The sequence below is a fragment of the Pristis pectinata genome, chromosome 4, assembly GCF_009764475.1.
Source record: "Pristis pectinata isolate sPriPec2 chromosome 4, sPriPec2.1.pri, whole genome shotgun sequence".
Classification (NCBI taxonomy): Eukaryota; Metazoa; Chordata; class Chondrichthyes; order Rhinopristiformes; family Pristidae; genus Pristis; species Pristis pectinata.
In genome coordinates this window covers 84,799,385-84,871,473 of record NC_067408.1, presented here as the reverse complement: position 1 = coordinate 84,871,473, position 72,089 = coordinate 84,799,385, and the positions used below count along the sequence as shown (strand labels likewise).

The following is a 72,089-nucleotide window of genomic DNA, read 5'->3' as shown; positions in this document are numbered from 1 at the left end:
ATTCCTTTCCAAATCACACACCATTCCTGACTTGGAAATACGTCACCATTCTTCACTGCATTTAACTTCTGGAATTTCCTCAAAACAGCTGTGTGGGAGTGCCTTCACCACTAGGACTTTGAACTTCAAGAAAGTGTCTCACCACCATCTGGAAAAGGTATGAGTAATAAATGCTGACCTTGTCCACATCCTGAATAATAAATAAACAAAAAAAATTCATATTGAGGTATTCACCACATCACCTGCACAAATCCAGTGCTGATACCTTGGTTCTTCCATACAAAGGTAACAAATGTTTGTCATTTCTCTCAAATTACATAAAATTTCTAAACCGTTTCTAAAATTCACAACGATGATCCTAAAAGTCTTGAGATTTTTTTCAGCAGATGTAAATACAGCAAAATGAGGGTCTCAATGTCAAAATGCCCAGACCTCCTCCCAAATTGTGGGAGAAGGTAATATGCATAGACAAGCTTGGGACATGTCACCCCACAAAAGTGCTACTTACAACCTTCAAAGATGTGACAAAGGTATCTTCTTGAGTTGACTGCTCCCTTAATTCCCTACAATTGCAATTCCTTCCAGGAATTTTGAGGTAATAAGATCCATGAGACAACTGATGTCATATGGTCCAAAGGCCTTCAGTGGGCACCATGAATAAGTTTTCCTGTGTTCAGAAATTCCCCAGCAGTCTGTCAATATTGCAAAGATCACCCAGGAGAAATTAAGACACAAAATCTGAGCTCAAATTTAGTTTCTTCTCATATGCTTTCCTGGGATGGAAGTCTTTCCCATGACTTTATCCATCAGCCTCCAACAGGGCAACAAAGAAAGGCCAAATTGGGTCCGCAAAGTGAAAGTGGGATCTTGTCCTACCATGAATTCCATAGCTGGAGGGTGTTTGAATTCCTGGAAACTTTGGGTTGGCAAGGAATTGATTTGTGTTTGTTCCATGATAAACTGCTCTGGAAAGTTGGATCACATGGGATCCGGGGAGAGTGAGCTAACGGGATACACAATTGGCTTGATGATAGAAAGCAGAGGCTGATGGTGGAAGGTTGTTTTTCGGACTGGAGGCCCGTGACTAGTGGTGTTCCCCAGGGGTTGGTGCTAAGCCCATTGCTAGTTGTAATCTCCATCAGTGATTTGGATGAGAATTTACAAGACATGATTAGTAAGTTTGCAGATGACACTAAAATAGGTGGTATAGTGGACAATGAAGAAGGTTATCAAAAATTACAGGGGGATCTTGATCAGCTGAGTAGGTGGACCAAGGAATAGCAAATGGAGTTTTAATTTGGATAAGTGTTGCACTTTGGGAAGACAAATGAGAATAGAATTTTCACAGTAAATGGTAGGGGCCTGGGGAGTGTTGTAGAACAGAGAGACCTGGGAATACAAGTACATGGTTCCCTCAAAGTGGCATCGCAGGTAGACAGGGTGGTGAAGAAGGTTTTTGGCATGCTGGCCTTCATCATTCAAGGCATTGAGTTTTGAAGTTGGGATGTTACATTGCAGTTGTATAAGATGTTGGTGAGACCACATATGGAACATTGTGTTCAGTTTTGGTAACCTTGCTTCAGGAAAGATGCCATTAAGCTGGAAAGAGTGTAGAGAAGATTTACGAGGATGTTGCCAGCATTTGAAGGACTGAGTTATGGAGAGAGGTTGAACAGGTTAGGACCTTTTTCAATGGAGCATAGGAGAATGAGGGGTGATCTTATAGAGGTGTATAACATCTTGAAGGGCACAGATCTGGTCAATACGTAGTTTTTTCCCCAGGAATGGGGAATCAAGAATTAGAGGGCATAGGTTGAAGAGTAACTTTTTCACCCAGAGGGTGGTCAGTATACAGAATGAGCTGCCAGAGGAAGTGGTTGAGGCAGGTATATTAACAACATTTAAAAGGTACTTGTTCAGGAAATGTTTAGAGGGATATGGGCCAAATAGGATTAGTTTAGATGGGAATCTTGGTCAGCATGGACCACATGGGCCGCGTGACCTCTCTCCATGCTGTATGACTCCATGGCAATGAACCCTGTGGGTGCTGCAAGCAGGTAAAGGCAGTTGCAAGTTAGCACAAGAGCTAGTGATGGTCGTCGATCAAGCATGACTCATCCCAATATTTGTTTAAATTGGGTGAAAAATTATAATACACAAGAACACAGAAAATAGGAGCTGGAGTAGGCCAGCAGCAGGCCCTTCAAGCCATTTAGTATGATCATGGCTGATCTATGCTGGCCTGAACTCCTCTACTGTGCGATATATCCATACCCATCTACTCCTCGATATAATTCATGCTGCTCAGTTAGTAGTGGGTGAAAACGTCAGATGTCCAATTGTCCTTAGAACTTTATTAATCATCAAATTTATGAAAGACAAGTAAATGATTTTATTTCCCACTGGACCACAGGACATGACCATTAAGACCCTTGTATGTTGGTGATCCTTTTGCTGGAAGAGTCTAGAAGTAAACTTGTACTCCATACAGTTTCCCCACTTCAAACATTCATCTAATTTTCCAATGAAGACTGGAAATTTCTCTGCTCCAATCACTTCCTGTGACAAAGCTTCACTCTGTCACAATAACTCACAGTGTGAAGAATTTTTTCCAAACCTCTAAAGTTTTACTCTATCAGTGTCACTTTTAAGCAGATGATCATAATTAATAAGACCCTGGTGTTTTTGTCCACACTCAATTAGTCCTATTAATATACACTTTTTAAACTTCCATTAAATTTCTTCCAGGCTTCATTTTAGCCAGTGAAAGTATTCCCAGTATTTCAATTTCATCCTCATGATATTTTCCATCAGCTACACCACAAGCTTTAATGTCTGTTCTATAATAAAACATACAAAACTGAACATCCTTAAACTAAAACCAAAATGAAGCAAAATCTGAAAGTTAACAATCATGGAAATGGAGCATCATGGGTTAATTTCTATTTTCCACAGGGAAATGCTAAAGTTCTTCTTTTCATAATGACATAATCATGAGAATTAAAAAGAAAATGGTGTGGAATCGCTAACCCACTTCAATCCACTTAATAAATATTCAAATTAAGCTTTAAATTAAACATGTGCTTCGAATATGGATTGCAGAGCACCATTTTTAAAGCACAATGCCATCAATCTCAGTGTTTGTGTGTATCAATTGCAAAAATGTGAACATTCTAGAAAAAAGTACAATTTCATGACCTGGCATCCTAACTTGACCTCCAGCTTGACTTCCAGTGCCAGGTAATGAATCTTGACTTGCCACTTTCAGTCACAATACAGAACATAAGGTGTGTATAGTAGTTGCACAGATTCATGTTAACAAAGCATAGTGCTTACTTCCAGCTCTGCCACCAGAAACCTGGATTATAGTTTTCTGCTTTAGAATAATAACAGCCACTCACAAGGTTGCATGACTTCATAGTGCTCCTTTCAGGATAGCTGTGACGTTTAATCTATCCTCATCCTTTCTGACAAAAATTAGAATTTCATTCTTCTACGTATTAAATTTAATTTACATGTTCTTCCAGCCTTCTATCCTCCTGTGAAATATAGTATCCTTTTGCATTTACCTCCCAGAAGTGATCCTTGGGGAAGCAGCACTGCTCACCATCCTACAATCTAGAGCAACAATTACCTGCTTTCTTTCCTTAAGCCTATTCCTTACCCACTTTGCTACTCACCCCTTTGCTCTAGGGGCCTAAGTTTTGCTGACCAGACTTTTATGTGGAACTTTGTAATCCATTTGGACTTTCAGAAGATATTTGATAACAACTGCATACTCTTCATCAACTTTCTCCATTGACTTATCAGGAACATTAAACAGGATTGGTCAAACACAATTTTCCTCTGACATATCAGTGCTGACACTAGTTTATTAACTCAGACTTCTCCAAGTATCTATTTTACCCTGATCATTGTTGCTAAAAGCTTCCCTATAAACATAATTCATTCTTAATGAAATAAATGTTAAAATGCTCTTTGTCAGCCTCATTTTGTTCAAACAACCAGAAGGACAATCAAACATGCCCTTCCTCATCACTTTTCAACATTGCAACATACAGTACTTGCCCTTACTGAAAATGAAGTTTAGAAATATTTGAAATATTTTAAAAAACAAACTAAAATTCAAAAATCAGGAATTTAAATTAACTGGGATTGGTTATTTTACAAAAGATTTCCACGTAATACTCCTTCAACTGCTAATAAGAAACACATTTCCACACCAGTGTTGTGGTTCTATTAATGAGTGTGTACAGGATAAATTGTCACAAGTGTTTCCATTTTGCATTATGAACATTCTAGCTTATTAGCCATGTAACCATCAAAAAGAATATTCAACTATTTCAAAGTTTGAAATGCTATTAGTGTCAATACTGAATTAATAATTGAATTCAATTGAAGTTATGATCATGGATACATAAAATGAAATTGAGGGGGTGAAACTAGTATTTTACATTAGTATACAGATAGAATAGAAAATGGAACAGGATATAAAATGCCTTCACTTCACAAAGACTGTTTTCATCCACTACATGTCTTATTATTCATTATCATTTCCTAAAACCTGAAAAACAAGATAGGAACCTTGAAATGGACAACACATCCATTTAGATCTAAATGGACCCTTCTAACATCTAAACACATTTTCAGATCAGAACCCACGTTCCAAATTAGTTAAAAAATAATACAAATCACACAGAATGGATTGCAGTCAACTTGCATTTGCACACACCTGATTTATGATCCTTTGTTTTTGTAGTGTAGTGTTTATTGTGTTCACCTAACACGCAAAATGTCCCTGGTTCAAAACAGGCAGAAACATATTGAAGTCTCCCTTTTAGGGCACACAGTAGCACAGCCAGTAGAGCCACTGCCTCACAGTTCAAGAGACCCAAGTTCAATCCTGACCTTGGGTGGTATTTGTGTGGAGTGTCCATGTTCTCCTTGTGACTGTGTGGGTTTCCTCCAGGCGCACCAGTTTCCTCCCACATGCGAAAGGTGTGCAAGTTGGTAGGTCAATTGGCTACTGTACATTGTCCCTAGTATGTAGGTAAGTGGTAGTTACTGGGCCAAAATGATGGAAATATGGATTCAGTGGCTGAAGGACCTGTTTCTGCTCTGTACATCTCCATGACTCTATGACTGTAGCCTCATGTGACCCAGCTGATGCCTGTGGTTCAAACTACTCCACAGAGACTGTAACAGAGTTAAAATTGGGTCAGTAAACAGACTTCAAAGAGAAACAACAGACATAGTCATGCATTATTTTTCCTATTCCATCAGCGGTTTGTTATTTGGTTACAGTGCAATATTTGTAAAATTGATCAGTGAAGCATATAGAACCAAAAATCACTTCATTTGTTATTGCAGAGCAGATCCTCAAGTTGAACAAAAGCCAGAAAAGAATAAGAATAAACACCAATTATCCTGGCCTGTGAGTTTTGTGCATACTCATGTGGGGCAGATTTTTTTCCAAAATAGTTGCACAAGGGAGTTCATTCCCCAGTGAGGCACTTTCAGTGAAGGCCGATATTTGCTGAAGTATTGCAAGCCTGCAGTACCTAATTTTCTGCTCATTAATTTAAGTTGACAGAAAAATCAGGCTTTGTGAGACTAAGATTTACAAACTAGTGCTCCCTGGAAACATTGCTCCGTGCCAAGAGTGCTTGATCAAGCAACCAGCCTTGACAGCTCTTTGCATGCAATTTAAAAACACTTCACAAAAAAATAGCCATGGAAACTCTGAAAAAAAAGAGAAAATGATGTTTATGCCACATTCATCTGATTTCCAAAGCTGTCCATTTAGAGTTACGGTGGATGAGCAGGGGAACCCGAAATGAAGTGAATTGCCAATAAATATTTTCTCTAGATACACCACATCTTTTCTCTGCAAACTGCTTAACCACCTGCCTGTGTGATTTTTGAATCGTACTGTATCTGCAAAATATTATTAATTTGCAATTGCGTAGCTAGTTACTTGATTCACTGTATGTACTTACACAGACTTTCATTTACATTGCCCTTCTAATTTAATACATCATCCCAATGTGCTTTGTATAGGTTCAATCAGACAAAATAAAAGGCACTAAGTCATTACATTTTGAGCAAAGGATTGCTTTAACAGCACTTTAAAGGAGGAGACATGGATGGTGTGGTTAAAGCAGGGAACGTCCTGGACAGCTGAAGGCACGGTTGCCAATGGAGTCATGTACAAGTGTTTGCATACCCAAAAGATCAGAATTAGGGAAGCCCAGAGGTCTCAGATACCTGTAGTTCAGAAATTTACTGATTTAGGAAAGGACAAGATCACAGACCACAATATTTGTGTTTAACCAGTCTACATTGGCAATGGGAAGAATTAGCCTGGCAAGCTTTCAGTTATTTAACTACAGTTTGCTTCAATGCAAATCACAAGATACTAAGGGACTTCCCAGCAACAAAGTTAAAACACAAGTCAGAAGTGATGGTGGAGGTGTCACTTAGAATAATTTGCAACACATTAAAAAAAGTACAGAGCCTACAAAAGCACACAACCTACAACAACCTACAAAATCTCATAATTTGCAGGTATGGAGGCACTTTGTCCTGAGAGGCATAAAACCAAGCCCAACAACAGGTCATCATCTCCTGCTGCTAATGGCGATCAGGAAGAATATATCTATGTGCAAAGGGAAATCTGGATATGTTCCCATTGTAGCATATGATTTCTTCATTAGCTTATTTTAATAAATGAAACCCATGCATGTGATTTTATCCCTGTTATGTGGAATATGGACACATTAGAATCACTCATGACCTCAAATGACCATTTACACATCTTGTAGTGCTAGAATGAGTAAAATGGTTTTATTTTACTTTGATTATATCTTAAAAGGATTGGGGCAAATAAGATAGCAAGAGGAATGGATTGGTAGTATAGCATTTAACTCAGGGGTATTGCTTTTGTTCAGTTTACATGCATGAGTGGAGAATGCTGCTCATGCCAACCAGTACATAAGGGAAGAATCTATTGATTAAAATGTGTTTTAAGATTCCTTGACTGAGTTTATCTCATGTTAGGTTTGGTGTTAATTTAACACAACAAAGGTAATTTTCAGGGGTGTTGTTATGTCGGTAACTCAGCTCTCTTAAGCTTCTGGATGGGAGTTTCGATGGCTGCATCAGCAGGAAGCCCCAGGAAAACATCAATGACCAAAAACAAGCAAAGATAGAAATACTCAAGGAAAAAAGGTCCCATACAAATGTGACTCACAGAGCACAAATTACAAGAACAACTGAAATGGGACGCATTTGTGTAGCAATAGCTTCCTTTTCCCCAAGTACTCTTCAGTTCTGGTTTGAGGATAGCATGGGTGAAATATTTCTGCTATTAGTTTACAACTTATTGTTAGATAGAGCTCTGCACTGGCCATTTTGCTTTCCCATACTCCCCAGAGGAGCCCTCTCTGAGGAACCGCAGCCTCACATGAGCCAAAGTTTTAGGGACATGCCAGATGTTAGCCTTCACATGTAGTCCCACCTATTAAAGAATACCCATTGGTACTTTGGATGCATTGCTCATGGATGAAAGACAATACTGGCATTCAGTTCTTTCTTCTGGAAGTGAAGCAAAGTGTTTCTCTTTGGAAAGAGGATTCTCCTTTGGGCTTTCATGCCTTTGAGTATGAAATCATTTTATGGTTGGGTAGATAAAGAAAGTACAGAGAAAAGATGAGTGAGTTGGCAACATGGCAGCTATGGGTTTATCAGGAAAAGTTTTCATCCAAGATTTAATCAGGAGTTACTACCAATTGCTTGAAGTCTCTGCCTCATTATCAATCAGGTATAAATATTTCATCTTATTTAAAAAGTAGTTCTGAAGTTTCCTTTTTTTCCACTATACATGTTTTGTTTTAAATTTCATTCCAGATCAATTTCAATAACACTGAAAATGCAGTGTCTGCCTTTCCCTTTTGATTATTTTCCCTTTTAGCATACATAGTCTCTTAGAAGACTCTTAAACAGACCTCTTATATGCTAAAGTTGAACTCTTGGTCTCCCAATCTATCTCACTTGCACTGCATTTTCTCTGTGACTGTAACACTCTATTCTGCATTGTTTTTTGTTTCCTTTTGCACTACCTCAATGTACTTATGAATGGAATGATATGTCTGGCTGGCATGCAAACAAAAGCTTTTCACTGTATCTCAGTACATGCGACAATAATAAGCCAATTAGCAAGTAGCGTTGTAGTGAGAGACAAGAGACTGCATATGCTGGAAGCTGGATCAAAAAACAAACTCAATGGGTCAAGCAGCATTTCTGGAGACAAGGGGGTTGTTTGACGTTTCAGGTCAAGACCCTGCATCAGGACTCACTGAGACCTTATCATCCTGAGTTCTTCCAGCAGTTTACTTTGTGCTCCAGCATTACAGTGAAATTGATCTGAAAGGCATCTTTGTTCATAAGGGTCGAGAAAAGGAAGTAAAGACCATCCACATGTACCTACAGCTGTCTAGAGGAAGCAAAGATGCTTGGACTTAGCTCAGTTGCTACAGGGCTGTGACTTTAGAGGCGCTGCATTTAAAAGCTGATTCTCATAGATCATTCAATTCTCACTAACATATTATCTTTGAATTTGTGTCACATGTTGGCTCAAATGGAGAAGTCTACCAATTATAAATATGGTGCCAACAAGGCATAGACAGATTGAATTGTACCATTTCACAAGGTGAGTGTCAGCTTTAGTACAAATTTAGCAAAAAGCCCCAAAGCAAGAGATCTAGAGACTCTGTGGGTATCAACAACCTGCCATTCTGTACCCCTTGTGGAGATGAGCACATCCCAAATCAGATAAGCCCACCCTATAAGACAACACAGATTTTATTGTGTCAGGTTTCCAATAAGCCAATTTGGAAAATTTCAGTGTACAAATGATTGAACTTGCAGACTTTCTGATCAAGTTTCATATTCCTTGGCCGATAGTGCAGATAGTTGACAAAAATGAATGCTTAAACTACTTTTGTATCATTACTGTATATTGCTATTTTATAAAACAGTTAAAGCAATAATATTTGGACTCAGAGACTATTTTTTTCTTGCAAAATTTCCCGATGCAATAACCTACAACTCCATTTGACCTTTAGAATAATGTGCACCATTTTCTAGATATACCCATTTTGTGTCTTTGCCATTCTCCCCCCCCCCCCCCCCCCACCCACTATAAGGTTGTGACTATGGTTACAGGGTATGGTTCTCTCCAAGGATGAATCCATGCTACTCCATGTAAACTATTAGAATCTGAGTTAGGAATAAGTAGACATAAGCTACAGTTGTTTACCTATCATGTTGAAATGCTATTACTATGAGCCAGCACCATCTAAGGTCCATCATTTCACATGACAAAAAGTGGCAGAATTCAAGTGTCACCAAAAACTGGGATCTGGCTTGTTTTGTCTGATTACATCTCTGAATTCCAATCAAAATCTTACCTTTTAATTCCTTGGCTGATATTGCAGATAATTAACAAACCCACTAATAGCTGCTTTACAATGCAAGCCACAAGCTGTAAATGGGATATAAGACAGTATTTATCATTGCATGCCAAGTCCTGATCCACCTTATTAAAAAGTACCTTTTTGTTCAGTTGCCATAGTTCCAATAAATTCTCAGCACATTTCACCTCATAGTATGAAAATACATCATGCATCATGAAATGTTAAGGTGTCATAAATAACAACAATTTTGAGATGTTGTGGTAATATGCTATGCCTGACCCCTAAGAAAACAAGAGCAACAGAAATATTTTATTTTTCGCTTTTCATGGGCCGAACCTGAAGATCTATTTGCATTCTTGCTGGCGTTGAAGACTGGCATTACAGTTTTGAATGGAGGCTTCAAGTCATAGCCTTCATTACTTCAGAATACAACTGTAACATTCAACATAAAAACAAGAGACCATTCTGGAGAGGATTGGAGAGGAGATCAAGTGACATTGTGCTCACTTTTGGATCTATCCCCAGAGACATTGATGCTACGAAATAAGACAAGTCAAAGCTGGAGGCTATGGAATGTTTTAAGTTGTTTTATTTTATTATTTGGAAAGTGGCCATAAAAATAAACTTACCCATCTGATGGCAGTTGTGGAGCTAAATCAGACCAGGATAAATTGAACTGTGCAGATTCCAATGCCTATCCTCTCCAGTGGGTAAATTTACCCGTGGGTCCTAAAACAGGAGTTCTGCCCCTCATGCCCATATGCACAGGTCCTAAAACCTGTCATAAGGGGCCAATTCAGGGCTGGAAAATTTACCAGATGACCCCATATAGACAGTATTTGCCATACATATCAAATTTTCTGCATTAGCAAAGCTTCTTCTCCAATAACTTAGCTGACATTTTCCAAGCAGAGCTCAATGGGATGCCTCTGGGCCCATTTTGCATGGCCAGCTCAAAACATATTAGTGGGGTCATTAAATCTGCTTGCCTCCCAAGCAGAGGTCCTTTATGTTCCACCAGGGAATAAAAATCTGTCCCTTCCTACACAAACAATCCTTTAATGTGTGCGTAAAGTCATTGAGAAGTGCAGTATGACTATATTGGGAACGATTACCTATACATTGCTTGGACTGAAATCATAAATGCTTACATGAAAAATGTATTTTTAGTCTGAAATTCATATTGCATAGATTCTATCATTTCCCATTGCCCTTATAAACAAATGATAGGAATGGTGTCTATAATTGAAAATAATGATATGGAAATGTCTGCAAGTCCTTTGGACATCTCCCAACATTGTGGAATTGTGTAAAAAAAAGTTATTAACATGCATTATGTAACAAAGTTAAATATCTCAAGAAACCTTGTTTGTTGTATGTCAAATATATCGGAAGAATAAATTAAGTACTCCCACCTGAAATGAATTTATGGATTTTTGTTGATCATTCCTATCAAACTCCATTGGAAAGTGAACAGCCCTCAAGCATTTGGCACAGGATCAAGTGTTCTCTGGGAAACAATGACTCTGGAGAAACTCTCCCAGAGGCTGTGGTTGAATCAAGACCTGCTTAAAAAGGGGCTGTCTTTGAATAAACAAAGGGCATTTCTTATGTGATGCAACAGCAGGATAATAAATCTCTGATTATAATGTGCTTATTTTGATGGTTTATTATTTAACAGGCTTTGTGGAGCTTTATGAGTTCTGCCCTGTCAATGGGCCAAACTTACTAAATTAATTCACTGGTTTAACTTTGTTCTTCACTGATTTTATATGAAATGACATCAGAAAACATTTACAGTATTCATTTATGTATTAATGCAATCTTCTTGTTTTACAGCTGCACATAAAATTTGAGTACCTATTAAAAAAAATGATATTGCACCCATCGGAGTTGGAATTGTATTTGCTGTTTATGTTGAAGTAAATAGGAAATATTCCTATTTTGTGCTCGCTTGAGGCACAAGTAAAACCACTTGTATTTTTATATATACCTGAGAGGGCCAACTTAATGGCAGAATCTTTGCTAATATAGCATTGCCCCAGTAAAGTACTGGAATGTCATTATAGATTTCAAACCCAGGCTGACAATCCAATGCAATACTTGAAGCCTCAATCTTTTGACTTAATGGCAAGAAGCTAACACAGCGGACACAATAGCAATGTGTTAATATCTGTATAAACTGTATTTGATTTTCTGGGAGCAGGATCGTGGCCCAGGTCTTGCTCTCAGTAATGAATGCCATTTGTTACTTGTTTACTTGCTCTGGACCATGATGGCCAAATCTGGCCTCATTAACCTATGTTGCTCCTTCACAGTTCAATTGCATGACTCATGCTCGTCTTCTGACACAATCTTTAAATCATGAAAATTGGTCAGTATTGTCCAATGCCCTGATTGCCAACACACTCTGTCGCTAATCTATGCACTGATCAGCACACTGCCCTCCCCCAAACAATGTGACGTTCTCTGGCCAGTTAAAACCACCCCTCTCCAGTCCGAGGAAAAGCCTCAAATGGCCATACCCGACTGCCAGCTCTGTCTGTACGACCTACCACCCCCCCACCCCCCCACTTCATGCAAAGTATTGCCTTTTCTCAAAGCCTTGGGGCTCACGCAGCACAGTAGTGAACCTATTATCAGCACACTATACAACAATACGATATGCCTTTTACAGTCCATAACAATTCCTAAGTCACTGTTTCTGTCAACCACCTATCCAATAAATGCAGCACCCTCTGCACAACTTCTTCAACCTGTGGGGACAAGGCACATGACTTTAACAATTCTCCAGTTTGATTGGTTAAGGACAATGCAGAATCTTAACTGGAAAACTTCAGAATCTTGCATGCCAAAGGAAGCACAGAAACAAAAAGAAAAGTGAAAAAGATAGATTGTGATTAAGACACTGCAAGAAAAAAATGGAACAAAATCTTTTTGAAAACGCCAACAATAATTAAATTCTAAAGGAATGTTAATGCAAATGTAATATTTCCAATACCAGAAAGGTTGTTTGGGATAATTAAGACCTATTATGCATTGAGAGAGTACTTACACTGGAATGTCCAAGGCTGATCTTTCCTGGCAATTTCAGTTCATGCATAGCAGGTATGTAAGACAATTTCACACTGTTCAATGTATTCCAATGCTAAGTCTCTCCTTTGGGGAGACATACAACTCAGACGACAGCAAGCAGATGTTTGTGTTTTTATCTGCATAATGCTAACACTGGTTACTGTTCTATTATTACTACCATGAAACTTGAACCCTGATAATTTTTCCAAAAATTCCAATTTAGTTAAACAGTTGTAAAGTATCAAGAAGTTTAAATGTAATCAACCATTCCAAGGCTTTTTATGAGAAGACGGAAAAGGCGTTAAAACCATCATTAAAGTTGAAGAGATAGGTTTTGAATCAACATTTTAAGGTCAGTGCAGATGAGACCATATTGCAAGAGATTACTAGAAGCAGGACCATGATAGCTGAAGTCCTAATTACAGCTGGTAAAGCAGACAGAGGGAGAATAAGAAGAGATTATGATTCAGAGAACTTGAGGGTACAAATGATGTAGAGCTGGAGAACTTTGTGACAAAAAGGAAAGAGGTATGTAAAAATATTTGTATCTGCATAAATCCATTATTGATAGTGGAGCAAAATAAGTCAAAGAGTATATTTGCTTATTATAAAAACATCATCACCTAATGTCTGCATAACGATCACCTGATAATTGCTCTTCTACCCGTGGGTCTGTTATGGATTACAGTATCTTTTTCCCCCCAAGATATCTGTGAGTTTTTATTCTGCATCAGACATATGTTGCTTTTACTGAATCCAAGCTATGACTTTGACATAACAATGAAAGAAATATCAGATGCTTCTGCCAAGTGATACAAAGCTTGCTAATGGAGTTAAATGCCATCAAATAGAGAGTCTACAAAACAACTAATATAGTTATAGCCCCATCTTTCATTGCCTTAATGATATTAGGTCTATTACTTGCAAAAAAGGTTTCTAGTAATATGTTGAGATATATCAGTTTACCAAAGGACATTTGTATTATTTGTTGTTCACAACAGACTCCAATTTTCTGGCAAGAATCTTACAGCTTAAAAAACAGCCTATTTCTAAGGTTACATCACTTTTTAAGTCAGCCAATTTACTATCAAAGATAATCCCAATAAAGCATTAATAATGGATACTAATTAGATATTAATTATCATGCTTTTTGGGCTATTACTTCAGTTCAGGTAGATTGTCCCAGTAGATTGTCCCTTTGATGTCCTGTACCTTATGTTAAGGTATCATTTTAAAGCTGAATTGGTTGTTTGGTCTCTCAAGCTTCTTTCATTCAATAAAATTGTAGCTGATCTAGCTCAAATCCAACTTTCCTGCATCATTATCCCATCATTTCCTTTATGTCAAAACAAAACAATCAATCTCATTCACGAATACCAACGGATTGATACTTCAGTGATTTGTGATGAGCTCAGGAACCAAAGTGAAAATCCTTTTTGCTGTATTCTGCACAGGGTAGAGACTGATCATTTGTAGAAAGAAAAAAGGGGAGTAGGATTAGAGGATGGAGGAAAGGAAAGGTAGGAGTAAATGGAGAGCGAGGCAGAGAGCATGGGATGAAACAGGGATGCTGGGAAATTGAATTGCTTGGTATTAATTTTCCTAAGTGGTTAACAGCCAGTTTAAACTGGAATAAATCTCGTTTGTGAAAAATTCCAGGTCAAGTCATGGAATTTCACTGGGTAAGTCACCCTTACGTGCCAATTCAATTTCCATCTCAGGAACAGATGAGATGAATTTATTTATCTGTTTGGTCGCAAGGGATTTTGATCCACATTGTCCCTAAGGTGCTCATCACAGGCGCTCATGGGAGAACATGATCATAATCCTGTGGCATTAACCTGAGAGACCTGCAGGTAAGTGAGAAACATACCATAATAGCAGATTCTAACATCCCACATTGTGAACTGAACAATCCCACTCCTGCACTTCCCAATCACCAGGCCGCCCTTAACTCCCTCTGCAAACTGCACCCTGTCGTGTTCCACCTCCATAGCTGGTGCATTCAACATCACCGACTAACCCCCACCCCAACATCTCTTCAAAATGTCCATTGACTATAGATTGTTATTCTTCTGCTGAGCTGTTATTAGAGTAATAAATTGTCTCAGTTGTTGACCATAGATATTTTTATGTCCCTGAGACTATTGGAAATCTGAGGGGCAAGTTTTTCCACACAAAAGGGGGTGTTTATATGGAAAAGGAAACAATAGAGGCAGATACAATTATAATATTTACAAAAACATTTAGACAGATACTTGAATAAGAAAGGGGTAGAGGGATATGAGCTGAACACCAACAAATGGGATTCGTGTAGATGGGCATCACAGTCAGCATGGATAAGTTGGGCCGAAGGGCCCTTTTCTGTATTGTATAACTCTATGAACCTATGATACGAATCTGACCCTGCATGTCAGTTGTCCAAAATTCTGATACCAGTAGAAGCAATCAGTTTGGGAATTGCTTCCAAATTCAGCTTGTGTTGCGAGCTTATGTTGAGGATCTTTAATAGCCATCAAAGGCTTTTCATGAGGACTGTGATGCCAAAACAGTCCTTCACAGAACCTGATCCTGAAAACAGATTACAAAATCTGCTTTAAAGATCACTGTGGAATTTACCTCTTCAACTAAAGTGTAATTTACCATTCTAACATCATTTTTGTTTGGTTAACTTTCATTTGTCCGGTTATTCCTTCATGAAGTGCATAGAGATGTTTTATTGTTCTTTAAAGGTCGTATATAAATTCAAGTAGTTGTTGAGGTGAGGCCTGCAAAAAGCAAGCAAGTTTTAGAGGTGAGTATGTGTGAATGTCCTGCTGGGAAGGAGCTCCCATGTGGCTGAGAGTCCACTACGATCTGTTGTTAATTTAATGTTATTGGCACTAAGACAGGATTGGTAATAAAACTTCTTTTTCAGTTTCAAATCCTTTGTGAAGGATTACATACAACTAGATTGGATTATTCTATTTCTGTAGAATATTATGAGATGTTATATAGATTGCATGCATAAAAGCAAAGATTAAAATTGCATCGTATTCAAATTTTGTCCATTAGCTGGTAAATCTAGTTGAATGAGGCTCAGTTGTTTGACGAACAGGAAATGCATATTATATCTTTCACAACTTCCTGTCACAAGAGCAAGTTATCTACATAAAATGAAAGTGCTTCTTTCAAATAGGCTGTATTCTGTTTGAATGTAGCCAACAGTACTAATGTAAAATCAAGAGAACTGTTGACAGAGAATGTGGCTGACAAGAGAATCAGTTAGTGCCAAAAAGAATAGCTTGAATGCTGCCTGTATACAAGCTGCTGTGATTGCGACTTTCTTCATAACTGCCTGTTCACTTGGTACAGTACTTATTTTTTCAAAAAATATTTTAACTTGGTCTGTTTTATAACTGCTTCCATTGAAACTCCAGAACACTGCTTACTTGCACAATTATTCCTTTTAAAAGTGGTCAATTTACAAAATTGTTTTTCAGGTAATATAATTCTTGTTGGTAAAAATAGCGACTTTAAGTGGCTGGATTCAGACCTTTGAAATCCTATCTTCAAACTTTTCACAATTTTGAAATTTCCTCATGAAATTATTGTACTTTAGGGGTTTAAAATATATTTTCTGTTTTACTCCATAGTTATAGCATCATATTTGTTCATTTGTTGAGTTGGCGCTTAAATTGGCTATTTTGGGTAACCACTTAAAAAAAGTTAATTGTATATGGCTTACTATCTCCAAGAAAGATCCGGCTCGAAAGCCTTTAAATATTTTCAGAAGTAATTATTCTCATCTTTGATAAAGTAAAATTTATTTTCTCAAGTATAATTTTCACCATAAACATTTTGTCAATCTACTCCCTCCTCGCATTCAAATGAGTTATGACTTTGATGTTAACCTGTTTCTCTTTGTTGCTGTTTGATATATTTATAAACGAAAATACATCAGAAAATGGCATCCAAGTTAGCATGGTACTTCCTGTTCAATTGGAGACATTATACACAATTATGAAGTCAGCCTAAAGCAGCCCTTTAAAATTTGTTAACGAAGGGGCCTGATGTCTTCATTATGTCCCTTTTTCTAAAAAAAACCTATTTGAAATATTCTGATGACTTAAGCTCCAACCATCTCACTTCAGATCTGCATCTAAGCCAGGCATTCAGGGGGACCACTGATAGGTCACCCATGATCGGAGAAGTTTGGGTTTCAAAAATTGTTCAAATTACCTCAACATAGAGCCAGAGACCTCTGCTTGTCCATGTTTGGCTTCCTCCTGGTCAAATCCAGTCCTCTCTCAATTCACAAAAGACGGGTTGGACCGCATCTGTGTGCAGTTCTGGTCGCCACACTTTTGGAGGAATGTGGTTGTGTTGGAGGAAGTGCAGAGGAGATTCAGCAGGATCTTGCCTGGATTGGAGGACTTCTGTCATGGCAAAGATTGGGTAAACTTGTTTTCCCTGGAGCAAAGGTGTATAAGTGATGACCTGATGGAAATATATCGTAATCTTTATATTTTTTGATTGTTTACTTGAACTTCAATTCCTTTTGAGGTAGATGGTCAGAGTCTTTCTCCCAGGATAGGGATATCAAAAACAAGTTGACGTACGTTTGGGGAAAGGGGAGGGGAAAGAGCTTTACAGGAGATCTGATGGGAAAGTTTTTTTTAAACACAGGGAGTGGTTGGTGTCTGTAACTCACTGTCAGAGATGGTGGTGGAATCAGATGCAATCACTAGAGACATTCAGAAAGGCGTAGAAGGATACAGACTTAATGCGGGCAAATGGGATGAGAGTAGATGGGCAAAAAGGTTGGCATGGACATGGTTGGCCGAAGGGTTGGTTTCTGTGTTGTACAACTCTTTGACTCTATGATTGCCCAAGAGTGATCACTGGCGTTGTAGGATTCGACCAGCATCTATGCTTCACTAATGAGGTCTTGGAAATATGTGGTCAGCAACTGCAGCTCCCAGGATTTTTAAAACTGAGGCTTGAGTCCCAAAATGGATTCTAAAGTCGGGACCCTAACCCCAAATTGTATCAAGGTATTATGGCGCACATTTCTACTGCTGGTAATATTTCACAGAGCCTCGTGAATGCAGAGTTTTGAGCTGCGAGATCTGTTCTGAGTCGATTTTGGTCAAATGTAATACCACACAACATTAATTGACCATCTCCACAAGGATCCCAGTCTGGCATCCATGTCCTTCAGCACCTGGCCAACTCGGTCTGTGGTGGTGTTACCAAACCATTCTTAGTGATGGGCATTGAAGTCCTGAAACTAGCACTTACTGTGCACTTACTACTTTCAGTTCTTCTTCCAAGTGTTGTTCAACATGGAGGAGAACTAATTATTCAGCTGACAAAGGATGGTCAGTAGTAATCAGGAGCAGGTTTCTTGCTGATGTTTGACCTGAGGTATCATGGTCTGGAGTCAATGTTGAGGACTCCCAGGTCTACTGTCCTGTGTACCACTGTGTTACCTCCTGTGGTGGTTCTGTTCATGGGAAGGGCCAGAACATACCCAGGAATTGTGCTGCAACAGTCTGGTGCATTGTCCGTTCGCTTTGACTCTGTGAGTACAAATATATCAGTCAGTTGAGCTGGGCAGGCTGAGACAGAGCCAATGTTTCAGATCAGCCTCCGGTCTTTTTCTATCTCCATCATTTTATTTCAGATTTCTAGTTTTTCAATTACATCAGGTTGTTGCTTAGCTAGTCTAAGGCATGATGCTCCCAATTTAGGCAGCAGGCCCAGATATTTGTGAGGAACACTAAGCTGATAGTTAATTTGCCCTGTCTGATTTTGGTGCCCATGTCAATGGTCTATTCAATATTTTTTGCTTAACATAGTAGTTATGATGCAGCTTGGTCATTTCACAATCAACCACATTATTGCTGGTCTGGTATCACAGACCAGACCAGGCAAGTCAATTAGTGACCAGGTGAATGTTTATGATAACCCATTAGTTCTGTGTTCATTATTAGTAAAAATAGTTGTTATGTTCTTTTAAATGTCAGATTACTAACTGAAAGTTAAGTGCTACAGTTGTCAAGGAAGGATTTGAGATCACAGCTCTGAAATGTTAAGCCAACCTCTGCTTTACCAGAAAAGTAATTTAACCACTGTCCCATCAAAACACCTGATGATTTGCATCCGTTTTATAATGCTGGGATGCCGTAAAGCATCTAAGAGCTTACTTAGAACAGTACAACACTGGACAGGCCATTTGGCCCATGATGTTGTGCTGGTTTTGATGACAATTTATACTAAATGTCCTCCTCCTGTGCATCATCCATATCACTGCATTCCCTTCATATTCCTGAGTCTACCTAAAAGTCTCTTAAACTCTGCCAAACTACCTGCTTCCACTACTACCCCAGATAACCCATTACAGGCACATTCCACAGTCTCCACATCAGTCCTATCATGGGGTGACCAGAACTGCACACAATACTCCAAGTGCGGTCTGACTAAAGTTTTATAATTGCTGTAGCATGACTTCCTTACTCTTCTACTCCCTACCAATGAAGGCAAGCACGCCATACACCTTCTTTCCCACCTTATCCACTTGCATAGTCACTTTCAGTGAACTATGGACCTGGATCCCAAGATCCCTCTGAACCTCAGTGCTATTAAGGGGACTACCATTAACTGTACACTTTCTCCTTTCATTTGACCTCAAAGTGCAACACCTCACACTTGCCCAGATTAAACTCCATCTGCCACTTCTCTGCCCATATCTGTAACTGATCTATATCCCACCATATTCTTTGATAGTCCTTTACACTGTCCACAACTCCACCAACCTTGGTGTCATCTGCAAACTTGCTAATCCCCACTTTCATCCAAATCATTGATATACATCACAAACAACAGAGGTCCCAGCACCGATCCCTGTGGAACACCACTGGTCACAGACCTCCGGCCAGAAGAACAGCCTTCCACCCCTATTCCTTGTCTTCTATGGGCAAGCCAGTTCCGAGTCCAAACTTGGATATATGCCATCAGGCCCTGGGGACTTATCCATTCTAATGCTTTTCAGAAGACCCAGCACTACCTCTTCCTTAAGCTCAAAATGTCCCAGCACATTAACATGCCCCACTCTGTTTTCACTATCCTCCGATTCCTTCTCCTTGGTAAATAACTATACTCATTTCGTATCTCACCCACTTGCTCCAGCTCCAAGCACAAATTCCCTTCTTTATCCTTGAGTGGACCTAACCTCTCCTTAGTTATCCTCTTTTCCTTAATATAAGTATAAAATGCCTTGGGATTCTCCTTGACCCTGCTCACCAAAGACATTTCATGGCCCCTTTTGGGCTCCCTAATTGCCTGCTTGGGCACTTTCCTGCTATCTTTATATTCCACAAGGGCCCAGTCTGATTTTAGCTTCCTAAACCTTATGTTTGCTTCCTTTTCTTCCTGACTAAATTTAGGACCTCACGGGTCATAAGATATAAGACATAGGAGCAGAATTAGGCCATTCGGCCCATCGAGTCTGCTCCACTTTTCGATCATGGCTGATTTATTTTTTCCTCCCAACCCCATTCTCCTGCCTTCTCCCATTACCTATGATGCCCTTACTGATTAAGAACCTATCAACCTCCAGTTTAAATATACTCAGTGACTTGGCCTCCACAGCCATCTGTGGCAATGAATTCCACAGATTCACGACCCTCTGGCTAAAGAAATTCCTCCTCATCTCTGTTCTAAAGGAACATCTTTCTATTCTGAGGCTGTGCCCTCTGGTCCTCAACTCTCCTACCACTTCCAAGGTTCCCTTACCTTTCATCCTTGTCCTTACTAGAACATTTTGATCCTGAACTCTGATCAGCCAATCTTTAAATAACTCCCACACGTCAGAAGGGGACTTATAAAATGGCAGCTGCTCCCAATCAATGTCCTTTAGCTCCTGTTTTATCCTGTCATAATTTGCCTTCCCCCAATTTAGTACTTTCTCGCAAGATCCCATTGTATCCTTACTCGTAACTATCTTAAAATATAATGAGTTGTGGTCACTATTCCCAAAATGTTCACCCTCTATCAGGTCTGTCACCTGTCCTGGCTCATTTCCCAAAACTAGGTCCAGTATGTTCTCTCCTCTAGCTGGACTCTCCACATACTGTTTCAAGAACCCATGTTGGATGCACTGAAGAAATCCCGCCCCATCTAAGCTTCTTGTATTAAGGAAGTTCCAATCAATACTGGGGGAGTAAAAGTCCCCCACGATGATTCTGCACCTTTCCATAATCTGCCTACATAACTGTTTCTCCACCCCTCGTTGGCTACTGGGGGGCCTACAGTATAATCCCATCAGCATAATTGCACCTATCCTATTTCTGAGCTCCACCCAAATTGCCTCTGTGGATGAGCCCTCCAGTATGACCCCACTGAATACTGCAGTGACATTCTCCCTTCTCAGTAGTGCAACCCTTCCACCTCTTTTAATCCCTATCGTGTCTAAAACAACAAAACCCAGGAACGTTGAGCCGCCAGTCCTGTCCCTCATGTAACCAGGTCTCTGTAATGGCAACAACATGGTAATTCCATGTCCTGATCCACGCTCTAAGTTCAACCTCCTTCCCCATAATACTCCTAGCACTGAAATAAACACATTTCAGCCCAGCAGTCCCACCATGTTTATTAAGTCACAACTGAAAAGACAGAAAAATAGCGTCAAATTTGTACAAAGTTTCCCCCAGTAATATTATTCCAATGGCCAAATAATCAGTTTTTTTAAAGTGATGTTGATTGAGGAATGAACATTGGCCAAAACAACAAGCAACACTCCTCTGTTCTGCTTTAAACAGTATCATGAAATCTACCTGACAGGTGGCACCTCTGACCGCAGCACCGCACTGGGAGGCTTGCCTTGAATGTTGTGCTCAAATCTTCAGAAGCAATTGAACCAAGAGTGAGACCACATAATTCAATGGGCCAGAATTTTACTCCTCCACTCACGACTGAAATACAGAATAAGTACTGCCTTTCCTTTTCCTGATCACCCACTGTTGACCACTGATAAGAAATGTCCTGTCCTGAGATAGTAATTGCCTGCATGTCATAATGTTGGCAGAACAAACCTCATCCACAAAATAGCGGAAAGAAACTTTGACAGCTGGCATTGACATACTTCCAGATTTGACCTGTGTGAAAGGACTTTAAAAGCTTCTAAAGCATTCTAAAGCAAACAATCAAAAATATAAAAATTTATACAAAAGATATTTAAACAATTAAAGACATTAAAGCAAACTCAAAAGTTCAACATTGTAAATTACCTTATAAATCTTTACTTCACAGCTGTTCTTGCCCATTCACATGAACATGATTGCTGTGTGTGTGCATGCGTGTGTGTGCATGCACAGCTGGAAAAGCCTGCCGAGCCACTTTACTAACACGTATAAAAATTACTCGTTGGGAAAATGCCAGGGGTAACCTTCATTGTGCAAGCTTAGCTCGATAGCAATCTCATCTAGAGACTGGAAGGTAGAGGAAGTGTATTAAAGTAGAGAAAAGAAACACTGCCAGGATATGTAGTTTCTAATTTAGAGGTCAGAATTGTATTATTATGGTATTACGGGCATTCAAGAAAATTACCAACAGTGCAAACTGTTTTACTAATTTGAATGTTCTTAAATAATGAAAAAAATAAATGAACTATATTGAATGTCTTGGAGTTTCAGTTACAAATGAGGTATACCCATAAAGTAGACGTGACACATCAGGCATGCTTCATTTTCTATTGATTGTTGGGAGCATTTACCAAATATAAAAATATTCCCAAGTTTTACCAGAATGCCCTACTGCATTTTGGTGTTTATGTCAGTGTATAATTTGGTTGTCTAGCTGAGCAATTAAAATAGCATCCAGATTTGCCAATGTATGCCATCTATGAAAGAGTATTAGAGCCCTATATTAAGCAACACTTTCAGGTCGTTTCTAAAATAAGCTTTCTAGTTTTCATTTTTATAGATCTTGAATATTATGGCGATAAAATTCTAAGATTAATTTTGTATTTACTGTGCCAGAAACATAAACTCATTTTGATAGGCCAGCACAAGATGTGTTTATTATCATAGTTTAGTGCCCCATTAAAAACTTCATTTTGGAAAAATGTGTTTATATCATTGTTAGCATGCAATAAAACAGAAGATGCGAGAACTACTTAGCATATCTCTGTACCTTTCTGCATTCACTATCTAAGATACTGGAGAATAACTGGTAATTTAAGCTATCAATGTTACTTTATTTATAAGAGAACTTGTATTGTGCAAAGCAACATTTCTTACAATGGCTTCTTCTAAAGGAACAGACAGACTCCGAAAGCTGCAACGCTGAGACGTTGTATCAACAGAGGACAGTGAGTCACATGCTGCTCTTCTGAAAATGGAACCAACCAACATTACACACGTGACTGTCTTCCATTTTAGAATGACAAAAAAAACTTTGTGCTTTGCTTAAGCATAAGGTGTTCCAGAATCTTGAGTCAATGGACAGTTCTTCCCAACATGGTCTGAACTGGTTGCACTTCTGCAATGGCACGTTGTTGAGCCTTGTCAGTCTCATTTGCCAGGTTAGAGGTGCATCTTCCATATCTGCTTTCATTAAGCAAGCTCTTTGCTGGCCTTCCAGAGATGGTGCCCACACTTCTGAGATGAGTCGCCCTATTGCATTATGACCTCGTATGACCTGGGGTGTGACACAAGTTATGTCATCACTGCCTTATGTCGTGAGGCTTCATCCTCACTGTATCTCCATCTCTTCACAGTGACAGGCCTTTGGCACCTGCACTAGAGTGGTGTGACTGTAGAAAAAATTTTCAGTCTACAGCACATGCACTTTTTTCCCACAAAACTTGCAGCTAAGCAACTTGCCAGTGTTTTCCTTTTTGCCCTATGCTTCAATGCATGTACTACCTACTTTTGAACACCTGATATTTCCAGCTTGGCTTAGATATCTCCAAGACTTTGTATGTCTGCAAATACTTTTCCAGAGTTAATTCTGTTTCTTGTATAGCCATTCCCTTAGGCTACATCCCAGATTACACAAAATATCCAAACTCTGAGGGGAGTTTGATCAGAGAAATTGTATTATCCACTAACAATTTTAGCTCTGGAAGTATCACAGGATTCTCTCTCTTCCTGGTTGCATGTAAGGAACCAATAAAGGTGAACTATTTCACTTCTTGTTGGATTGCACTGTGACAGTAATTCATCTAATGCATTTTCCATGGTCTCATTTGAGGACTTTATAGTTTGGCACAACTGTCTCGTTTGGAACCAATGAGACACAATAACATCTTAATTTCATCTGTGCTGGTTAGTACATCATAACCAATTAAATATAGTGCAGGAACTTTTCCTTCCACAATTTCCATTCTGCGAGTTTACTTGCCAAGAAATCAAGTCCCTTTAATTTGTTCAATGTGTATTCTTTCAGTTGAATCTTACAGCTTCATTTGGTAAGGATCAGCTCGGCATTCAATATTCTAATTCAGGCAGAGTATCCAGGGTATAATTTCATGAACCAGCATTTCTGATACCACGTCTCAGTATGCCTTCTATTTCTAAGGTACTGGAAGATGGCCGGCAATTTAAATGAATAAACAGAGTTATTTTCTTTTATAAAATTGCTTACAATTTACAAAGCAGTAATTCGTACAGTTGCTTCCTTGGCAGAGATGGATATCCTCGGGAATTTTCTGTGTTGAAACACTTCAGCAGGGTACTGAGAGCAATTGGTCACATGTTACATTTCTTAACATATCTTCATAGCGGCCAGGTGGCAACTGTGGAAGGTGAAACAAAGGACTGGACGTTCACTCCTACATGATAGAGAATGGACTTTTCTCAGAGTGAAATGCAATCATGGCCGTTTCCGGATTGTTTCGTTTTACTTTAGAAGTTTAACCATACATTCTCCCGCATGGGCCATACTACACATCTGACATTTCCTGTCAGACATGCCACAGATATATCATTTCCCTGTTGGCACAACTTTTAAGAGTTGCTGGCAAAAAATTATCAATATTGTCTCAGGCCTGCTCAATAGCAGGTGCTCAAAGTATAAGTATGCTTTGATCTTCCTCTCTGGACTGGAACCCCACTGAAGCAGAGTCATTACTTACCATCTAGCCTTTCGACACCCCCCACCCCACTGACACCATCTCTCCCCACCCAATGTTCAGCCGGGGCTGCAGCTCAAGATCATTGATTCCCCCAAACTTCTAAATCCTCTGATTCCCTGAATCCCCAGGTTCACGGCTTCCCTATCACTGCTCTCTGACTCTCCAACTCTCCAAGCCCCTTTCCTTGCTTCAGCTCGACCGCCTCACCTGAAAACCAATCCCCTGAAAACAATGGATGACAATTTGTGCAAATTACATGTTATGGTCCATGTCATTTTCTAAGTCATAATTTCTTTCTACACTGTATGTCCCTACTTGTTTCTCTCTCTCTGTGGATGTTGCCTGACCCTCGGTGCATTTCTAGCATTTTCTCTTTTAGTTTCAGATTATCAGCATCTGCGGCTTTATTTGCTGCCTTTTTAAAATTATTGTTAATGTGCAACCCAGGTAGCACTCAAACATGAAACAGAAATAGATTCTAAAGTTGAAAATTAATGAATTTAAAACTTAAAGCTGTGTATCTTTGAATCTGGAAACGGATTTGTCTTTAATGGAGCAACATCATGTGTGTATAATCTTGGCCTTTAATGAGCCTTGGGTGTGGAGATGCAGTTAGACCACAGATAAGATGTTGTTGCTATACTGATTGACAACATGCTTCCTCTTTAAAAAGTAGTTTAAGTGAAATCTTGGCAAAAGAATGCAATTTACAGATGGTTTGGTTTAGTTTCTTTTAATTGACACAGAAATTATTGTGAGATAAAAGATGTAATCACGCTCCAGTGTGGTGCAACATTTCATGCCTCATGCTATCATTGCACCTGGAACTATTTTTCTGTTTCCAAAAACAAAGACAAAGTTTAGAACAGAACTTCTGCAGTTTACACTATCACCAATTATGCCTCATACAAAAAGCCTTCAGCTATCCATATGAATTTTTTGCTTGCATTTTTGAGAACAATGGACATTTTGAGAACCATTCAAGCTGCTTCCAATGATACATCATGAAAAAACAAATGTCTCAAACAACAAGAATACAACAGCAAAACAACAAACTACTGGAGGAACTCAGTGGGTCAGGCAGTATTTGTGGAGGCAAAGGGATAGTCAATGTATCGAGTCAAGACTCTGCATCAGTATTTTCTCCAACCACAGTCTTTTGTATCCCCACAAGAATACAGCAGGATTTTATGGGCATACTATTTATCAAACAAGTGATTTGAACATAATTCTTCCAAATGTTTGTGTAACCTCATTGAGTCTATTTGTAAGCAACAAATTGCTTTCTCAACAGAACTACTTATTTTCAAAAAACTAATATTATTTGAACAATTTAATTTTGAACAATTAGCAATGTTGTGACTGGTTTAACAAATATCAATTAGGTTGAGACATCTCAGTTTCTTTGTTACGTAAAATAATAGGCGTAACTCTCAGAAGAAAAGTGATTCTAATTAAACTTTGAAGGAAGCAGTTATGATTATAAACATTTGCTAAATCCATGAGTTCCCATAATTTAGAAGATTATGAGTAAAATAATGGATGCTACTGCCTTCAAAAGATTATTGACAATGAAGTGAATACTGGGTTGATATACTAAGTGATTTTTTTTATATTGCAAAAGTTTAGAAAGGAGTTTAGGAGATAGATTAGTTTGAAATTATCTCTCTTCACTTACATGTATCGATGTGACTCTGCACCTGCTATTCTCTGTTTACTACAGCCTTTTTTGGGACAAACTGTCCACAATTCACATTTTTTGATATGAAATAATTTATCATCTTCTGTATCAGTAACAATTTGAAAAATAAGTTGCTTTTATAAATAGCATCTAAATAATCTTCTGTTATATTAAATTTGTTGAATACATTATTGAAGATAAAACAATCATATTTTGAATTATAATAATAATAATAATAAATAAAAATTATTGGTATAATAAAGCCCAGTTTTAACAGGAACATTATGTTTGCTGTTGTCAATAACTAAAGTTCACTTGTCTCTGTTGCAACTTAATTTGTTACTTGCAAGTATTACATACTTTACATGCAAAACTTTTGCATTATTTTTTTACAGAAAATAGAGTTCATGCTGCACGTATAACCACTGTCTTGGGAGATAAGATCACTTTAAACTGCTCTACTAATCAGCTGTCTGAAGAAATTACAATGGTCAAATGGAGTCGATCAATAGGAACAGTATCCAAAGACATCATAGCCTACAGTGCCATTCACAGACTGCATAACTTCCTCAAAGATGACAGACTATCACTTTCATCTTCTGATGGAACAGGTCTCCAGATACAGCCAGTAAACCTTACCGATGAAGGAAATTACACATGTGAAATTTCAGCTGCTGGGGGAGTTTTTCGAGACCATATTTCCTTGTTCATAATAGGTAAGATTACCAGCACAAATTCCCCATACAACTCTTGCGAGTGTGTTTTGCATCAAGTTAAATAAAAATTGTAAGTACATTTGCACAGGAAGTATATTACTCATATATTGAAGGATATCACTGAGGTTATTTAGCACAATAATTGTAAAACCGATGTTTTTATAAGCACTGCATATCTGACGAATATTCCAAGCCACAGTTTTTGGTCTGCAGTGCTAAAAGTATTCAACAATTTTATTAATATAATGGCTAGTACCTGATGTAATAAGGTATATTGTGTCCGTGCTCCTCTTCGTAATAAGATGATGAAGTAAAAATACAAATGTGTTGCATGTCTGTGGAAAAATGGAACTGCTAAAGAGGCTTGATCCATTCAGGTGGGCCTTTGTTAGCTAAGCACATTGCTGCTATTTCCCCTTTCATTGACAATAATCATTTCTGCAAATTTTGTTCATTTTGAGCAAAATAAATTATTGATACCTTGTGCTTTTCTGATACTAGCTTAAGCTGTTTTGTGTCTGTGGTGTGTGATTATTATTAAAGTAGTAAGTATTCATTAGTGTTCATCTATGGATTTTACTGAGCAGAAAGATTTGAAGAATAGGTACCTCGCTGTTGAGTCTGTTTTGATGCAGGGTTTCAAGCTGAAACATCGACATTTCCTTTCCTCCCACAAATGCTGCTTGACCGTTGAGTTCCTCCAGCAGATTGTTTGTTGCTGCCCTTCAAGTGTTCAGTTCTTTCGCAAACCGATAAAAACATAGGAAAAAAGGATCAGGAGTAAGCCATTCTGCCTTCGATCTTGTTATACTATTCAACACAATCATGGCTGATCTTTTATCTCAATAACAAATTCCCACTCTCTTTTCATATCCCTTTATGTATTTGTGTCTAAAAATCTATCTACCCTTCTTAAATATTTTCAGCAACTTGGCCTCCACAACCTTTTGTGTTAGAGATTCCATAGGGTCATCATACCCTGAACGAAGAAATTTCTACTCATCTCAGTCTTAAATAACTTACCCTGTGTCCTGAGAATATATCCCTGGTTTTCCAGCTCCTCAAAAGAGGAGACACCCTTCCTGCATATGCAAACTGTAAAGCTGTGGGAGAATGGAGACATAAGAGACTGCAAGTGCTGGGATCTAAAGCAACACACAAAAAGATGGAGGAACTCAGCAGGTCAGGCAGCACCTATGGAGGGAAATGGACAGTCGACATTTCGGATCGAGACCAGATGTGGTACCCTTATTTGGAAGAGGCTGCAGGGATAATCTGGAGAACTATGGGCCTGTGAACCTTACATCAGTGGCAGGAAAGTTATTGGAAGGATTCTGGGGACAGCATTTATTTACATTTGGAAAGGCAAGGATTGATTAGGGATAGTCGGCATAGCTTTGTGCATGGGAAATCATGTCTCACAAATCTGGTTGAGTTTATTTGAAGAGATGATTTAGAGGATTGACAAGAGCAGGGAGGTAGACACCTACATGGATATTAGCAAGGCCTTTGACACGGTCCTGCATGATAGGCTAGTCCAGAAGGTTAGCACACATAGGATCCAGGGTGAACTAACAAATTGGATACAAAATTGGCTTGGTGGTAAGAAGCAGAGGATGATAGTGAAAGGTTGTTTTTAAAGACTGAAGGCCTGTGACCAGTGGTGTGCCCAGGGATCGGTGCTGGGCCTTTTGTTATTTGTCATATATATTAATGATTTCAACGAGAAAGTAGGTGACATGATTACTAAGTTTGCAGATGACACCAAAATTGGTGGTAGTGGACAGTGAAGAGGTTTGTCTAAAGTTACAATGAGATATACATCAACTGGGAAAGTGGGCAAGGGAATTTTGGGAAGTTAAACCTGGGCAGGGTCCCAGGGAGTGTTATTGAGTAGAGAGACCATGGGGTACAATTACATAGTTACTTGAAAGTTAAACAGAGGTAGACAGGATGATGAGGAAGGCATATGGTGTGCTTGCATTCATTGGCTGAGGTATTGAGTATAAGAGTTGGGTTTTCTTGTTACACTGGCACAAAATATTGGTTTGGCCACACTTGGAGTATTGTGTGTAGTTCTGGTCATCACATTATAGGAAGAATGAGCGAAGTGAGATAGGGTACAGAAAAGATTCACAGCATGTTACCTGAATTGGAGGGCTTGAGTCATAAGGAGATTTTGGATAGGCTGGGTCTGTTCTGCCTGGGTCAATGGAGGATGAGAGGTGATATGATAGAGATATGTAAAATTATGAGAGCAAATATAGGGTAGATAGCCAGTGTCTGTTTCCCATGGGAGGGCTGTCTAAAACAAGATGGCATAGGTTTAAGGTGAGAGGGAGAAGATTTAAAGGGGATCTGAGGGGCAGGTTTATCCACACAGAGGTTGGTGGGTATATGGAAGGAGCTGTCAGAGGTGGTGGTGGAGGTAGGAACAGTAACATTGTTTTTAGCATCTCCCTACTGCCCAATGCAAAGTTCTACAGCAAGAAAATAAAATAGACATATTTAGGAATGATTGCAAGAGAAGAAGGGATTGACTTTGGACCCACAGTTGCAATATGTGTTACGTGCCTGACTTCAGGCTCAGCATTAGCTGGACTACAATATGACGACACAAAGAGCGAAGTTGTAGCTCTCGTGTTCAGTCACAACTTCTCTATCTAAGGCAATGTGAAAGTCTGCAGTTAGGACTTCTTACAGACATACAGCACAGAAACAGACTCTTCCAGCCCACCCCTGACTATCTATCCTATTTATGCTTCTCATCATTTTATAATCCTCTATAAGGTCATCCCTCGGCCTCCTACATTCCCGTGAGAATAAACCCTGCCTATCCAATCTCATAAGCAGGAGAACTACAGCCCTCTGTTCCAGGCAATAGCCTGGTGAATTCTGCACTCTCTCTATTGCTGTCATGTCCTTCCTGTAGGGTGGAAATCACTTCTGTTATTTCAACTCTGATTTCCTTCAATATTCTGAGATATATGCCTCTAGGGCCCAATGCTTCAGGTTCAGTGTTAGCTCTTTATTGAAAGCTATCATTGTTACTTATTTCACATTCTCCTCTTATTCCTTCATTACCATCCCTGCATTCTACATTTGCACAATTACATCTTGCTTCAAAAGAACAAGTTGTCAGCTCTGTTGTCTCTGTTGACAGCTCAGTTGTCATCCCTGATTTTCCTACTTTTCTTTGTTTATTCTTTACTTTTGTGTTTAAAAATGTCTTTACGTTTCTTTTCAAGTCTTTCAAAGCTGTTTTGCTTCCTGTCCATTCTATCTGATTTCAATCTATAATATCAGCCTTAGTATTGCCGTGTGTCTCTTTTTAAACCTTATTGTTATTATTGTTGTTGCTTTTAAATTTTAGATTTTCAGCTCATCCAAAAAGTATCTCTAGCAACATAACCACATGTTATCAGATTGTACTCCATTCACAGCTTATATTCAGCTGAGCAATGTTTCTCTATGGTTTATGTGGCCTGGTCTCCTCATCTCCATTTTGTGAGACCCAGTTTTTGTTGAGCTTTGGGTCTGGTACCCAAATCTGTGCAGACCATTCTGCACACAAAGTAAGACTGAAATAAGCATCCACCCTCATGTACAAAGCTGGCCTAACTTTCAAGAATCACTATCATACCTTATTAAGACCCTTTAGCTACACATTTTCACTGATTTATCTTAATATCTCTTTGTCTACTTGATTTCTTTGATTTCAATCCATTCAGTAACTTCAATCCAGTGTTTTCACCTTCCTGTAAACCATTCAGTGCCAAGATGGAATCATTGATTGAAACCATCCCCATTCCTTTTTCCCCCATCTTTGTCCTTCATTAATATTTTTGTAAGCAGATGTATCCAGATTTCACTCTTGCTTTGACTAAACTTTATGATAATGCTTTAAAGCTCCTTGGAACTTTCCTTCACATTACAGATGCTAAAAGAATCCAAAATGTTTATTATATTCCAAACTCCTACCCCCACCCCTACTTCACCCATTCCCAGGGCAATTCACACCTTTTCTTTGATTTATATAGGTTATGTAGTCACTGGCAGCATTTACGTTTATTGTTCATTCCCATTGACCTTGAATGGGTGGTGGTGAGTTGTTTCCTTAACCGATGCATTCTTTCCATTGAAAGTACTCCCAGTGTCATTAGGTTGGATGTTTTAAGATTGTAACCTAATGAAGATGAGAAACTGATGATATACATCTCAGTAAAGAAGGTGGATGATCTGGAGGGAAATCTGGAGGTAGTGGTGTTATTATGCAGTTGCTGTCCTCGGGCTTCTTGGTTTATAGTGCAGGAGCAGGTGCTTAAGGTGCAGGATGTGGTGTAAATTCACATGGCTGTTTCATCCTGTTTAGCGTCAAACATCAGAGTTTTGCTGGATTTTCACTCCTTCAAACTAGAGGGGAGTATTGTATTACACTGTTGAATTGATGATGATTGATATGGATGTTGGAGAAACTAAGAGAACTGGAACTTTAGCCACTTGTAATGGGAACCCAGCCATGGCCTGCTCTAGTAGCCATTGCCTTTTTGTTAAGTTTCTGGGCAATGTTGACCCCCATTATATTGGGGGACCCGATGATGGTAATGCTGTTGAATACCAAGAGGAGGTCATTAGGCTGTCTCTTGTGAAAGATGGTTGCTATTTGCTATTTATCTAGGCCAGGTCAAACATTTTTCAGATCTTGTCAGTGGACTCATACCTCCCTCAAAGTTAAATGTTTGTGATTGATTAAAAATCAAATATCTGAGTTCCAAAACTGCTGCAGAAGTTTGACAGAGCAATATTGTGGCCTTGTGGCTCTCAAACAATTTTATTCATTGTATATTTCCTAACATAAAATTCAAATCTCCTCCTTCCTGTTTTGTCACTTTATTTTGTTTTTTTGCTGAATCCTTTTGGTCTGTTTTGTTCTTACATTTTCATTTTAGCATCTATATTAACGTATTTTCTGTTATCCTTAAACTACTAACTAACATTTTTGTGCTAAGAAGAAGATATGGTAAGTACTCAGATTTCTGCTTGGATGTAAAGTTTCACTGGGAGGCAGTTGGGGTTGAGCAATGCAGAAAAGAAAATTTTGTGTAGCCAATCACTTTCTCCATATAGAACATGGCAGATTGCCCGCTCTTTAATTTCAATAAAAAGACAAGCAAATGTTATGTTACCACTGTGCAACACTGCCTGTCAAATTTTAATGACATTTTTTCCACTGAAAGTTTAACAACCTGGCAGTACAAATGAAAATTTTCTCCATGCTTAATAATGTGAGAACAACATATGGGAAATATATGCACTAAAAAGAAAATACTGGCAACATGCATAAAAATGCAGAGACAAAGTGCAAGTGTGCCAAAATCTGATCAGAAAATGTTCTGGCCCAAATCTTTTTAAAGAATTGTGATGTTGGCACCTCAGTTGTAGACAGTTCTTTAGAGAGTAGTGAATGTGTTTGGTTTTAATGTCACACGGTATAATTAGGAACATTAGGCCATTTAGTCTCTTGGGCTAGTATTAAATGATATCATATCTGATATGTGATTTAACTGCATATAACAGCCCTTTCTTCATGTTCCTTAGTAGCTTCTATTAACTAAAATCTATTAACCTTTGGTTTAAAATTAACAATTGACTCAGAGGAGAATTCTAAACTTCTACCACCCATTCACTCCTTCAGCCTTGGCTCTAATTTGTCCTCCTCCTCCATGGTGCTCTTTCTACTCTTGTTTTGTCCTCACAATGACCAGATTTTGCAGAACAACAAACCTCAGCAGAGTACTGCCTAACGAGTCCAGAGAGATCAATCATGTCTTGAGAACCCCAATGGCAGCTCCCAAAGAGATCCAAGTGACCCCATTGCTGCAATTTCTCAACAAGTCTGGACTGGTGAGGAACCAAGGATGGAGGTGATATCCCATGGACTCAGGTCCACTTGGGCATGTGACTTGGCAGGGGAGCCTGAGTAAGGAGAAGAAGAAGGGCACTTGTCAGGAGAACCTATTAATGAAGAGTCCTCCAAAAGCCAGTCCCCTAAAAGCCAGTCCCCTACCTCCAACAGTTTGAGAAGCTGTGTATTTGGAGGCCTTCCCGAGTCAGTGGTGGCAGAGATCAGGGAGCTTCAGAAGCTGTGTGAGTTGAGTCACAAATCAATCCAGTGCAGTGACTTCTGAAGCCATCTAATCTCTGCCACCACTAACTTTGGAAAGCTAGCTCCCAGATACACAACTTCTCTAATAGTTGGAGTTGGGAAATGCAGCTTTCAAAAGTCTCTTGGCAGATAGGATCTCCTGCAAAGAGCCCTCGTTCAGGTTCCACTGGCAGGTCACATGTCCCTCATGCTATTGGTAATCCTGAAGATACAGTGGGACTACCGCCAATGCACACTACAGAGGCAGCAATGAAAGATGACCTTGAGCCCAATGCTTACTCTGACTTGGCATATAACTTCCACCTGCAATCCACGGAATGAATTGTGCCCACGTATTAATTTTCTGTGATTTGTGTACATGAACACCCAGGTCCTTCAGAATGCCAATGTTTCCCAGCACCTTCCAACCAAGGATCAGTGCAGTTAGCACTGGCTTGTATGCTGAATTCATTATAATAAGCAGGCATTACTGAGCTGACATGGTGCCAGCATTGGAATCAATAGGCTCAGGTTAATCATTCACCATGATCTTGGTGCCCTTTTTCAAAGCCTATCAAGTTTAGCTCCCAACCACTTTGAAAAATTTAGCAACTATTAGGCAGTTACTAATTCCAAAGCAGTTGTATCTAGAAAAAGCTATGCTGCTGACTTCAATATTGCTTCATTAGAATCCAAATTAACACCTAAAATGGATTGCAGTCTTCTGGCATTTATGAGAATTGTCAGGGGAAAATAAATGTCATTTCATATCTAAATTTAACAGGTATGTAATTTGCAGATAAGAATGACTCCATTTTACAGATAACTCACATTGATTACTAAGAAACCAAGAGCTATGTAACCTTCTAAATCAAACTGTGGAAGAGTGTACACTTCAAAGGATGTTAAAATTTAGTAAGGAATTATATTTTAGAAATTTCTCTTGAATCAATTATTACTGACATATCTAACATAACTATAACTTTACCAAAGAAAGTTATTTCCCAGCAACTGAACAATGGATCAGAAACTTAGAGGGAGGACATCAAAATACAAGCTACTTTTAAGCAAAATAGAACACAGGTATAACTTAATGTGGAAGCAGGAACTTCAGTACAGGGAATCGGGGTTCGATTCCCGTCGCTGTCTGTAAGGAGTTTGTACATTCTCCCGTGTCTGGTTGGGTTTCCTCTGGGTGCCCCAGTTTCCTCTCACATTCCAAAGACGTACAGGTTGGTTAATTGGGTTTACAATGGGCAGCGTGGACTCGTTGGGCCGGAAGGGCCTGTTACCACGCTGTAAATAAAATTCAATTCTAATTTAAAACTGTTCTACAATTCATTTAGGCTGTACTACACCTTTCTTCTGCCCAATACTTGATATAGGTTTTACTCTTTAGAAAGTTGGTCTGGATATTTTACTGAACAGTGAGCTCACACTTAACTGGGTGAACCCTACCCCTGAACCCTCCCAGCACAATCTTGTGCACAAAACCTGACTGCTGACTGATCAGTGAAATTCAATGCATAAAAGGACCTTTCTGATGCTAGATAGCAAGCCCTGCTCCCATAAGTGTTTTGGGATCTGGTTCAGCTCCTATTCCAGGCTGACTGGCTGTCAAAGCTGTCAAGGAGTTTGAATATTTGTGAATGGCTATGACATTCATATTCAGCACCTTCTAAAGCTATTGAACTTAAAAAGACAATGAACCATTTTTATAATTACTCAGCAAAAAAAGCACATTATCAAAGAATAAAAGAAAAACTAGGAAACAATTAAAAACATTTAAAGCATCTGATTAAAAATTGAAGTTATAGGGTACGTAACATTTCTTTCTGTCACCATTCCTTCCAATTGAAATCAATGTGTCTGCCAGACTTGTGCTGAGTTTACTTGTCAGCAGGCAAATTTCACAACCTAAGTGCTAGGAAACCTGTGAAACCGTATGGCCTTTTGCTGGATCTGTTTGTAGCTCAAGGGCAGAGTACAGTTGTTCTGAGATTGATGATTTGCTGAGTGAATATTCAGGACCTCTGCCTTCACTCAGAAGTCATGATTTTCCATTTGGTTATGTAGGCAAAAGCTGGTGGTTCTGAATGGAACAGTCACCGTTAGTTAAAGGATTGGCATCATCTTGACTCGAGAATGAGGACAATTGAGGATGTTGTATTTTCTATCTGTTTGTATCCAATGTATAAGAGCTGATGAAACTGTACCATATTCAATGCATTCTAACTCTAAGAGTGTGTTGCACACCACTAAAGCATATTGCAAAACCAAACCAATATTACAGCAGTTTGCTTATCATATGTGAGGTCTTGAAATTTAGTCTTCCATATCAATCCCTAGAATCCATACTGAAAGGCAGACTGAAGCCTCACCCATCAGCACTCCTGCCAATGGCACTGTCTAGGCAGTGTCATAACTTGGACCTCCGAATGCTATTTTACAAAAGTTTAAATGTAGATGGAGTCATCACCAGCTTAGCTAAATGAATCTGATGAACTGGATGTCAGATTTCTCTCACTATTGATTTCTAGCTCAGCTATCAGAAGATTTAATTACATGAAACTCCCAGGCTTTGGTGTTACAAGGCTGGTTTACATTTTCAGAAATGATACAGCCTTTCCAGAAACAACAGTGCATTTAATACAGAAATCAGAATTTAGTATATCTTGAATGGGCTGTTTTGCTTTCCTGTATCTCTGACAATAGCTGGTCCTAAAGGAAAAGTGCACAATATGCGTGACATTAACAACCACCTCAGAGGCATAGACTAACAATCTAGACATCCTGTTCAATCCCACCAAGGCAGCTGCGGAATTTCAATTCAGTTAATGATCTGGAATTTAAGACAAAAACTAGTCATTGGTAATGATTATCACAGAACTATTGGGTTGTTGTAAGAGCCCTCTTGTTCACTATTGTCCTTCAGGGAGGAAATCTGCCATCCTTGCCCAGTTTGACGTGTTGTGCCCTCACACTTAATACTTAAATGCCATCTGAAATGAATCAGAAAGCCACTCAATTTAAGGATAATTAGGGACGAACATTAAATGATGGTCTTGCCAGTGATGCTCGGATCCTGAAAAATGAATAAGTAAGAAATAAGGTCTTTCTGGAATACTTTAGGTATTTTTCTATTTTCATCTGTGTTCAATTATTTCAGTAGTGCAAACTACAAAGCAAGTTTATAGTTTGAAAAATCAACAAACTAGACACAAATATTAAAATCTTGACTTGTATCTTCTTGTGCCAAAAAAAAACACAAAACATCGTTAAGTTTGTAAAGCTGAAATTGTATCAACATTTTTAACCGATAGTGACGTTTCCTTAAGTCCCAAGCGATTTCTTGGTAATGGGGTGAGAGCTCTTGTGTCTTCCATTTCCATCATCTCTTCCAGTTAGGCTCACCTTTGGATGGTGACAATACCTTGCCTCATTGGCTCACTTCCCTTGATTTCAGAAACTTGCTCAGTTAAGTGACATGCATGTCTCTGTTTGGATGTGATTTGTATGCTCACTCAATATTACTTCTATATTGTCTTACTTTCTGTCCAGAATACACTTTGTTCTTGTGAAGATTCAGATAAATGTTATTTCCAGATAATACTAGAGAAAACAAAAAAGCATTTTATTTTAGCTAGCTAGCTAGCAAAGAGAGACTACATTTAGTGAACCAATAGAAAGTGTAAGATCAACTTCTAAGAGGTCTGCCAAGTTCACGTCACAAGCTTTACATTCAAGGAAATTGCCTTTCCATTCAGTCTGGGTGACACGTGGCAGAAGGGTCCCACATTTCCACATCAATTGGAATCAATAGGCAAGACCACACTGATACGTAGCTGGCTGGTCCATATAGTCCAAAGGTATTTCAATAATGACCTGAGCTGAGGGCCCAGATACACTTTATATATGACTCAGCTTTCCACCAGCTATAATTGATGCATCAATGAATGGGACTGCGAATCTTCATTAAAAGTGTTAATGAACCTAAGTGGTTTTCTTTTGATCAATATGAAAGCATTAAATCATTTTTATCAGTTAATAATTTTTAGTGAATACATTATTTTTATTATTAACTTTACTAATTATATTGATTTTTTTCAACCTTTATAAATATCTCTGGTCATCAGAGACATTTAGAAATAGTCCCCTGATACCACGGGCTATCAGATGGACACTGGGGCAATCCAAGGGCAGGGCCTCAATCTGTACTGGCTGAGGCCTGCTCCACCTTGTGGAATAATCATGACAATGATAACTCGAAGAGATTGGGAGCCATGTGGTTGCAAAATGTTAGTGCAGCCTTGGAGCTAACACACTGCATGACTCATAGGACATAGGCTAGATCTGATGGATCCAGCATGTTGCTTTTCTAGGAAATGTCAACTTAGCAAGGCATGGATTCCAAGAAACATTGAGTCTGCTTCATGATCCCACTTACTTTAAAATAATTAAGATAATGAGAGTTTAACATAAGACAAAATAAGGTCAATGTTTTAGGTAAGATAAGATTTCTTTATTAGTCACATGTACATCAAAACACACAGTGAAATGCACCTTTTGCACAGAGTGTTCTGGAGGCAGCCCACAAGTGTCGCCATGCTTCTGGCACCAACAAAGCATGCCCACAACTTCCTAACCCGTACGTCTTTGGAATGTGGGAGGAAACTGGAGCACCCGGAGGAAACCCACACAGACATGAGAAAAACTTACAAACTCCTTACAGACAGTGGCCGGAATTGAACCCGGGTCGCTGGCGCTGTAATAGCATTACGCTAACCACTACACTACCCTTGATTTCACCCTTATAAATTAGTTGCCAGGTCAGGGTCTTCCAAACATTAGGAATCAGTGAATTGTTTACCTACATAAGCCTGATTTTTCTCATTACTGTTGGGAAATATCATGGTTCTAATTAACTTCACTTCCCAGACATTTTCTGGCTTTCATTTCAAATCCTTACTCCATTTTGGAAGGACTTCTTCGTGAAGTCCAAGATAACTTGGAATTTACCATGAACTTAGTTTTTATCCTATAATCCAAATTAAGGAAACAAACAGAAACTCAATGTTGTTCAGAAACAAATGTACATTTACCAGGCATACGTCATCATTCTAAATAATCTTCTCTTTACAGTCCCGCCAGTTATCATGTTGAACGTCAGTATTCTACCAAATGGCCACAAGAAGTTTCAATGCATTGCTTCGAAGGGTAAACCAGCAGCAACTATTGCCTGGAAAGAGAATACTGTTGGAAATTCCACATACATTTTGATTAATAATGATGATGGTACTGTGACTGTGGAAAGCCAGTTCATTACAGCTATCAATTTCACTAAGGAAGAGCAAGTCTGCATCATAAACCACCCAGCATTTAATGAAATGCAGAACCACACCATTTCTATCGGTATGTTTGTAATTTCATTTTACAATTTAAGCCTTTTGCTTGTGAAAATTGAAATGGTTTGCTCTGCATTATGTATTCTTATGACACAGACAACAGATTTTCTACAGATAATAAGATATAAATTTAAGAGGCTATAAAGCAGTCTGCAGCCATTTGGAAAAATCAACCCTCTTCTTTAGGGTCTCACCAATGTAAATGTGTTATGAGATAAGTAATGGTGAAGCATTTATTGGCAGTGGATTTCTGCAGTGGTTTTCTATTTATCTTTACGTTCAGTGTAGTGCTACTTAACTTTTTTTCAACCAATCAAACTCACAATTCACACTATGACAGGTTATATGGAGCTCTGTTTTGGTGCTGTATGCTATGTGAAGCAAGTCATTGTCTATCTGTATTATATTTAGGAAGAAGGTTTCCTATGAATTTCGCATGGACAATTACCATTATCAGCTGACATGACTGCTGCCCTGAATTCATAATACATCTCTCCAGCCAGTCACTGGTGGATTTACTCAATAACATTCAGTAAGAGTTTACATTCACCAGGTGACAAATTATCATTCCCTGTGGCCTTAGACTCCATGAGCTGTGACAAGTACCACAAAGAACACATGGACAGAGTCATTCATGTTTAAAGGCTTGCTCACTTCCCTGGAATGCTGAGCTAGAGAAACCACCCAAGTGGTTCCAACTTGAAACCCATTGGCATGCATTAATAGGAAGGAGCTCCACTCAAAAAATATCTTGATCAGCTGTAATATCCTGCATGACAGGTCATAGCTTGCAAGCAGCTGCCAGGATCCCTTTGTCCACCACCTAAGTAGTTTCCTAACACAGCAATTTAGGAAGGAGAATTGAATTACAATATTAATTTTATCCACATAATGGATTTTAGTACTGTTCATCGAAAGCATTACAGTCACTGTAGTGGTCTGATGTATTTCCTCATCGTAGTGACCACAGATACATTTGCAAAGATTTGTTCATATGTTATTGTGAGCTTCTGATGATGAATTTGTAGATGTACATGATTAACTGCAACTAAATGAGCATTGCCGATATATTTCCATGGTTCACTAGTAACATTTTATCTTTGAGTCAACTGATTGCAGACTCAAGTTCACTCCAGAAAGGCAAACACGAAATATAGGACGATACTTCAGTGCAGTCCTAAGGAAGTACTACATTGTGAAAATTGGCGTATTAAACCCAACACCAAACCCACCTCTCAAACAGATGTAAAAGACTGTGAATTATCATTTCAAATTATTTAGAGCTTTTCCCAATATCCTGACCAATATTTATTTCTCTAACATCATTGCCCAGAAATAGGTTATCTGGCCAATTGTCATGTTATTGTGTGTGAGCTTAACGTGTCAAACTTGGCAGCTATTTTCCTATATTACAACAATGACTATACTTCAGAACTACTTCACTGGCTATAAAGTGGTTTGGAATATCCTGAGGTTATGAAAAAGCAGAGTATAAATGCAAGATTTTATTTTCTCTCTCAAGCTGTGCAAATTCCACTTCCAAGATAATAGTTTTACATTTGTTATCTCATAATTCAGTATTATTTTTTCACATACTTTTCCTCTTTTCCATATTTTCAGTTTCCTTTCCCATCATTTTCAGACACACCTTGAAGCATGTGCTTTATAAGATACTTAATAACTTCATGCATAACTGTATTTTTACATTTTATACCTTTTGAACAGACATTGATACCAAGGACGATACCAGGTTGATTTCTCTACAATTACTTTTCAGTAAGTCAAATTTACAAGAATACATGTTTATATCAGACAAAAGCACACCCATTTTTAATTTATATTCTATTTAGGCCTAACTGTTAATTCTAAAATGAGCTTCCTTGTCAGAATAATTTCAGTATAACAAACATGAAAGGACTAAATCCGAACCAGATGAAAAATCTAGCATGTTGACCAATGTACAGGATTGTGCCCCCTCATTTTGATTTTATTGATAATGCACTTGTCAGGAACAAGGTAGAAATCAATTGATTCACTCTACAGGATATCAAGAAATGGCTGAGAACACTGGATACAGCAAAGGCTTTGGAACCAGACAAAATCCCAGCTGTAGTACTGAAGACCTGCCTTCCAGAACTAGCTATTCTAGCATAAACATTGGCATCAACCTGGAAATATGAAAAGTTGCTCAGATATGTCCTGTTCACAAAAAACAGGACAAAACCAATCTATCTTGTTATCACCAAAACACTCTATTCTTAGCCATTAGCAAAATCAAGTGAGAGTCCTACTAAGAGATATTTATTCACAAATAACCTACTCAGCAATTCCCAGTTTGGGTTTGACCTGGGCTATTGACTCCAGACTTCATCGCAAACATGAGAGCTAAATTGTAGAGGTGAGATGAGAGAGCCTGCACATTGATATGAAGGCAGCATATTACTAAGTATTGTCCTGGTAAAACTGAAACTAATGAGCATCAAAGGGAAAATATTCCAGTAGCTGGAGTCATACCTTGCACAGAGAAAGATGGTTGAGGTGTTGGACATAAATCATCACAGCCTCAGGGCAGTGCCCTTGGCCTAACCATCTTCATCTGCTTCATCAATGGACCTTCCTACCTTCAGTCAAGGACAAAGGAGGGTAGTTATGCTTGCAGCCAGAGGAAGTGGGCCAGGTACTAAATGAGTACTGTGCATAAATATTCACCAAGGAGAAGGACATGGTGGAAAGTGAGTATGTTTTTATGCTAAGGCTTGTTGATTTCAAGGAGGAGGAAGGAGGTGTCGGTTGTCTTGAAGAACATTAAGGTAGTTAAGTCCCCAGGCCCTATCCCAGGTTATTGAGGGAGGAAAGAGAGGAGATTGCTGGGGCCTTGGCAGAGATTTTTGTATCCTCTTTAGACACAGGCAAGGTCCCAGAGGACTAGAGAATAGCCAATGTTGTTCTTTTGTTTAAGAAGGGCAATAGGGATAATCAAGCATATTATATTGGCTGGTGAGCCTCATATCAGTGGTAGGAAGCTATTGGAGAAGATTTTTAAGGACAGGATTTATTTGCATCTGTAAAACATGGGCGTATTAGGGATAGTCAGCATGGCTTTGTGCAGGGCAGGTCATATCTTACAAACCTGATTGACCTTTTTCAGGAGATGACAAAGGTGATTGATAAGAGTAGGGCAGTGGATGTTGTCTACATGGACTTTAGTGAAATATTTGACAAGGTCCCAGGTGATAAGCTGATCCAAAGATTAAGGCACATGGAATCCATGGAGACTTGATAGATTGGATTCAAAATTGACTTGGCCATAGAAGACAAAAGGTAGTGGTGATGGGGTTTTATTCTGACTGGAGGTCTGTGATCAGTGGTGATCCAGTTTGTGATATACAAGTTTAAATACAAGTTTAAAGAAGATTTATTTTATCTTTAAAGAAGTTTTTTTACACACAAAAAATGATAGGTGCCTGGAATGCACTGCCAGGAATATTGGTGGAAGTAGATACAACAGTGATGTTTAAGAGGCATTTAGGCAGACATGTGAACAGACAGGGAGCGGAGGGATAATAGACCATGTGCAGGCAGATGGGATAAATTCAAATTGGCATCATGGTCAGCAGAGACATGGTGGGCTGAAGGGCCTGTTCCTGTGCTGTACTATTCTATTTTCTATCTTCTACAAGATCAGAAATGGGGATTTCATTTGCAGCTTCTCAACAAGTGAAGGATGCAGCGAGAATTAGATGACAATCGGGTGTAGGTTGATAATTGGCAAGTTATATTAATACAAAAGAACTGCAAGTAAATGACCATCTCCAGCAAGAGAGAGTCTAGCCTACAGCCCTTGACATTCAAAGGGATTCCCAATGCCAAATCTGGGGTTACCATTGATCAGAAGCTTAACTGGGCCAGCCACATAAGTACTGTGACTACAAGAGCAGGTCAGAGCCTGGGCGTCTTGTAGTGAGTAACTCACCTCCTGACACCTCAAAGCCTTTCAAGCAGCTATAAAGCACAAGTCAGGAATGTGATAGAATACTTCACATTTGCCTGGATATGTGCAGTTCTAATACCTCTCAAGAAGCTCAACACCATCCAGGACAAAGCACCCTGCTTGATTGGCACCAATTAACCTCAAAAAAATTCACTCGCCCCCCCCCCCCCCCCCCCACTCCACAGGCAGTGTGCACCATCTACAAAATGCACTGCAGTTACTAGTCCAGGGTACTCCTATTTTACTATTGTTTTTACATGAGTATTTAGAAATAGCCCTGCTCATAATAAATTACACCCATAAAAATTGCTGGTTGCTCATCAAGGCATGATAATAAACATTATGCATCTCATCAAGGGATATCAGTTTGTTAACACCATAACTAGCCTGCAGAAGTTTTATCTATGATTTTCTTTTTTTTACATCAGCTTTAATCACATGTGTATCAGCCATTGCTCTTGGGATGGTTATGCTGATGATATGCATGATCAAGAAAAAAAGAGCAGCACCAGGTAAGTGCTAAAATAAATCCTTAAATTATTAAAACATAAAAAGGTTTGAATATCTTCTGTGGCATTAGCGGCAATCAATATTGACCCATTGCAGACCATTGACTTCAAAGGAGCTAATATTCAGGAGGTGAATATAGCAGGATATAACACCATTTGGTGTGAGCAACCAAATGTGAATTTTTACCCCTGAGTTTTCAAACATAGTGATGAACACATTCATCACGTTGTTAAATGGAATCAAGCTGTGATATTTTTAACAACATTGCAATTACAACGTGTAATCAAAATGAACTAATCTAGCAGGATCAGAGGCCTCCTGCCTTCAAGCAGTCATTTTCAGGTGCATAGTTAGGCAACCACTTAAAACAACGTGTGTTCCTCAGTAAATTATGGGGACAACAAACAAACAGCTGCTAAATGCAACAAAAATGGCAGCATTCATGAATTATATTTAATCAGCGAACAGTTATGACTTGACAATTATTGCAACTAAAAAGATATTTGGAACAGAACCGACTTACACAAAAGAACAAAATAGCTGTTCTGGCCTTTATTTATTAAAATGTTAGATAAAATAGAGATTACATTTTGGGCCAGAAACATGTTCACAGGTGAAAGCATGTCAAAAGCAAAACAGGAATACTGAAGATCAAGCAACATGCCAAGAACCATGAAATTAAGTCATTTTAAATGTGTAGATTCAGTATAATACCCCATCTGTTTTCAATAAGCAAAAATAAGCCTCTTTTTACATACTGCTAAAGCACCTCAGATCCCAATGATGAGAGCCAGGGTAAAGATAGTGTGGAAATATTTTACTTGTTCATTAATTAAATCTCTACACAAAAGGCCCATGAGGCATTTAGTTTCCTCCCTCAACAGTCTTAAACCAATTGTGTGATGACATATCTGCTGGCCACTCATGCACAGCAAGATATTTAAACCATTAAAGAAATGGGGATGAGGGACAGTATTGAACAAAAATCATCTTATTCCTTTCCAACAAAATCCTGAGAAGAAATTCCACCCAAGAGTTTTTGGCAGGCAAATATACTGATGAAAACTTGTTACCTTTCTAAGCAAGAATAGTGGAATTGAGGTGTAGAATCAGTGATCTTGGGTATTTTGAGAATGAGAGGGAGGGAGAATGAGGGAGAAAGAAAAGAGGGAGAAGGAGGGAGAGAGCTGCACATTAGGTATCATGTGAACTGTGTGGTCAATGTAGCATTTCGTGTGTTATTTGTATGATGACAATCAGTTGGCATGTGTAAGTGTGTGCAGTGTATATGGATTATAACAATGTGCTGTTAGCATGTACACTCTATCACATATGATAGGTGGATTATGGTATATTTAGTGTAAAGCATGCGATGTGTGATACGTACTATGCATTGAATATGCATTGTGTAACATGCAGTTTGTGGCACATAAGGTCTGTATAGTTACATTGATAAACATTTTATTCTTCATCAGTCACATTTCATAGTCCACTGCCACTTTACAGAGAGAACAATTCTTTATGGGTGAGTCGAAATGAAAGAGTGTTGGCAGGTTATTCTGACCATACTTGGCACTGCAGCCAAGCTGATCTTATCTGTGACTGATACCTGGATTTTAATTTTCCAGCAGGGACCACTGACAATAACGAAAGGTGGTAGAGCTTGTTTTTCATTTTCACAGTCCATAATTACTGAATTCTGGAATAATGTTCCAGTACTGAATCAGTCCAAAGAAAAGCTAAGGCATTCAAGGGCACAGGGTCTTAATGATAGATGCAACATCTTTATAGATAGACTTACTGTATCTGCATTTCTGCTTTAAGGCCATAACCATGCAGGTGATTTTCTCCCACGGTTGCTAAAAAAATCACTTTGGAATGCTGCACTGATGTTACTAACTTTAATTTAATAGCAAAGGTCACAAAATACAAATTTCAGCTGCAGGACAGAATACGATCAGAGTCTCAGGAAGTTATTGAAAATCCAGTAGTAATCATTCTGTCTGAGCTCTGCACTGCAGCAGGAGTTCCCCAAAGTCCCATCTTATGAATTGTATTCTAATAAAACAATAAGTAGAAGTCTCCAGTCCAAAAATTAATCCACATCGACATGCGTGAACTTGATTGAGAAAGTGTTGTCAAGTTATACTAATCATATCTGGCACTGTGACCAAGTCGATCTTCTCTATGACTGATACCTGGTCTTTAATTTTCCAGCAAGGATCACTGATAACACCCAGATGATAAATCTCTCTGGTCGACATTCAGGTAAATATTTTTCAACAGATTTAACTTCTTGGATGTGACTTCCAGTGGTCCCTTTAAGGACTTTTTTCAGGTCACAGGTAGAGCTTACTTCAGTGGATGTGGCCCACCCGATTCTGGCTATGCATGGGGCAGCCTAATCTTGAGAGGGGGTCTCTAATGGGTATTAATCACTATATTTAGAAATCAAAGGGCCTAAACACTGCTTTAAGAATGGTTCTTGAAGTCTCTTTCTTGGACCTTAGTAATATGATAGGCACAGGAACTCCAATGTGAAATCTGTGCATGCCAACTTGGATGCTGACATCTATTGTACTTTTGTAAAATGAGTGCGCTGTCAACCAAGTTCTGGGCTTCCCTGACTAGAATACTCATCATGTGGCACAGAGACAACTGCTTGTTTGTCTCTGGTAGCATTATCGAACACACTTTTCTGGTGGTGCCCAATGGCATCTCCAGTACTAAAGGTCCTATCAATGTGTTGCATAGCCTTTCCAACTGCAGATCTCATTAATTAGTTGTGACAATTACATTTGTTAGTTAGATGGCATTTAGGTTTACACAAGAGGTGCAAACAAATTTCTTTTTCATTTTAACAGGGAGAAGAAAACAACATCGAACAATTAAAGATCCAATTTATCAGAATACATATCACATGAAAAGATACCAACAATGCCTTTAAATCTAAGAGCCAAAGGAGTTTAAAATTAACAAATTTGAATCAATTATGTAAGATTTTTAAACATGGGAAAATAAGAGAAGTGAAGTTATGGAGAAAACAGTTATCATTTCAGCTCAATGACCTTTCATCAAAACCTTTTAACTCTTATGATGATAGGTCATTGACCTCTCCACCAATGCTGCCTAATTGCTGAGCATGTGAAGCATTTTTGTCTTTCAAATTTCCAGTTTCTGCTGTATTTTTATTTAGTATTTAGATATTTTTAGCATTTGGTGTTCAATAGTAAGTAGATGTAAAATTGGAAGCACGGAATCTCCTCTAAATTATGATCTACCCAAGAATTTAAGTAAAATGGCTTTGTATAGAGTATCACCATTTACTGGCACATATCTAGACACAAATTATTGTGAGATGTAAAACCACCATTCAGCATTAAGATTTTCAGATGTATGATCTGCCAACAAAAAGAAAGGATCGGGATGGTGTGAGTTAATCCCCAAGCAGTTTTCCCTCATTTCTGCCTCAAACTCATCTCAAGTTACTACAGATTGAAACTCTCCAGTCTAGCATCCTGTGATCCGGCAAATCCCATGGTGCGACATGTTTGGAATTTGTCGTACAGATCTGTACTAATTAACTAATTCTAACTAAGATCTAAAATTAACTAAGATCTGTACAAATCTGTAGCTAATTAACCTACCCATGCAACTTTTGCAATCTCAGTTGACAACAATCTCAGCTAACAGCTTTTCTGACCTAAACTTCAGGTTATGGACAGTTCTTGGAATCCTTATGTAACCTGGGGAGTGTCTATACTTAAAAGGAGCAGTTCTGCTTAGAAGAGGATGATCAGGGGGCAATTTCTGTGGTCCAGTATTTTCTGTGGTTCTGCTCCAAGCAGATCCCAAGTGTAGCCGGACTAGAGTTTCAACCTGTACTATCACCCTAATCCAGCACACTTATCTCTGGGATAGATTCAATCTCAGGGAGTCCATTAACTTTCTGCCATTGAAACTTGACAGAGGTTCATTTAAAACTTCTGCTGCCATCTTTACTCAGCTTTGCTCAAGGATTGATTTTCGCTATACAGATAGAATGAGGCTCTTTTATTCACAGGAAATGGATGCAGAAAACTTCTCAAATTCTGACTTTAGGTGCCTGGATGAATTTGGCAATGCCAAATAATATTGAAAAGTCCATTGAAAGCTTTGTGAATGATTGTAGTCTGCTGTACTCTCTGTAACTTTACAACAATGAAAGACTTATTTCCACCTGAAGCTGAAGGCACTGCTGATGAAGAGGGGAGTCGAAGGATCTCCCTTCCCCATTCCAAGACAAGACATAATGGGAGGTAAAGATATGGATCCAGGCAGCTAGAGAACTCCAACAGAGAGGACAGAACTTATACCTGAAACGTCAACTATCCCTTTGCCACCACAGATGCTGTTTGACCTGCTGAGTTCCTCCAGTGGTTTGTTTTTTGCTCCAGAATTTATAATTCACAGATATCGACAAATACATTTTTATTCACCAATAAAAATCACTTTATTGTAATAATTGATAGCTTGGCCTTGCTTTATAGAGTCAGGTGGGGAGAACAGGAGGAACAAAAATCAGCGCCAAATGGCTATACTACTCTGAAGGAATGATCATTTCATTCAGTAAAGAAAAATGTCAGCAATTATTGTGGTCAAAGCATCAAGTGGGGGATGCAGGTGCATGAAAAGTGACCAACTAGACAGTCAGTGGGGAGGTCAACAACTTCCACAGGGTCAAACAGTAAAGCAGTGATTGGCAAGGGAAATCAAAACATTGTTTTGAGACACCAAGATGAATGATCCTTCTCCAGGTCTGCAAGGAGTGCTGTAAGGCATGAAGCCTTCTAATCACCACCCAAAGCTGCTGAACCAGTAGTCATCCACACTGAAGGACTACTTCAGCATGGAGGACTACTGGATCTGATGAAGGGCAGCAGGTGGCACAGCTGGTAGAGTCACTGCCTCACAGCACAGAGACCCAGGTTGTCTCTTTATGCCAGCTCCCTCCTCTCCTCACTCTCAGTCCCCATGTAGAGACTCGACCTAAAACACTGACAATTCCTTCCACCCACCGCCCCCCCCCCCACCCCCCACCACAGATGCTGCTCAACCCATTGTGTTCCTCCAACAATTTGTATTTTGGACCCAGGTTTAATCCTGGCCTTCGCTGCTATCTGTGTGGAGTTTGTACATTCTCCCTATGATCATGTGGGTTTCCTCTGGGGCCTGCTTCCCCGTCCCAAAATCACACAGGTCGGTGATCTAGTTGGCCACTATAAGTTTCCACTGGTGCATAGGTGAGCTGTAGAATCTGGGGAAATGAAAAATGGGATTAATGAAGGATTACTGTAAAAGAGAGGTTGACGGTCAGCACAGACTCAATGGCTGAAGGGCCTGTTTCTGTGCTCTCTCTCTCTATGACTGACAGTAGCACGGATAATGAATGGACTCTGGCTCTGTTTGGTAGCCCCACTGACTGAGACAGTTGCTGCCAACAGGTGGTGAGAGAAACAAAGGAAGAGTTAAATCTCATCAATCGCCTCTTCACCAAGCTAACTGTTGCATATTTTTGCATTTTTTTTATTATGTGGGATGGTTCTTTTATGGTAAGGCCATCCCCAAGTTAATTAAGACAGTTCTTCTAATCCTTTTAGCTTTTCTATCACTTTATTCCGAAGTCTCGGCTGTGAAGGAGGTTTCTACTCAGGCAGGTGCTAGTGCCCAGTGGTTTCTGATGTGAGGTTGCTCAGTCTATCCTTCAACCTTGAGATCATCCATTTTGGATGTTGGATATCCCTAATTTCCCTGAGGAAGGTGGGGTGAGCTGTCCTCTGAAACCAATTCATTTGAAGGTAGCATTGTTAGGGTCAGAGTTCCAGGATGTTGTTGCAGTGATGATAAAGGAACAGCATTGTATTTCCAAGTCTGATGGTGTGTATAAACTGCAGCCAGTAAACCCTTGATATGTGTCATTAATTATTCAAAATCACTGCTGTACAATGTAGAAAACACAGCTGCTTTATTTATTACTACACCCAAGATACTGGGGAAAATCAGAACTATGCACAATCTTCAAAGGGAAAATGTACATTATTCTTAAAAAAACAAGTGTACTAACAGCAAAACAATAACACCAAATCCCTCCCCATGTTAATTAAAACAACCATTCTAATTCTCTTGGCTTTTATATCACTTCGTTTCAAAATCTCAGATGTGAAGGAGGTTTTCACTCATGGGAGAGATACTCCCTGGTACTCTCCAATGTGAGGATGCTCAGCATCCTTTACGACTTAAGAATTACTCTTTTTTCAATCTGAAGAATTCTGTGTTCCATGTGATGCTTTGCAAACCATGCAGTGCTGTGATCATGGAACCTTTGATAGCTGTAAGTTCAAATATCTGAGTATCATATGGAGTTACAGGTCATCACTTGGTTACAAATGGGTTCCAGTTTTACTGTTGATTTTGTCTACAAGTCAGAAAATATGTCTGTGTGTATACAAAATCACTCGATATGGTAACCTTATCTCCACAGTACTGAGGTGGATGTAATTGATTTTAGAAATGCTTCTGAGGTAAATGCAACTAGTTGTAGAGAAGCTGCTGAAGTGGATCTGATTTCCTTTCAAATTTAAAAAAAACATATCAAACGAAGATTAAACTATTGCTTTTTTTTCTTTACTTCTAACATTTCTTTGTAGCATTGAATATTCTCATTGACACCCTACAAGCCTTGATGTATCTTGCTAAGTTAGGGTCTTGCACTTCCAGCAATGCCAAACCATCAAGTTTCTTCAAAGCTGCTCTCAATCCTTTTGTAGTGAATCACTTTTCAGGTTCTGGGGTTTCAACTTCCTGTTTTTTTTTCCTCTTCTAGCTGTTTTTCCAGTTCCATAAGGCTTTCATTGCTTAGCCCTACAATATGAGATTCAAATAAGTCAGTGATATCATCCTCATTAGTTTCAACCTGAAGTCGATTACCAAGGGCCACCACTTTCTCCTTCACATCCTCTATCGTCTCAAAAAATCTCGGAAATCACAAACAAAGTTAGAGCAAAGTTTCTTCCATATACCATTGATAGTTGTTCGCTTTACCTCAGCCCAAGCTTCTGCAATATCCTTCACTGCTTTGTAGATGCTGTATGACTTCCAAAGTTCCCTTAAAGCCTTGCCTTCTACTGCATCAGTTATTTTAACAGCTTGAGAAAATATCTTATGGAGGTAGCATGCTTTAAAAAAAATGCAATTACACTTTGATCCATTGGCTGGAGAATGGCCGTTGTGTTCGGTGGCAAGTAAACATCCTTGATATTTGGATGAAAATCATTCAGAATTGTTGGGGGACATCATCGAGAACCAATAAAACCTGGATGTCAAATTCCTAAAAGCACAGTAACTCTCCACCTTAGGCATAAGACGGTTCATAAACAAATCTTCAAAAAGGAGCAGCATCACCCAAGTCATTTTGTTGGACTTCCAGACGAGCAGAAGAGATACCTTGCAAATTCCTTTAAGAGCCTGACAGTTCTCGAACAGATAACAAGCAAAGACTTAAGTTTGCAATCTCTCACAGCATTTACACCAAGCAAAGAGTCAGTCTCTCTTTTGTTGATTTATGCCCTGTATGCAGTCTTTTTCTCACTTCCAATATATGTATGGTCAGGCATATGTTTCCTCTATAATCCAGTCTCATCTATGTTGTACACTTGTTTGGCACAAAAGCTCCCCTCCCTAAATATCTTAGTCAAAACATCGGGAAATGCACTCGTTGCAGCTTGGTCAGTATTTGCTGCTTCAGAATCAGAATTAGGTTTATTATCACTGACACATGTCGTGAAACATGTTGTTCTGTGGCAGCAGTACAGTGCAAGACATAAAAATTACTATAGGTTACAAAAATTAATAAATAGTGCAAAAGAAGAATAACAAGGTAATGTTCATGGACCATTCAGAAATCTGATGGCAGAGGGGAAGAAACTGTTCCTGAAACTTTGAGTGTGGGTCTTTAGGCTCTTGTACCTCCTCCCCGATGGTGGTATTGAGAAGAGGGCATGTCCCGGATGTTGTGGGTCCTTAGTGATGGATGCCGCCTTCTTGAGGCACCACCTCTTGAAGATGTCCTTGATCATGTGGATGGTTGTTCCCGTGATGGAGCTGGCTGAGTCTACAACCCTCTGCAGCCTCTTTTGATCCTGTGCATTGGAGCCTCCATACCAGGCCATGATGCAACCAGTCAGAATGCTCTCCACTGTATATATGTTGAAATTTGCAAGAGTGTTTGGTGACATACCAAATCTCCTCAAACTCCTAATGAAGTAGAGCCGCTGGCGTGCCTTCTTTGTGATTGCATCAGTGTGTTGGGTCCAAGATAGATCTTCTGAGAAGTTAACAACCAGGAACTTGAAGCTGCTCACCCTTTCCACTGCTGACCCCTCAATGAAGACTGGTGTGTGTTTTCCCAAGTTCCCCTTCCTGAAGTCCACAATCAATTCCTTGGTCTTCCTTGCACTTTAATGTTATGTAAATTAGCCCTCGCTTTAAATCTGTTAAACCATATTCTACTTGCAACAAGTTCTTCACTTTCATTACCATGCATTTTCCTTCAAATCTTTAAACAGGCATTTTGCTTTTTCTTGAATAATCCTCAGGCTAATGTGTATTTGGCATTGATTTGGACCTTCAAGCTAACTCACCAACAGTTTTTCAATCTCTATTATCAAACTACTTCTCTGCTTTGTAATGTTGGTAGCCTGCATCATAGCCAATCCTTTAACATGCTCAAGAATGCACATTTTCTCCTTTATGATGGTACCAATCATTGAATGACTGAAACCCAGCACTTTGCCAATTTTTGATGGTGTTTCTCCTTTTTCAGATCAACTAATTATATCCATTTTAACTTGCACTGTAATGGTTTTCCTTTTCTTAGATGCACCATCATCACAAGTATACGTTTTGCTTTTGGAAGGCCAGGTAATGGCAAAACACTGTTAGAATTATACAGTGCAATATTTGAACAGAATCACAAACGCTGCTTTCCAATTTGGCTCTCTAAAGGTGACTGGCATTTGTGCAGGAGGCTCAAGTTGTGCTGCCATCAGGCATTCTCATCACCCAGTGCACAAAGGAAACTAGTCCTGCTGTTTGTAGGAACAAATGTACATACATATGTCAGTCTTTTGAATTTATGGGAGTTCGATTGTATGTACAGATGTCCATAAGTCAGGTATTCGTAACCTGGGGAGGCCTATATGTTTATCGGATTGCACACAGGAATGGTATCGCTAGGCTGTGCATTAGCTTTCATGGTAGTGCTTGGCTTTGTCACACCCACATTGATGCTGAACATTCATCTCCTGGCTTACTTCTGTCGCATGTGCACACACCGACTGTGCAAAAATAAAGTGTTGCTGGTGGTGTTCCCCTCACTTAATGTGCCATTGGCCCATAATTCCATAAAAACATAGCAAAGTTCTTGCCCTCCAATTTCCCTTCAGCTTAAGCAGTGAAGATGTTTTTCTTCAACGTTCACGTAGTTTTCTCCACCTGTACATTCGCGTGGCCTCCAAGGTATGACTTAACAGTGTAGAAATGGGTTGCAAATTTCCTGCAGTCACCATTGTTGAATGGTGATGTTACCCATCCTCAGTATTTGTACTCCAAACCAGGATTGCAATGTAATTACCTTGTAGCACAAAGATACAGTCAAGCTTTGGAATGGTAGCTTTTGGACAAATACAACTGACGGCTTTTATGGCAGGGAATCTATCAACAATCATATGCAAATGACTACCACAATATAGAGCTGCAGATCAAAGCGCATTAACTTGTGGTCCTTTGGGTAACTGTGACATCTGTATCAGTTCTTGTAGATTTGACAGCATTGTTATTTGATATGCTGGGCATTTGTTGATCTTGTGTTCTACCAAAAAATGTATTACTGGGAATCCTCACTTCTCCATTAACTATTGCTTAGTTTTTACAATTCTTTGATGACTTTCATGAGTAGTGCCAACGATATGTTCAGTTAGGGTCACCAGGATTGCAATGCAATTACCTTGTAGCATAAAGTCGGAGGTAAGTGCAATAATAAATTCATGCTGAACTTGATGCAAATCTTGAGGTGTACGTGCAACATCTCTGCAAGGTGCATTTTCTTTCAACTATTTCATGTTTTGCCACTAAATTGTTTTTATACACAGGTTTAGAGCAATATCTTTCTTGTAGCTTCAATTTTGCACGGTGTTATCATTTCTCGGCACTGCTGTTATACTCACGTCGTCAATATGCTGTTATGCAAGTTTTCGTTTGGTCGGGTAAAGGTTCTTCATTGGTGATCACTATCATGTGAAGAGCTGACACTGTGTAGAAACTTGGAAGAGTATCACAGCACAGTAAATTATTAGAATATCCAGTTAAAGTTTTGGGATTTCAACATAATTTGTAATGTAAATGTTGCAAGAATTCTCAATTGAATGGTGCAATTGAAAGGAAATGCCCCAGTATTTCTTCACTGAGTTTGAGTTGAGAAACAATGAAGGTTGTTGAAGCACTTCACACATCACATTGACTGAAGTGTTTGCACCAACTAGTATATTGATTCACGAGTTGTAAATATTTACTTATGCTTGAAACTGTGACAAGTTTAGTGGATGACAAGTGCGAGCTCAGGATCATAAGGACCGATGTTGACTTCTGCGTTGGCTTGAACACTTTCTACATGGTCTAGTGAGTCTGATGTACTGGATTTGCAGAATGACAAAAGTCCAAAAACTGTCTGAGCTTTCCACATGACTCACAAAATTTCCTCTTGACAGAAGATTCTGTTTTACTAGGAGAGCTACCACCACAATAAAGCAGTCTTTTAAGTTCTGCTTCTCTCAAAATTGCCAGTGATAACTCTCTGTGGATGTTATTGAACGAAAAGTTCCACCCTGATATTTATTTTCTGTTTGATCCTGTGTACAATCTTATCTAGTGGTCTTTCTACATCAACTGCATTATCCTTCAAGAGTGACAATAATCCTACTCAAGTGACTTGGGCAGTTGAAGGAAAATTCTTAAAGGCTTTCCTTAAAGTTGCTTTGATAAACATCCTTCAATGATCTATGTTTTCAGCTCTCGCTCAAAATTAGAGAATTCACATTTTGCAGCAAGTCATCTCAGGCACGTGCAATATTGATCAGTTGCTTTGTTCATTTCTTGCTTTATGCAGCAGAATGCAAGTGTCTCACACAGCACTTTCAGGTCTGGACTGAAATATGCAGTAAGTGCGTCTTTCACTTTTATGTAGTATGTAGTTAGCAGTTGTAGGTGATAATGTGTCATAAATATCCTGTAATTCTTCACCACCATAATGGAACAGGTGCGCATTTTCTCATTTATTAAAGGGTCATAGAGTTATACAGCATGGAAACAGTGTCGACCAGATTCTCTACCTGAGCTAGTCCCAGTTACCTGCATTTTGCCCTTATCCCTTAAAACCTTTCCTGTCCATATACCTGTCTAAATGTCTTTTAAAGGCTGCAATTGTACCTGCCTCTACAGCTTCTTCTGGCAGCTCATTCTACATTGGAATTGGTTTATTATTGTCACTTGTACCAAGGTACAGTAGAAAACCTTGCCTTGCATACTGTTCATACATATCTATTCATTACACAGTGCATTGAGATAGTACAAGGTAAAACAAGACAGAATGCAGAGTAAAGTGTCACAGCTACAGAGAAAGTGCAGTGCAGATAGACGATAAGGTGCAAGGTCATAACGAGATAGACTGTGAGGTCTAGAGTCTCTTATTGTACTAGGGAACTGTTCAATAATCTTATAACAGTGGGATAGAAGCTGTCCTTGAGCCTGGTGGTATGTACTTTCAAGCTATTATATCTTTTGCCCGATGGGAGAGGGGAGAAGAGAGAATGTCTGGGGTGGGTGGGGTCTTTGATTATGCTGGCTGCTTTACCAAGGAGTCCATGGAGGAAGTAGAGGTGCTGGTGAGCTTTCTTGGCCATGGTGTCTACGTGGTTGGATCAGGATGGACTATTGGTGATGTTCACTCCTAGGAACTTGAAGCTCTCAACCCTCTCGACCTCAGCAACATTGATGTAAACAGGAGTGTGTGCACTACCCCCCTTCCTGAAGTCAATGACCAGCTCTTTTGTTTTGCGGGAAAGGTTGTTGTCATGACACCATGTCATTAAGCTCTCTCTCTCTTTCCTGTACTCCGACTCATCGCTGTTTGAGATACGGCCTACTACGGTGGTATCATCTGCAAACTTGTAGATGGCGTTAGAGTAGAATCTGGCCATGTAGTCATGAGTGCACAGGGTGTAGTGTAGGTGGCTGAGGACACAACCTTGTGGGGCACCGGTGTATACCCTGGCAAAGAGACTGTGATCATCCACCTTATCAACAGCCCTCATGTCTTTATAAACCTCGAGAAGGTCACCTGTCAGCCTCCTATGCTCCATGGAGAAAAGGCCCAGTCTAACCAGACTCTCCTTATAACTCAAGCCCTCCAGTCCTGATAACATCCTTGTGAATCTTTCTGCACCCTTTTCAACTCAATAAGATAAGATAAGATTTATTTATTAGTCACATGTACATAAAAGCACACAGTGGAATGCATATTTTGTTCAGAATGTTCTGGGGGCAGCCCGCAAGTGTCGTCACGCTTCCAGCAACAACATCACATGCCCACAACTTCCTAACCTGTACATCTTTGGAATGTGGGAGGGAACTGGACCGCCTGAAGGAAACCCACACAGATATGGGGAGAACGTACAAACTCCTTACAGACAGCGGCCGTTATTGAACCCGGGTCGCTGGCGCTGTAATAGCATTACACTAACCGCTACACTTCTTATGGCTGGTCGACCAGAACTGCACACAATAGTCCAACTGTGGTCTCACCAATGATTTGTACAGTTGCAATGTGACATCCCAACTCCTGTACTCAATGCCCTGATTGATGAAGGCAAGTGTGCTAAATGCCTTCTTTGTCACCCTGTCTACCTGTGTTGCCACTTTCAAGGAACTGTGTATCTGTACTTCTCAGTTTCTCTGTTCTACAACACTCTCAAGGGCCTGAACATTTACTGTGCAAGTCCTGTCCTGGTTTAACTTACCAAAATGCAACACCTCAAGCTTGTCCAAGTTAAACTCCATCTGCCATTCCTTGGCCCACTTCTCACGTTCATGTAGGTCCTGTTGTAACCTTAGTAAACCTTCTTCACTATCCACCACCCCCCCAATGTTGGTGTCATCTAACTTACTAACCATGTTAAGAACATTGTCATTAAAATTGTTATTATAGATAACAAACAACAGTTGATCCAACACCGATCCCTGTTGCACATCACTAATGACAGGCCTCCAATCTGAATAACAACCCTCCAGTACCACCCCGTCTCTTTCCACCAAGCCAATTTCATATCCAGTTGGCTAGCTCACCCTGGATCCCATGTAATCTAACCTTCCAGACTAGCCTATCATGTAATGTGATCCCTTGTCATTGTCTGAAAATCCCCTGAAAGTTTTGTATCAAAAGTGATAAGTGATTGCCTCAATGGTAGTGTAGATTTGGTTGCAGGAGGGTGCTATTGCTCTATAGTATCCCTAAAGAAAACCTGCTCAGAGAGCTCCTCAATGAAGTCAAATTGCTTAATTGGCAAAGTTCAGCATGCTGGCCATTCATTCTCATTATTCTCCTCAGATAATCTCAGAGCTTTCTATCTTGTCTCCATTAGCCTTTCTCATTCTCTTCAATATCCACAAGGTTGGCGATTATGTTACCCTGTGCACTGAAATAGGGAAACAGCCATGTGAAATATCTTGCCTTCTGCTTCAAGCTTCACTCCTTGCAGACAATCATCTGGGTATCAACATCAATGGTTTTAGGCATGCAGTAGACTCTGACAGATAATGTACTGACTTTTTTTTAATTGTTGCCTATCATGCACATGATAACTATAATGCCAGGATAATTAATACAATTTGAATTAGTTTGTTCCCAGGAAGAATTTAAGGATAAACTATTGTCCCCATTATTAATGCTGAAACATTAAAAGAAAACAAAATACATTCTCAGTTTGTTCTGACTTTAATGGTGAGAATAGATTTACTCACTTTATGAAGTTAATTTTAGAATAGTAAAATGAGGTGCCTAAGTCACACAGTTCATTAGTATTAATGTCTGAAGTTCCTCTGCTACTTTTTAATGAAGGTTTTAACTGGTTCAGGTTAAATGGGTTATGCCTTCATTAAAATAGAAGAACAAAGAATTTAATGAAATTAGATTTGGTCTTATTTGCCTGGGCCCGAGCTTAGAGTAAAATTGTTAACAAATTTGTGTTCTCTGGATTTCCTATTAATGTTCCAAAACTTCTGTGACGTTCCAAAAAATGACATCTGCAGCATGTTTTCCCACTAAACTGGCAGAGTAAAACAGACATCCCAGTAGGCCAGACTATACAATATCACCAAGACTTCATAACGCTTGTTACACATTACACAGACAAAGGAGCTTAACTGTCCATTTAATGGCTATATCAGTTCACCCTATTACACACAATCCCTTTGTTCTATCCATTGCCTTTCCCCCTTCAGAAGAAGGGTCTCTAACCTGAAACATTGATTCTGTTTCTCTTCCCACAGATGCAATCGACCTGCTGAGTATTTCCAGAATTTTCTGGTTTTGTTTTAGATATTCAGCAGTTGCAGAATTTTTGATTTTCATCCAACCCCACCTTCTCTGTTACTTAGACTAACTAATTTTCTCGTATTCCATACTTCTGACCTGAAACACTCACTATTTTGCTTTCCACCAATGCTGCCTGACCCGTTGAGTTTTTCCAGCATTTTCTGTTTTTATTAATGTTAAAAGGAAACTACGTGGCACTTGTCTGCAGGTTACCTAGGATAATGATTAAAAAGAATGTAAAAAGAAAATGTTGGAAGTACTTAGCAATGTGTGTGAAGAGTGAAACAAAGTTAGTGGCTCAGATTGAAAAGCAAATAACTGCATATGCTGGAAATCTGAAGAAAAGACAAAATGCTAAAGATACTCAACAATTCAGGTAGCATGTATGGATAGAAAAACAGAATTTACATTTATTATGAAACATTGGGTTATTTTTCCTCTCTCCAGAGATGCTGCCTGGCCTGCTAAGTATTTCCAGTAATTTCTGCTTCTTATTTATTGCTGATAAAAACAAGCTTTAAAGACAGAGGAAGTGGGAAAGGGAGGAGAGAACAGAAGTATAAGTGAGGGGCAAGGTGAAAACCAGGAGAGATTATATGATAAGGGGTACAATGCTGTAAGATAACAAAAGCCTAGATGAGGTCCAAGTGCAGAATAACTGTCTGCAATTCCCGAAGAAACATGGAAGGAATACTAGAAACCAGAAGTAATCTGAGAGACCTGGTTAAACAACTGTCTAAATCCTTAACCAATTAGAAGGAAGGATTGGTAAATAAGCAGAACAAAGTACGTAAAAGGTGCATTTCACTGTGTGTTTCGATATACATGTGACTAATAAAGATGTTACGTTATCTTATCTTGAATAAGGAAGTATAAACTTGACTGGATAAATTCAAAATGAAATCAGTAATGGAAAGAAAGAGAGTGAAAGGATAAGATGAATTGAGAAAAAAAATAAAAGCAGAAAGAAAGTGTTAAAAATAATTGATTATCCTTTTTAAAACCCTAATAACATGAAGGAAGGAGCTGCCACACCAGCTAATAATCAGTGCCAGAGTGACTTATTTGCAGCAATTAGCATGAACAACATCATAAGAGGTTGCATTTAGATTTGAAATGATTCAACTCTGGCAAGCTTTTTTCTCATCTTATTCAGAGTATTTGAAAAGGAAGCTCGATGGATGCTGTTTCATAAATCTAAAGGCAAAATAGTACACCTCAGCTACCGTTTTCTCAATGTCACACGTAATCCTCCACCATTCTCTCCCGACATAATTGTTGTGTTTGCATTTAACTAATGCTCCAGCATGATTTTGACAGCATACCTGGTCCATTATGACTAAAACATAAAGGGCAATTGTAACCCAAAGATAAACAGAACGTAAAAAAAACATTTGTAAATGGTACTATCACCTCAGTATCTCACCATTGAAACAGATCTTTTTACTGGCTCCTGATCTGTTGTATTATTTTAAGTACATTCATCTCCACACACTTCACACCAGTGCAAAGATACAATTGTTTTGCATTAGTTCCAAACTGGGACTATCAGTGAAGTGTTACAACCAAACAAATTCATAGAAAAGCAGATTAAGGCATCTTCTCCAACAAGTCTCAAACGGCTTCCCACCAGTGTATTTTTATATTCAAATGTTCAATTCAAGATCCACTTGTGCTGTAACTGCAGCGCTGGTGTAAAACTGAATTGCTTCACACAAACACTGCCGCTTGACCGTGAATTCACTATTAAAAATTCACTCACCACTGAGACTACAAACGCACTGTAAGTACAAACTTGTTTTCGTCAAGTTCAAATAATTATATCACTTCCATACTTCTTGCTCTGGCTTTGCAAATGAGTTATTAAAAAATGCCTGCGTATCATTCTAGTGCATTTTGACAATGGAAATTGAAACCTCTAGTACCTGCTGACATTGTAGATGGAGTAAAAATATACAATAATAATCACCATGGAAATGGCTGGTTAGATTTTAAATTTTTCCCTGAGTTTTCTCTATGCTGATGCAAGCAATTGGAAATGAAGTGGGTGAGTTCTTCCATTCCCTTGCCATTTATGTAATGACCTTATCCTAATTTTCTGCATCAGTACATTTAAACATATCAAGGTGGACTTCAGCAGTCTTAATGCTCCTTCCTGCAGGTGTAGAGAGAGAAGGTAGTGCTATTTTTCTGTAGGAGTTTAAGTTCCGCAGTGGCTTAAATGGACAGGCATCTGATTGCAGCTGGAATGTCAGGACTATCTTTTGGAGAAAGAAAGAATATATTTCTCAAGTGAACTATAAACTTGCATAAACATTCAGGATGAGGAGGATGGAGCTTTTTGTTCTACCAGTAAACAGTGACAGATAGGTGTCAGGAAGTGGCTTTGGTTCATAATGCCACTACCTCACATTTTACAGCAGAGTACAGAACAACATACAATGACTTCACTGAAGTTAGGTATGAGAACTCGCCTGCAATTTTCCACAAGACTCTGATACCATGTTACCCATTTACCTTGCACCTTGCCATGTATGTCATGGAGCATACCATCCACCCTCCATGGAGATCATTGGAATGCCCTTGCTTTAAGGCACGATTTTTGCCTTGTATCCTATCCTGTCCCTGATAGCAACATTATCACCTTTATCTGCTGATACCATCTTGAAAATCCAGTCACAAGTACTCTAGAGTCAGAGAACAGAAAGCCTGTGACAGGTTTTTACTATGAGGTGACATTGACAAAGATTAATTGGAGCCTTTTGGATACAGGGAATTGATGAAAAGGTTACGTTGTGCTTCAGGAACTGATTGATGATCTTCAGGAGAAGCTGTCCTTGACAAACCCACTTCTGTTCTGACAGGCAACTAAAATCGTGCTTTTCTTTTTATCCTCTGGGGCTTCATCCTCAATTGCAATCAGGTTTTACGCAATGGGAGTGAGTACATGGGAGTTTGGGGTGCAGTGGGTAGAGAAGGGAAATGGGTTGCATTTTCAGGATAGTCAGCACTATAAATACATTACAGCTGTGGTTGTGCTGTAAGAAATGATACAGCAGGAAACAGAAGGGAAATAATAAGAAACTGAAGACAATATTGCATTACAAACAAAATCCAATACTGCATTGTTGAAAACCTCCAGCATTGAAGCCTGTCTCATACAATGTACCTTGTGATGTGTGATGTGACTCCATCCTCACTCCTTTATCTAGCTGCTTAACTCAAGAGTCAACGAGTGCTTCTTGCTTTGTGGATTAGGTTGTTTGGACAAAAATGACTGAGGATGCAGCCACACATATCAATCCATGACTCCATGCCATAAGTGCACTCATCTTGGGTTGATGAGGTACAATTTATTTCCTAAGCTATTTTAATTTAATTTGCTAGCCCTTCTGATCTTATTTATTTTTTATTTCTCATAAATTCATTTACAATACTGAATATACTCCAATGATTTTCGGTCTGTTTTGTATTGATTATAAGGTTCAGTTCTTACAATCATGGTGGAATGTTCTTATCAAATTAAGAAAATTCCTTTCACCAAAATCGTTGCTGTTTTTTATTGTTTACCTGCTGCTTATTTATATTCTACTCAGTAAATAGAAGTCTTCTTTCCTAATTGACCTTTCATCTTTCATGCACAGTAATTTTCAGCTGATCCAAAACATTGCATCCATATTCCAGCCTGTGCCGTGCTAACATCTTGTTAACGTTTTATCCTTATTGGCCTATGTTGGTTCCAAGCTGCCAAATGCTTACATCGAATATTCTCCTCCTCAAGTTTAAACTTCCACATGGCCTCACCTTTTCCAACTTTGTTACCACCTCCAGCCTACCCTATACTCTCTAACAACAAGCGCGTTCTTTGATAAGGTTCCACATGGTAGGCTACTCTGGAAGGTTAGATCACATGGAATCCAGGGACCTGACTAATTGGATACACAATTGGCTTGATGGTAGAAAGCAGAGAGTGATGGTAGAAGGTTGTTTCATCTGACTGGAGGCCTGTGACCAGTGGTGTGCCTCAGGGGTCGGTGCTGGGCCCATTGTTGTTTGTCATCTATATCAATGATTTGGATAAGAATGTACAAGGCATAGTTAGTAAGCTTGCAGATGACAATAAAATAGGTAGTATAGTGGATACAGAAGGTTATCAAAAATTATAGGGGGATCTTGATCAGCTGCGTAAGTGGACCGATGAATGGGATTCGGAAAAGTGCGAGGTGTTGCATTTTAGAAAGTCAAATCCAGGTAGGACTTTCACAGTGAATGGCAAGGCCCTGGGGAGTGTTGTAGAACAGAGGGACCTTGGAGTAGAAGTATGTGGTTCACTGAACTTGAAGTCACAGGTAGACAGGGTGGTGAAGAAGGCTTTTGGCACACTGGCCTTCATAAATCAGGGTATTGAGTATAAAAGTTGGGAGATCATGGTGCAGTTGTACAGGACACTGGTGAGGCTGCACTTGGAGTATTGTGCTCAGTTTTGGTCACCCTGCTGTAGGAAAGGTGTTATTAAACTGGAAAGAGTGCAGAAAAGAATTACAAGGATGCTGCCATGATTTGAGGGACTGAGTTATAGGGAGAGGTTGGACAGGCTAAGACTTTATTCCTTGGAGTGTAGAAGACTGAGAGTTGATCTTATAAAGGTGTATAGTATCATGAGGGGCATAGATAGGGTGAAAGCACTCAGTCTTTTTCCCATTGTTGGGGAATCAAGAACTAGAGGGCATAGGTTTAAGGTGAGATGGGAGAGATTTAATAAGAACTTGAGGGGCAACTTTTTTTTAAACACAAAGGGTGGTATCTATGTGGAATGAGCTGCCAGATGAAGTGGTTGAGGCAGGTACAATAACAACTTTTAAAAGACAGTTGGACAGGTACATGGTTGGAAAGGTTTAGGTTACGGACCCAACACTGGCAAATGGGACAAGCTTGGATGGGGCATCTTGATTGGCATGGACCAGTTGGGCTGAAGGGCCTGTTTCCATGCTGTATAACTCCATGACATTCTGCTGCCTGTCACCTCACCACTAGCAGCATTGTCTTCAGCCCCTATGGACTGTAATTCCCTTCCAAACTCACTGCACTAGAAATTTGTTCACATAGTCCAGAACCTACTGACTGAGATTATTGACCTCCAACACCATCTCCAATCTTTCTTTGTGCAAGGTATGACTCCAACCATGAGAGTGTTTTCCTTTTGATGCCTGTTGACGTTAGTGCTACTCTGGCACTTTGGTGCCACACTCGGTCAAATGCCACTTCAATACCAAGGTTAGTCCATCTCATAGTATCTCTAGAATGCAGCTCTTTTGGCATGTTTTACTGTGTCTTTGATTTAATCTAAGCCAGGAGGCCTCCATGAAACTCAGCTGAGCATTGCTGAGCAGATTATTGTGAATGTGCCATCTAAGAGCACATCAATACCATCTTGTACCGTTCCACAAATATTGAGAGTAGACTGACAGGGAAGTAATTAGCTGGATTGGATTTGTACTATTTTTTGTACTTTTTTTGTAGATAATTCATACCTGTAGATGTCAGTGTTGTAATTTTACTAGAAGAGTATGGCCAGAGGCACTTTTCAGGAATGCAAGTCTCAGAATTAATCTTATTGGCTGATGACTGGCTTCTCTAAAAACAGGGACTTCAAGAGTAGGCTGAGATGTATAACCCACTTTGCACTTCTGGCTGATGTTCTTTGCAATTGCTTTAGCCTCTCCTCTCACACACATGCTGAACCTCTGCATTATTTAGGATGGAAGTGTTCTTTTGTCTTCCTAGTCTTGTTGGATGTTTAATAGGTGGATGCCTACACAGGACTTCAATATAACATAAAAAGAATATGTCATGCTTTCTTAGTCATAGAGGATAGAGTGGTAAAGGAAACAGTGCCTCTATTTTGTTCTCATCTATTCATGGTTACATAGCAGCAACAGCAGCTGACTGTTTGCCATACTCTGAGGTATGCTCTGCATTGAAGGGGTGTTCTTTTTTACATGAGAGTGAGGGACGTGGAGTGGGGTAATCTGTCAGAGTATTAGAGTATGACGGTTAGGCAAAAAAGAATTCATTGATCAGTTGTGTTCTGATGTCCTTTGTTCAGCCACTGAGAATTCCTCTGAGCACAGGTCATGATGATATTCTTTCCAAGCTCAACACCTGAGACTTTCTCCCAAGCAACCTCCACATGTGGATCATTTTAAATGACAAATCTGAACATAGTGGGCTACAATAATAGAATTGAAGCATAAAGCAGATCCATCCTGACAAGTCTACGCAATGGTGTCACTTCACACCCTTATATCCTCCTGATGTCCAAATCTGGAACCTCACCCGCTGCACTGATGCCTACTTTGAATCTTGTTCTTTTGCAATTTGTAATTTTGGATGTGTGATAAAACATGGAACATACAGCACAGGAAAAGGCCCTTCAGCCCAGAATCTCTGCGCTGAACATGATGCTGAATTAAACCAAATCTCTTCTACCTGTACATGATCTATATCCCTCCATTCCCTGCAGATTAATTTGTCTATCTAATAATCTCTTAAACAGCACTATTTTATTTGCTTCCACCACTACCCCAGCAGGCCATTCCAGTCACCTACCATTCTTTGCATAAAAATAACTTGCCCCGCACATCTCCTTTAAACTTTCCCCTCTCACCTTAAATGCATGTCCTCAAGTACTTGACACTTCTACCCTGGGATAAAGATTCTGACTGTCTACATTATCTATGTTTCTCATAACTTTATAAACTTCTGTCAGGTTTCCCCTCAGCTTCCAACGCTCCAGAGAAAACAACCCAAGTTTGTCCAGCCTCTCCTTATAGCTCATACCCTCAAATCCAGGCAGCATCCTGGTAAACCTCTTCTGCTCTCTTTCCAAAGCCTCCACATCCTTCCTGTAATGGGGCAACCAGAATCACACACAATACTCCAACTGCAGCCTAAGCAAAGTTTTATATAGCTGCATTGTGACTTCTTTACTCTTATACTCAATGCTGCAGCTGGTGAAGGTAAGCACTACATGCATGGCCACTTTCAGTGAACTATGGACTTGGACCCTAAGATCCCTCTGCACATTAGTGCTGTTAAGGGCCCTGCCACTAACTGTGTACTTTCCCATTAACTGTATACTTTCCCCTTACATTTGACCACCCAAAGTGCAACACCTCACACTAATGAATTGCATTTGTCCTGGGAATATTTAACACTGACTTCAAATTTGTAGATGATTTTCATTCAAAATAAAGCCAGAATTTACTGTCAACATAATAGTGAGGCCAATGGCAAGCAACATTATTTCTGTGTAAATTGAAAAATGAGGATAAATGTGCAGCTTTATGCAAAACTTGAAATGTTACTATCTGAACTGTTTCTTGATTGTGACACTCCACGATCCAACTCACCATTAATGTACAGTGATTTTTTTTATTAGGATGCAGACATGTTTGTTTTTAAATAAATGGAATGTGGACATCATCCAGCTGGCCAATAATTATACTCTAACTGCCCTTGTGTACAAACATATATGTACTCAACATATAAATTCATCGGCTCTAGGACTCTAAGCAGTAAGCAGAAAGAGCGGACTAGGATTTTTACAGCTTTTGAATGTCTCTAATATGTAAGGACATTTAAAAACACTCAAAATTGAGGTAAATTATTTGAGCTCACATCTTGGCATCATCAGGCCAGGTCTCTGAATTACTAGTCCAGTAATTATGGTGCCAACAATCCTACAAACTGGAACTCACCCAATTAAATGCAAGTTTTATTCTTAACTGTACAACAATTTATAATTACTACAAATCAACTGACACTAAAAAATAATGTTACATGTTACATTCCTTCAGCTTTTAATTGTCATTGGTTTGAATATGTAAACTGAATTTCCTTTTACTTTTACCTTGTATCTTTTTTAATCTAATCTTCATTCTGTCATTTTATGTTGCTTTCCATCAATAGTTCAACACTGAATTTGCTATTCTATCTAATATTTCTGATTCAAGCTCAAAATCATACACTAATAATTCTTCGCCCTGATTGGTTAAGGTTTTGCCCTTTTCACGTGGTCTGAGAAGGCCTGTAGCGGGTTGTGTCACGTCACTTACCGGCTACTGCAACTTAACACGCATAAAGTTCATGGAAATTATATAGACAAGGGCTTTCCTGATGAATAACTGGTGCTTTTTCTTTAACTTTTCCAGTAAATTCTGGCCCATTATTTCTATTTTTATAGGAAATGATTAATGTGCATATGTATTTACAAATGTTTGCATTCAAAGGATGTGTCATACGTATACAATATATAAAATCGAGCTTGTGCTCACACACCAGCTTTATGATCCTAGAACTTCCTGCTCCAGTTATCATGTTATCTCTCTCGGGTCAGAACTAAGATGAACTATTCATGATAAATTCATTGCTTTATTCAATTTCAGGATAGAGCTTAATCTAAATACAGTTATATCCGGCAAAGCACTTCGTAGTGTTCCATTATTTAAATTAGGGGTAAAACCTCTAAAATGGCTTTAAAAATTTCCTACTTTGAATAGCGAAAAAAAAATAACAATATAGTAAGAGTTCCTGGAAGCTTATGCTTTCCAACCTAGTTTGAAGTCACAATTTTGGCTCTTCTGTATGATGCTTCTTTATGAAATAATGATTGGGATCTGAACTTGTCCTTTCCAAGCAATGAACAATTAATGTACATAACAGTGAAACCATTTTTACTTAATTCTACCACCAGTAAAAAAGGGTCAAAATTTTCAATGAGAAATCACATTTTAGATTTTACCTCCATTTTAACCGTACTTTAAATGGGTAACAAATAATAAACCTCTTGCTAACTGGACAGTAATTGCATGAAAAATAAAGACATTTTATTGAGATCATGAAGTAACAAAAATTTCTACAGAAAGAACGTAACAATGAGTCAGTCAAATATCAGCAATAAATGTTAAATTATTTGTAAATTCATCTTTACTAAATATCAGGATTTTTCTTCCCCAGTGGTGCATAGATATAGATTGAGACTTGCTGTGCCGCTGGTAGAATCTGTCGTTGTCCATGATAGTCATACTGTGCTTGGCACTGATTAAACTGACAACAGCACCCCACGTAGGAGATCACAGGCATCCATATCATGTAAGCTCAATTGATATTTGCCTCCTGTTGATTGATGAGGAATTGGCAGAGTCTGTTGCCAAAGCAACAAATCATCCACCCCGTGCTAGAATGAGCTCATGCTGTGATGTGCTTTAACAAATACATGAACATCAGACACATAGGTGTTTGTGTCTGGCACATGTAAATTCTTGAATAAACAATTTAACAACTGGTGTTTTTTATTTAGTAATATTTTACTAAAATTTCCCATTTTAATATTAATATTAGGATCCTGATTTCCTCTCTTTTTTTTGCTTTGTAACCAATAACGACGAGTTATATAACACCAGCTTAAGGTAAACCTCCAACTGCTTTATTTACCTTACCAATTTCACTTCCCCAGAGAATTAACAGGAACTTGCAGTATGGAGAATCATCCCCATTGAGTCAGAGACAAACCGTTACTGACTGGCAACTAGAATGTGCAGAAAATCACTATTGTGCCTTTCTACAAATTTTCCTCCTCTGGCTTTAGGGAAAATGTCCAAGTTTCCAGTCTGTCCCTCTTCACAACATCTGATCCCAAAAGCTGACCTCTGAGTAACCTCTCATGCAAAACCACGTTGCACCATCCTGTGGCATTTTACTTATATAACAAACGTGTGAGTAACTCCTAACCTCCTCAGCCAACATCTTAAATATGCAGGTTAACCAGAAAAGAAATGATTTACTTACTGCAGTGTTAATACTATTTATGGTATGATTTCACTGATCTCATCACATAACATTTTGATTACAATTAAATGGTGTAAGTACATAATTCATATTAAAACCTTTGGTAATAGTAAGTCATGATAGCAATGAACAACGGCTCTTCTTGGCCTTCTCCCTCATAAACAATAAAAAGGGCTTGCCAAACAATTTCTGAGGAGATGGCATTTCTTCAGTAACCTATTATTGTAAATACAATGTGTACAAATTGTGTTCATGCATAAGTATCGCATAGAATTATACTTCAGTTTTGTACATAATAAAGATTACATGATCAGCCATTTCATGTATAAGCTATAATTACCATTTAAGTTCCCTTCTCTCGGAGTTCATATGGTAGCTGGTTGGCAGATTACTAATTATCTATACAATCATTGGGCAGCCAGGCGTGCATGAACCTTAAAAATGTCAATGCATGTAGATATCAAAAGAGGCTTCAGGAAAGAACAGCTTCCCACGATGTTTCTGGTACCACCTCCTTGTTTTCCGCTTGACTACAGCTGTGAAAATGTTGCACATCATTCACCCATAACAGGTGTTTTGTATATGCTTAAAGATCTACTAACAAATTTCAAAGATCATATTATGCTATTTAACATTGTAGTTGCTAATCTCTTTGTGTGCTTCCAAATCACAGAACTATTTGGAGAAAACAGTTGATGTGCCTGCTGCAGAATTGCCACTTTTATTAACTGTTAATGAGTTTCTCCCCATCTATGGAATCTCAGTAATAAAGTGATATCATCATCAATTTTTGTGGTAAGATAACCATGAGGCTGCCATTGAACAGAAGAAATTTGGCATGTTGCATTTGACCCTCACCAATTTTTATCGATACAGCATAGAAAGTATCCTATCCGGATGCATCATGACTTGGTATGGCAACTGTTCTGCCCGGGACTGCAAGAAACTATAGAGTTGTGGACACAGCTCAGAACATCACAGAAACCAACCTCCCCTCCATGGATTCTGTCTACACTTCTCGCTGCCTCAGTAAAGCAGCCAGCATAATCAAAGACCCTATCCACCCTGGACATTCTCTCCTGTCCCCCCTCCCATTGGGTAGAAGATACAAAAGAATGAAAACAAGGTTCAAGGACAGCTTTTACCCCACTGTTATAAGACTAGTGAACGGTTGCCTGGTAGGATAAGATGGTCTCTTGACCTCCCAATCTACCTCGTTATGACCTTGCACCTTATCGTCTACCTGCACTGCACATTCTCTGTAAATGCAACACTTTATTCCGCATTCTGTTATTGTTTTACCTTGTACTACTTCAATGCACTGTGTAATGAATTGATCTGTATGAACGGTATGCAAGACAGGGTTTTCACTGTTCTTCAGTACATGTGATAATAATAACCCAATTTACAAGTGCTCAGTGTTACAACATCTGGAGTAAACATACATGCAGTTCAAGAGGAGCATCACAAATTGCAGTCTAAATTGCCCTTCTACTCCTGAAAATGCACTATACAGGTACCATGCAAAAAGAGAGTCAGACTTAAAATGCACATTTTATAGGTTTCAGGTGAGAGGGGAAAGATTTAATAGTAACTTGAGGGGCAACTTATTTTTAACAGATAGGGTGGTATATCAATGGAATGAGCTACTAGAGGAAGTGGTTGAGGCAGGTACAATAACAACTTTTAAAAGACAGTTGGATAGGTACATGGATAGGAAAGGTTCAGAAGGATATGGACCAAGCACAGGCAAATGAGACGAGCATGGATGGGCATCTTGGTCAGCGTGGACTAGTTGGGCCGAAAGGCCTGTTTCTGTGCTGTATGACTCTAGGACTCAAGGGCTTTTGCAAAGTTAACCAACTAAATACTCACTAAACACACTAGAAGTTATGAAAATCAAAAAAAAAACTGCAAATGCTGAAAATCTAAACCAAAAACAGAACATGCTGGAAATACTCAGCAGGTCAGGCTGCATCTGCTGGAAGAGAAACAGAGTCAATGATTCAGATAGGAGAACCTTTGTCAGAACTGAAAAAGAGATAAAAGAAGCTAGTGAAGCTTCAGGAAGGGTGGGTTAGGGGATGTCTGTGATACAGTAAAACCAGAATGACCAAGCTACAAACAAGGTTATCTGGTCAATGAATGAATGGAGGCAGTTAGGGGGTGAGAACACAGACAAAAGAATGCGAGAGTTGAAAAATGCAGAGCAGGAGGACAAGCCCAGCAGGTAAGGCTGAGCATGTCTTCCACTCCCAGAAACAAAAAAATCAAGTCGAGCTGACATTACAGATACAGCACAGTAGCATTGCAGTTAGCACGACGCTATTACAGCGCCAGTGATCGGGGTTCGATTCCCGTCACTGTCTGTAAGGAGTTTGTGCATTCTCCCGTGTCTGCGTGGGTTTCCTCCGGGTGCTCCGGTTTCCTCCCACATTCTAAAGACGTACGGGTAGGTTAATTTGGGGGTTTAAAATAGGCATCGCAGACTCGTTGGGCCTGAAGGGCCTGTTACCATGCTGTAAATAAAAAAAAGAAAGAAATCAAGTTAACTTGTAGAATTCAATGGAGACACAAGAGATTGAAGATGCTAGAATCAGGAGCTGCTGGAGAAACTCAGCAGGTCAGGCAGCATCTTGCCTGGACCGCCAAGTTCCTCCTGTAGCTCATTTTTTGCGTGTAGAATTCAATATTGGGTCCAGAAGGCTGCAGTGTGCCAGATTGAAAATGAGGTGTAGTTCCTCAAGCTTGCTTTGAACCTTACTGTGACAGTACAGGAGGTCACAAACTGATAGGTCAGAGTGGGAGTGGGGCGAGAAATTCAAGTGTCAAATAACGGGAAGCTCAGGGTCACTCTTGTGGGCTGAATGCAAGTGTTCCACAAAGCAGTCACACAATCTGCTTTTGGTTTCTCTAGTGCAGAGGAGACCACATTGTGAAAACTGAATGCAGTAAAATAGATCGGAAGAAATGCAAGTGAATCGCTGGTAGGCACGGTAATGTAGCAGTTAGCATAACGCTATTACAGCACCAGCAACCCGGGTTCAATTCTGGCTGCTGTCTGAAAGGAGTTTGTACATTCTCCCTGTGTCTGTGTGGGTTTCCTCCGGGTGCTCCAGTTTCTTCCCACATTCCAAAGACGTACGGGTTAGGAAGTTGTGGGCATGCTATGTTGGCACCGAAAGCATGGCGACACTTGCGGGCTGCCCCCAGAGCACTCCACGCAAAAGACGCATTTCACTGTGTTTCCATGTACATGTGACTAATAAACATATCTTATCTTAAGACTGTTTAAATTCCTGGATGGAACTTAATAAGTTCCTGGTAGGAAGGGAAGAGGTGAAAGGACAAGTGCTTCACTTGCACTGCAAGTGAAAATGCCACAAGAAGTATCTGGTGGGAATGCAAGAGCAGACCAGGGAGCCAAAAAGGCAACAGTCCCTGTGAAATAGTGAAAAGAGAGGGGAAGGTGAAGATGGCAGAAACTGCAAAGAGTGCTCTGTTGAATGCGAACCCCAGAAGTTATGCCTTCTCCCTTCAAGGTATAAGGCAATTTTCAATGGCACGATAAGCTTTAATTAATACCAAATTTCCTACCATTGAAAATTAGTTTTATTAGTGAGGAGGCTAAGTCCTGTAGAATTTAATTATTGGTAGACATTTTTATAAAATGAAAAATTTTCTTTTATCATTTTATCTTACTCTTATTTGATCTTTTATTTCCCTGTCTTTATTTAATTTTGTGTCTTAGTAAGAGTCATCAAACTGATTGGAAGAAAGGACACCCTGCTGTTTGCACTATCCATTCAGAGCCTTTGTAAGCTGGCCACCAGGGGTCAATGACCGTCTGTCTGTATAATTATCGACCATACATTAGTGATCACAAAATCCATGCATTCATCCACAAAAGATCAAGTTGAATTTACATCTGCCTGGAAAATGTAGGAATTTTGCAGGGTTCTTGAGGTGACTGAAATGGAAAGTACTTTAAAAGCTCAAGCACTACCAGGCATGGTAGTGTAGTGATTAGTGTAACGCTATTACAGCGCCAGCAACCCGGGTTATATTCTGGCCACTGTCTGTAAGGAGTTTGTACATTCTCCCCGTGTCAGCGTGGGTTTCCTCCGGGTACTCTGGCTTCCTTCCACATTCCAAAGATGTACGAATTAGGAAGTTGTGGGCATGCTATGTTGGCACCGGAAGTGTGGCGAACCTTGCGGGCTGCCCCAGCACACTACTCAAAATAATGCATTTCACTGTGTGTTTTGATGTACATGTGACTGATAAAGATATTTTATCTTATGAACTCTCAGGTCAAATGTTATTGCAATATTCTTAAATAATAAAAAATACTGCTTTTACCAGACATACCTTTCACAATTGGTGTTATTTCTTTCACATTTGAAACTGTGGTCTCAGAGATATCTCAGCTCAGAA

The 72,089-nt window shown here is 39.2% G+C and overlaps 1 protein-coding gene across 1 annotated transcript; it reads left to right on the top strand.

Annotated features, from left to right (window-relative positions):
* Nucleotides 1-15,765: 15,765 nt before the first annotated feature.
* On the top strand, nt 15,766-47,545 carry LOC127569786 (cell surface glycoprotein CD200 receptor 5-like). The gene is made up of 7 exons (XM_052014679.1): nt 15,766-15,899; nt 26,749-27,069; nt 38,357-38,626; nt 40,345-40,395; nt 43,039-43,122; nt 45,338-45,388; nt 45,985-47,545. The coding sequence occupies exons 1-7, from the start codon at nt 15,794-15,796 to the stop codon at nt 46,065-46,067; spliced, it is 966 nt and encodes a 321-aa protein (XP_051870639.1). The 5' UTR covers nt 15,766-15,793; the 3' UTR covers nt 46,068-47,545.
* Nucleotides 47,546-72,089: the final 24,544 nt, after the last annotated feature.

What these genes read in the sequence shown, in the direction of transcription:
- LOC127569786 (XM_052014679.1), top strand. Translation starts at nt 15,794, where the DNA reads ATGTGGCTGACAAGAGAATCAGTTAGTGCCAAAAAGAATAGCTTGAAT. An exon ending in CATAACTGCCTGTTCACTTG is followed by an intron (nt 15,900 to 26,748) that starts GTACAGTACTTA and finishes ATTTTTTTACAG; the next exon opens with AAAATAGAGTTCATGCTGCA. An exon ending in GAACCACACCATTTCTATCG is followed by an intron (nt 38,627 to 40,344) that starts GTATGTTTGTAA and finishes CCTTTTGAACAG; the next exon opens with ACATTGATACCAAGGACGAT.